The sequence below is a fragment of the Lynx rufus genome, unplaced genomic scaffold, assembly GCF_022079265.1.
Source record: "Lynx rufus isolate CCGP_SWC_20201006 ecotype Redwood Valley unplaced genomic scaffold, mLynRuf1.p SCAF_1, whole genome shotgun sequence".
Classification (NCBI taxonomy): Eukaryota; Metazoa; Chordata; class Mammalia; order Carnivora; family Felidae; genus Lynx; species Lynx rufus.
Window position 1 is genome coordinate 18878174 of NW_025814823.1, and position 72089 is coordinate 18950262.

At 42.0% G+C, this 72089-nt stretch overlaps 1 protein-coding gene and 1 pseudogene across 1 annotated transcript; both read right to left on the reverse strand.

Moving 5' to 3' along the window:
- Window positions 1–4938: 4938 nt before the first annotated feature.
- Window positions 4939–36957, reverse strand: MRPS31 (mitochondrial ribosomal protein S31). The gene is made up of 7 exons (XM_047079120.1): window positions 36793–36957; window positions 31445–31729; window positions 23888–24046; window positions 22761–22901; window positions 19764–19843; window positions 15969–16112; window positions 4939–5185 (listed from the first exon to the last, which is right to left on the reverse strand). The coding sequence occupies exons 1-7, from the start codon at window positions 36915–36917 to the stop codon at window positions 4956–4958; spliced, it is 1164 nt and encodes a 387-aa protein (XP_046935076.1). The 5' UTR covers window positions 36918–36957; the 3' UTR covers window positions 4939–4955.
- A 34113-nt stretch (window positions 36958–71070) lies between these two features.
- The window catches only part of LOC124508355 (programmed cell death protein 2-like), a 1439-nt pseudogene continuing 420 nt past the window's right edge, over window positions 71071–72089 (reverse strand).

Genomic DNA, 72089 nt, shown 5'->3' on the forward strand with positions numbered 1-72089 from the left:
CGTGAGATACATGACCTGAGCTGAAGTAAGACTGAGCCACCCAGGTACCCCTAAATATTTATTTTTGAGACAGAAAGAGTGCATGTGTGCAAGTGGGGGAGGGGAAGAGAAAGAGGGAGAATCTCAAGCAGTGCAGAGCCCAAGGGGGGGGGGGGAGAGGCAAACTCACAAACCATGAGATCATGATCTGAGCCAAAATCAAGAGTCGGTCGTTTAACCGCCTGAGCCACCCAGGATTCCCTGTTGCCTTCCATTTAAAAGCAAGACAGGAACATTAAATTTGTTATGATTAAAATTAGTACAGGTAAACCACTATCAGATATATGAAATGCTCCCAAGGGGTACTGTGCCAGAGACCATGACCAAGTGTACTGTTCAACAGGAGCACCCATATTTCATTCTCCATAAAAATGCTACTGAAATCTCAGAAAACATTAGTCCGTCCTTTCTTGTGCAGTGAACAGGGTTTTAAGAGGCTCTAAATTACAAGCGTACTCCAACAGCTGTTTGCTTTTCCTAATACAGGACAAGCTACTTCCCCTTCTCTGCCACCATCACCGATATTCTAGTTCAAGGAGATATTCAGAGACACAGTAAATTATTCACTTTGCAGAAATTGCTTAGTCCTTGAATTAATATATTCTGGAAAGCAGGTCTGCTTTAGCCCCTATGACTCTGTTACTTAGAATGAAATCTTCCTAATTTAATAGTCGATTTGCATACATGTATAAATGCATGGATTTTAAAAGCAACTTTAGGATTAAGAGGATTTTGTTGTCTTTATTTGCATAATTTAAAGTTGATTACTCAAAGAAATTTTGGATCAATTTTAAGAATGGTAACAAGGCACGAATCTAAGGACAATACATTCTTTAGAACCAAGAATCTAAGGATAATACATTCTTTAAAATCAAGTCAGTAAATGGCCAAATAAAGGATGTGTTTAACATGTCTCAGCTGCGGACTTATCATCTGTATCATCTTTCGCTACTATTGGCTAAGCTCTGCCTATCTTCCAGTTATTTACCCATTTCCGTTCATTCCTTAAAATATTATGAAATGTTACATACAAAAGAGTATTTGTAATATAAATAATATAAAAATAAAGCACAATAAGATGACCACCTGTGAACCTATGATCCAGCTGACTAGATTGTATTATTGAAGCTCCCTGTGTGTGTCCCTCCTCAAGCACATGGCCATCTCTCCTGCCTCCCTGAAATATGGTGTCGTGCTCACAATTCCCATGCTTTTTAAATCCAAGTTATGGTGTCAGGCAATATATTCAAAATTTGGCTTTTGAATTTTATGTACTTGGACCTGTATTATATTCATTCCTCTATAACTTATTTTTCACTCAACAGTTTCTGAAATCATCCATGTTGATGTGTATAGCTCTATGTTAGTAATTTTCATTTCGGCATAGTGTTACATTGCATAAATAAGCTATAATTTATCAGTTCTCTAGGCGACGGGCATTTTCTCCACTGTTTTTTATTACTTTGAACAGTTTTTTTTTTCACATTTTTAAAGTAAGCTCCACGCCCAACGTGCGGCTTGAACTCACAGCCCCAAGATTAAGAGTTGTATGCTCTTATCAACTCAGCCAACTAGGTGCCCCTATTGTGAACAATATGTACATGCCTCTCAGCACATATCTACAAGGGTTTCTTTGGGTGTGTACTCCAGGAGAAATTGATTGTTCATAAGGTTATATAATTATACATGTAAAATAAATTTATATACACACAATTGTATGTATTTATATTATGTATATAATGTATATATACAATTGCTATGTGTAGAATTGCTATATATGTATATTATATAATTCCAAAAGTGGTTACCAATTTATACCCCCTCCAACAGTGTATAAATGACATTGCCTTTTAATTTCTCACCCATCTAAAGAGTACACAAATGTTATCACGATATGGTTTTAATTTGCATTTCCCTGAGTATTCTTTCATATATTTGTTAGCTATTTATATTTTCTCTTCTATGAAAAGCCTATCTTTGTCTTTTGGCCATATTCTTTTGGTTGATTTGTTTCCTTCTATTTGATTTTTAGGAGCTCTTTGTATATTCTATATACAAATTATTTCGTGACTATATGTAAGGTACTTATCTTTATGTTTGATGCTTGTCTTTTCACTCGTGGCACTGCCTTTTTTAATTAAAAGGGTTTTTTTTAATTTTTTAAATGTTTTTATTTTATTTTTGAGAGAGAGACACAGTGAGAGTAGGGGAGGGGCAGAGAGAGATAGAGACACAATCTGAAGCAGGCTCCAGGCTCGGAGCTGTCAGCACAGAGCCCGACATGGGGCTTGAACTCACAGACTGCAAGATGATGACCTGAGCCGAAGTCAGACGCCCAACTGACTGAGCCACCCAGGTGCCCCTAAAAGTTCTAAATGTTAACAGTCGGGGGGCGCCTGGGTGGCTCAGTTGGTTGAGCGTCCGACTTTTGATTTCAACTCAAGTCATGATCTCATAGTTTCACGGATTTGAGCCCTGTGTCAGGCTCTGTGCTGACAGTGTGGAGCCTGCTTGATATTCTCCCTCTCTGCCCCTCCCCTGCTCTCACTCTCTCTCAAAATAAATAAAGTTAAAAAAATTTTTAAACAAATTTATGAATCTTTTCCTTGGAGACTGATTGCTTCCCATCGTGGGGGTCGAACTCACAACCCTGAGATCAGGGGTCGCATGCTCAACAGACTGAGCCAGTCAGGTGCTCCTCTTTTCCTATTTATTACGTACTATGTTTCATTAAAGTCTTTTTTTTTTAAGTTTATTTATTTTGAGAGAGAGAGCGCATGCACAAGTGGGGAAGGGACAGAGAGAGAAGGAAACAGAATCCCAAGCAGTGCAGAGCCTGATGCGGGGCTCAAACTCCTGAATCGCAAGGATGATGACTCGAGCTGAAGTCTGACGCTTAACTGACTGAGCCACCCACGGGTCCGTGTTTCATTAAAGTTTTAAGAAGATTGCTTCACAAAGATCCTACATATCTAAGATTTTATTCATTTACACTTTTGATGCTACTATAAACAGTATCTTCTAAATCACATTTTATCTGTTGCTGGCATGTAGAAACGCAGCTGCAAACTTGCTAAGTTCTATTAGTTCTTGTAATTTATAGATTGTTCTTTTCCACAGAATCATACTGACAATTTCGTTTCTCCTCTTCTGTATCAATTTTCCACTGGTGTATGACAAATAACGTCAAACTTAGTGGCTTACAACAACATGCACATTATCTCCCAGTTTCTATGGGTCACTCAGCTGGGTCTCTCTTCAAAGTTTCACAAGGCTGCAAGCCAGGCGTCAGCTAGGCTGTGTGCCTTTGCAGAGCTTAGGGTCCTCTTCCACAGTTGTTGGTAGAATTGTTTTTGGAGGCTGTAGAACGGAGATCCCCATTTCGTGGCAGGCTGTCAGCAGGAGGTTGCTCCCAGCTCCTGGTGGCCCTGCAGTTCCCCGCCATGTGGTCCATGCATAGGCCTTTTCACGATATGGAAGCTTCTTCAAAGCCAGTAGAATTCTCACCCAGTTGGCTAACAAGGAGTCTTACATAATGTACTATAATCACAAGAGTGACTAATTCTTTCGCTTTTGCCACAGAACATAACCCAACGAAGGGAGTCACCTTTACCATAGTCTATTTGCTAGAAGCAAATCTCAGGTTCTCTCCACACTCCACTGTGAACTGATGTCTCTCATAAATTGTAAAAATTTTGTATCCATGAACTATCCAAAGACGAATTCTGACCCATTTCTTCTTTTTTTTTCTCCTTCTGGAAATCTGATTGCACAAATATTACTTTTTTTTATTTTTTTAAAAGTAGGCTCCATGCCCAACATGGGCCTTGAACTGAGATCAAGAGTCGCATGCTCTACTGACTGACTGAGCCAGCCAGGTGCCTAACAAATGTTGCCTTCTTATACCAATCTTTACCTTGCTTTCATACTTTTCTCTTTTCTTCTCTCTACTACATATGGATTTCTTGAGATCTATTTTCCAGTATCTAATCTGTTGTTACACCTCTTCACTAAATTTTTTTTCCAAAATCCAATCACTTTCGTCTCTTGCTCTATACTTTATCTTATATATAGTTCATAGTATGAATATTTAAAGGCTTTACAAAGTCTGCTTTTGTTATCTGTTTCTGCTTGTGTGCAATCACGCTGCTTTGTTTCCTTATATGTTTTATAATTTGAATCCTGAGTTTATGATGGGTTCCTTCACAGGATTTTCATTTGCCGGGGGCCTGAAACACTACTAGGCTGGGGCTGCTGTAAACTAAATTCTTGTTTTGAGTCTTTTAGAATCTTCAATCCTTTGAGTTGTATGAAACTGAGTCACACTGCTAAGCACCGTAATAGAAAAATAAACAGTTCTAACTTTGGCATGAAGACCTAAAGGGCTAGAGGGGGTTAGAATAAGCTGTTTATTTTTACAAGGTTGCTTCTCACTGGTGACCCAGACTTACACAAGGGTCATTAATTTATGGTGAAATATATAAAAATATATATGTATACATATTCAAATATATAAAACATATGTGTATGTAGATACACATATTCACGGCATATAAACCTGTCTATAAATCATCTCAACTGTTACAGCATCCTGATATCATCAGATATGTGGCTAATAATTATATTTCAAAGAAGTATGGTCACTGAAAAGAAAAATGTTGGAGAAAGCAGCCTTAAACTTATTACTAATTCTAAGATATTCTTCTTGTTAAGAATTACTAGTTTATTCTGTGAATGTTGACTTTTCTTCATGCAAGAATATTCTTCAGTTACTATTACATACTTTTAAGCAAGTTAACATTTATACCATTCAAATCAGATGTAATAATTAACATAATATAGGAAAACTTCTAGTAAAATGATTTAATTTAGTTATAGTATCTATCTCCAGCTTGAAACAAAAATTTCCATGGTCTTCAATTGAACTGTATGCCACTTTCTTTTAGAATGTCTTGTTTTTCATTAAAATAATTTCTAAACCACTCTATATGTTCAACCTTCTGTTTAACACTCAGATATGGATTTTTGGAAAGGCCACAGGTCACCAGCTCCATGAAGTGGCGAATTGGTCCTTGTTTTGGAAAATCTTCCAGATATTTATCCAGAAATACATGTTCATGAAATTCTGAACCATCATCATCAAAACCTAGGAAATGAGATAAAAATACATTACGATTTTCATGTAAAACCTCTCTCATAAAATTAAGATTAACGGGTTTACAGTTAAAGGCATGAACTCTGTAGTAAGACCTGGGTTTTCCCACCAATTTAACAACCGTGTGATTGTGTAAATTAAGTAAAGTTCTCTGAGCATCAGTTTTCAGGTATAAAATGAGGATTAAAATAGAGCCTTCCTCAAGGGGTTTCCATAAAGATTACACAGACACAAAGCTTATAAAACTCTTTTATAAGGCTTAGCATATAATACATGTTTAAAGGGTAGCAGCAGTTACTGCTAGTGAGTATTTTAATACCTAAAGCAACTACTAAGAAAACCATATAATTAAAATTTTTTTTTTCAATATTTATTTATTTTTGGGATAGAGAGAGACAGAGCATGAACGGGGGAGGGGCAGAGAGAGAGGGAGACACAGAATCGGAAACAGGCTCCAGGCTCTGAGCCATCAGCCCAGAGCCCGACGCGGGGCTCGAACTCCCGGACCGCGAGATCGTGACCTGGCTGAAGTCGGACGCTTAACTGACTGCGCCACCCAGGCGCCCCAGAAAACCATATAATTAAACTAAAAAAATTTCACATAAACAAAACAAGATAGAATCCTAAAACATGTTCAAGCAGCCCACAGGAAGCTAAAAAAAAGAGGAATGAGAAATGGAGAAAATGAACAGAAGACAACTAATAAAATGAGAGACTTAAGTCCTAACAAATCAATAATTACTTTTTTTTAAAGATTTTATTTTTAAGATTTATAATAAGTGGGGCTTGAACTCACAACCCCCAGATCAAGAGTCACACACTCTACCAACTAAGCCAGCCAAGCACCCCAATCAATAATCACTTCAAATGTAATGGTCTAAATACACCAATCAAAAGACAGAGATCGGCAGAGTGGATATAAAAACATACATGCAACTGTATGCTTTCTATAAGAAGCTCACTTCAAATACAACATAGGTAGGTTGAAAGTAAAAGGATGAAGAAAAATATATCCTGTTAACATTAATGTTTAAAAAAAAAAAGAAAGCATGAGTGGTTATATGATTATCACGTAAAATAGACTTCAGAGCAAAGAAAATTACTGGGGAGAAATAAAAACATTACATAACAAATGGGTCAATCCACCAAGAAGATACAGTGCTCTGAATTATGTATGCACCAAACAACAGAGTTTCTAAATATGTGAAAGAAAAAAATGATAGAAATGAAAGAGAAATAGAAAAACCCACAGTGATAGTTGGGCATTTCAAAAGTCCACCATCAGCAATTCTGAGAACTGCACAATAGAAAATTAGCCACGACAGAGAAGAAGTGAACAACGTCAACAAACGGTATCAAACTGACATCTACACAACACTCCACCAAACTATTTCAGAGGACAAATTCTTTTCAAGAATTCATGGAACATTCACCTAGCTAGACCACATCCTAGGTCACAAATGAAAATAACTGGAGTAATACATAGTAGATTCTCTGATCATAATGGAATCAAACCAGAAATCAGTAAGAGGAAGACAATAGGAAACAGTTAAAACTTAAATATACTTAAAAAGAATTCATAGGTCATAGAAGAAATCTCAAAGATAATTAAAAAAAAAAACTCTGAATGAAAATGAAAACACAACATATCACAATTTGTGGGACACAGCTAAAGCAGTCCTAAAAAAGGAAACACACAGCACTAAATGCACTTACATAAGAGGAAAAGTCTCAAATCAATCATCTTTTTTAATTTTTTTTTTTTTACGTTTATTCATTTTTGAGATAGAGACAGAGCACGAATGGGGGAAGGCCAGAGAGAGAGGGAGACACAGAATCCGAAACAGGCTCCAGGCTCTGAGCTGCCAGCATAGAGCCCGACGCGGGGCTCGAACCCATGGACCGCGAGATCATGAACTGAGCCGAAGTCGGACGCCCAACCGACTGAGCCACCCAGGCGCCCCCAAATCATCGTTTTTTTTTAACGTTTATTTATTTTTTTGGGAGAGACAGAGTGTGAGTGAGGGAGGGGCAGAGAAAGAGGGAGACACAGAAATCGAAGCAGGCTCCAGGCTCTGAGCTGTCAGCACAGAGCCCGACAGAGGGCTCAAACTCATAAACCGTGAGACCACGACTTGAGCCAGGTGGCCCACTCAAATCAATAGTCTAAGTTCCACCTCAAGAACCTACCAAAAGAGCAAAATAGTCCAAAAGCAAGCAAAGGAAGGAAGTAAACATTTAAAATCGATAAAACTGAAAACAGGAAAATAGAGAAAAATCAGTGAAACAAATACTTAGTTCTTTTAAAAAAAATCTTTATTTTTGAGAGCGACAGAGAGAGTGCAAGTGGTGGAGGGGCAGAGAGAGAGGCAGAGAGAGAATCCCAAGCAGGCTCCTCACTGTCAGCGCAGAGCCAGACGTGGGGCTCGATTTCAGGAACCATGAGAACATGACTCGAGACGAAATCAAAAGTCAGATGCTTAACCAAGTCGGTGTCTTAATCCACCCAAGTGCCCCCCAATACTTAGTTCTTTAAAGAAAACCAGTAAAATTCATAAGTCTCTGTTAAGTCTGGTAAAGAAAAAAGGAGAGGAATGAAATAGAAATGAAAAGGGGATTATCACTACAAATCCTGAAATCATTCACAGCATAATAAAAGAATACCACAAACAATTATATACTAAAAATTCAACAACTTGGGGAAGAAAAAAATGGACAACTTAAAAATCGATTAAACTACCAAAGTTCAAACCAAAATATATAACCTGAATACTTATAACTATTCAAGAAATTTGTAGTTTAAAAGGTCTCAAAAAAGAAATCCCTAAGCCCAGATAGCTTCACTTGAGAATCTTATTAAACACCGAAAGAAAAACTAACATCAGTTTTACACAATCTTTTCCAGAAACTAGACCCCTCCAAACTCATTGTATAAGGCCAGTATTACCTGGTTACCAAAACCAGACAAAGACACAACAACAAAACAAATAAAAAGAGAGAGAACTACGAGCCATTATCTCTCATGAACTTAGAGGCAAAAACTTTAAACAAAATTAGCAAACAAATCCAACAATGTATAAAAAGATTTATATGCCAGGATTAAGTGGGATTTATGCCAGCTATGCAGGGTTGGTTCAACATTTGAAAAACAATGTCATCCATAGCAACAGGCTGAAGAAGAAAAGTCATGTGACACAACACCCATTTTTGATAAAAACTTCCACCAAGTTAGAATAAGAAAGACAATTTCAACTTGATAAAGAGCATCTATAAAAAATCTACAGCTAATATCATACTTCATGGTGAAAGACTGCGGCTTTTCCCTTAAGTTCATGAGCACAAAAACAAAGTCAGCTCTTACCAATCTTACCCAAAACAGTACTAAAAATTTTAGCCACTGCAGTGAGGAAGAAAAGGCATAGAGATGGCGAAGGAAGAAATAAAACCATCCCCATTTGTAGATGACGTGTTTGTCTACATAGAAAATCCCAAAGAATCTACAAAAAAAAAAACCTCCTAGAACTAATTAGTGAGTTCAGTAAGGTTACAGGATACAAAATCAACACAAAAAATCAATCACATTTCTAATTAAATGTAAATTGGAAGACTCAACCTATTAAGATGTCAATTCTCTCCAAATTTATCTATAGGTTTAATGCTCTTCCTATCAAAACCTCAGTGAGGTTTTGCTACAGATAAGTCTATTCTAAAATTGGTAAGGAAAGGCACAATCTTGACAGAGAAAAATAAAATAGAAACAATAATGCTAAGACTTACTGAAATAGCTATAATAATCAAAAGTATCATATTGGCAGAGGGACAGACACACAGATTGATGGAACAGAAGTGAGGGCCAGAAACAGACCCTGTTATGGACTGAACAACAATAGGTTGAGGTCCTAATCCCCAATGACTATATTTAGAGACTGGACCTTTAAAGAGGTAATTAAGGTTAGATGAAGTTGCAACAGTGGAGCTCTGATCCAACAGGACTGGTGTCCTCATAAGAAGAGGAAGAGACACCAAGAATGCACAGAGAGGGAAAAAAATCACGCGAAGATACGAGGAGGAAAGTATCTGCAAACCGAGAGGGCCTGGAGAAACGAAACCTGCTGGCACCTTGATCTTGGACTTCCAACCTCCAGAACTATGAAAAAATCAACCTGTTGTTTAAGCGAGCCATCCGTGGTATTTTGTTATGGCAGCCCTGCCTGAGTAAGAACAGACCCACACACTCAGGCCCAGTTTTTTAAACAAAGGCACAAAAACAATTCAATGAAGAAAGGGTAGCGGGTCCAACAAACGGTGCCAGAGCAACTGGGTATCTGTTGACAAACACACAGGAAGAACCTCGACCTAAACCTCACACTTCATACAAATGAACCCCAAAGGGATCGTGAACTTAAATCTAAAACTATACATCATACAGAAAAAAAAATAGGGGATGGGTGCCTGTCTGGCTCAGTCGGTGGAGCAGGAGACTCTTGATCTCGGGGCTGTGCATTCGAGCCTTATGTCGGGTGTAGAGATTACTTAAAAATAAAATCTTTTTTTTTTTAAATGTTTATTTTTCAGAGAGAGAGACACACAGAACATGAGCGGGGGAGGGGCAGAGAGAGAGGGAGATACAGAATCCCAAGCAGGCTCCACACAGGGCTTGAACTCATGAACCACGAGATCATGACCTGAGCCAAAGTCGGACGCTTAACTGACTGAGCCACCCAGGTGCGCCTAAGTTTATCCATTTATTTTGAAAGAGAGACAGAGAGAACCAGCAAGGGAGGGGCATTAAGAGAGGTAGACAGAGGATCCAAAGCAGCTCTGGGGGCTCAAACTCACCAACTGTGACATCATGACCTGAGCTGAAGTCGGATGCTTAACAGACTGAGCCACCCAGGTGCCTCAAAAATAAAATCGTAAAAAAAGAACAGAAGAAAACATACGGGAAAATCTTCTGGTTCAAGGGCTGGCAAAGAACCTGACACCAAAAGCACCATCCGTAAGAGGAAAAACTGGACTCCATCAAAATTAAAAAATTTCCTCTGTCAAAGACCCTGTTAAGAGGATGAAATGACAACTATAGACAGGGGAAAAATATTTGCAAACCGAATATTCAAGAAAGGGCTAGTATCTGGAATGTATACATAAAAAAACCTCTTAAAACTCAAAAGTAAGAAAACCAGCCACCCCAATTAGAAAATGGGCAAAAAACAGAAACAGACATTTCATTGAAGAAAATAAACAGATGGCAAACACACACACACAAAACACGGTCAACCTCTGTAGCGATTAACGAAATGCAGATTGAAACCATAATGAGCTATTAATACACATTCATCAGAAGGTAAATAAGTCTAAAGACAACAGTGACGACATCAACTGCTGGTGAGAATGAGAAGCAAGGACTGTTCACACATTGCTGGAAGGAATATAAAATGGCACAGCTACTCCAAAAATCAGTTTAGAAGCTTCTTTAAAAAGTGAACATGCAACTGCCATATATGACCCAACAATTTCACACCTAAGTATTTACCCTAGGGAAATGGAAATTTGTATTCGTACAAAACTCTGTACATGAGTATTTATAGTACCTTTATTCATAATAGCCCCAAACTGGTAACAACCCAGGTGACTTTTATCAGGTGAATGGCTAAACTATATGGCATATTCAATTAAAACAAACCCACAAACGTACCGATACATGCAACAGCTTGGATACATCTCCAGAGAATTAATCAGGCGGAGTTGAAAAAAAGCCAATCCCCAAAGGTTACACATTATATGATTCTATTTGTATCTATTTTTAAGTCTATTTATTTATTTTGAGAGAAGAGAGAGAAAGAGAGTGCTCGTGCAAGCACACAGGGGAGGGGCAGAGAGATAACCCCAAGTAGGCTCCAAGCTAATGACGTGGGGCTCAATCTCAGGAACTGAGAGATCATGACCTGAGCTGAAATCAAGACTTAGATGCTTAACTGACTGAGCCACCCAGGTGCCCCTGTATATATCTCCCGAACTGGGAAAATAGTAGGAAATGTAGAAGCGTTTTAATGATTGTCAGGGATCCAGGACAAAGGAGGGGAGGCAGTGGGTGGCAAACGGGTGCGGTCATAAAAGGTGTATGTATACAAGAGCTCCTTGAGTCGGAGCTTGACTGGGGTGGTGGTCACATGACTCTACATGTGTGATAAAATTGTACAGAACTAAATATGTACATACAAAGCACTACTTGTAAAACTGGTGACATCTGAACATGGTTGAAGAACTATCAATGCCAATGGCCTGGCTGTAATGTTATATGTAGTCTGGTTATGCAGGAAGCAACTATTGGGAGAAAATGGGTAGAGGCTGTCCAGGATACCTATTATTTCTTCAGTGGCATGTGAATCTACAATGATCTCAAAATAGGAGGCTTGAAAAATGCTTTCTGGGGCACCTGGGTGGCTCAGTCAGTTAAGCGTCGACATGGGCTCAGGTCATGATCTCGCGGTCCATGAGTTTGAGCCCCACCTCAGGCGCTGTGCTGACAGCTCAGAGCCTGGAGCCTGCTTCGGATTCTGTGTCTCCCTCTCTCTCTGCCCTTCCCCTGCTTGCACTCTGTCTGTCTGTCTGTCTCTCTCTCTCAAAAATAGTAAACATTAAAAAAATGTTTTCTAATCACACTTGGAGTTAGTTTATATTTACTGAGAGATTTTTAAAAAATTTATTTGGACATTTAAAGATCTATACGTTATTTTTATTAAAACAAATGTAAATAAAAGGGGCGCCTGCATGGTTCAGTCAGTTAAGCATCCGACTTTGGCTCAGGCCATGATCTCACAGTTCATGAGTTCGAGCCCTGCATCAGGCTCTGTGCTGACAGCTCAGAGCCTGGAGCCTTCTTCAGATTCTGTGTCTCCCTCTCTCTCTGTTCCTCTCCTGCCTGCATTCTGTCTCTCTCAAAAATAAATAAACTAAAAAAATTAAAAAAAAAAAAGTAAAACAAAAGTAAATAAAAAAAAATCAAGGTGGTAGATTAACAAATGGCCACACATCACCCCTATGTTTCTATTCATGCCCTTTACAGTGTGACTTTGCCATTCTTCCCATAAATAGGTACAGCCTGTCTCTCAAACCGGTGAGTTCAGGGTTGGCCAAGTGACCTGCTTTGCCAATGGGGTATTACTAAACACAGTGCAAACAAAGGCTTGAAAAACACTTACACATCAATCCTTGCTCTTCCTTGCTGTTAGGAACTCTACCGCGGCCATGTGAAGAAGCCCAAGCTGGTCTGTGAGATGGTGAGTGACATATAACCCAGGTATCTCCATCTTCCCTGACAACAGCCAGCACCAACAGCCAGACATGTGAGACCAGCCACTCTAGAAGGACCCACCCTCAGCTAAGCTGCCAAAACCATCCAGAAAACCCCAAAACTCATGAGCAGTTCCAACTTAGTTGTTGTTTTATTAAGTTTTGGGGTGGCACATTATGCAGCAAAAACTGATACATTTCGGAACACGATTTGGTGGCATATATATGGCTAAAGAACATTCAAGAGCAAGACTGTTAACTGGGTACTGGTAAAAATATGATTAAGTTTAAAGTCAAAGTCAAAGCTAAAATAAAAATGTTTTTATTATCAATCCAATAGAAAATCACTACTACAAAATCTAAGTGGTAATAATGCCACCTAACTGCTCTTGCAAATCTCTATGCTGGCAAAGCAAAACAGAAGGGACAAACCAGTTCTTAAAAAAACAAAAAAAAAAAAACAAAAAAACTGAAAAAAGATACTTCAAATCAGAAAATAATTTATATGTTTTACACGGCAAAACAACAAACTGCAATTTTTTTACATAAATGAAAAACACAACACTGGGAAGCGGAGTTATAAACACAGGACACGTCATTTTGTCATTTTCAGTATTCCGTTCAGAAACCGGCATGGCCTGCCCCTAGAAATAAAACCCCTTTCCCCAAAAGCATCAAAGTAAATCTTCATAAAGCTAACTATTAGTAGAGACAGCATGACGTTTTATTCATCTTAAAATTTAAAAATAAGAAATCTAGAAGAATCTTATTAAACTGCTGAGGCTCCAAATTCTAATGCCAGTCTCTTAAAGTATTCTGAAGTTCCTAAGTGTATATTGAGGGGAGTGATCAAAGTGAGAAAGTTTCCACAGTTCCTTTCCTGTTTTTCATTCAGATAACAATTGGCTTAAGGAGCTGGAAATGAGATACCTCCCTTTCCCACCCTGAAGCATCAATAATATGTACCATGTGTATGGAAACTTGTCACATTTATCTCCCCAACCTAACCAAAATACATGTTTTTTTCCTTTTGTAAAAAATAAACTCTCTTACAAATCAGGTCAAATTTAAGATAAGTTCCTGTGGAGTATGGACATTCAAGATTTTGATGATCTTAAGTGTTTTACTGATGACAATGTATACCAACCCATACTTTCCTATTACACTACTTGGTGGTTCCTAGAAAATACATATCCTCACTAATAGTTTAAGATTTAAAATCCTTACAGTAAAATCCTCTCACAATATTGTTGTTGTAGGAACAGGGAATGATGAGGTTGATGATCCTTTACTTGTATAATAACCTCACTTGTTTCTCAGAAGAATCCCATAAAATAAGTCCTATTATTGTTCCCACCATTTCATAGACAGGAGAAGTGAGGCTTAGAGAAGTTAAGCATACAACTCACTCAAAACTGGAACCCTTAACCACTGTCTCTCCTAAATAAAGTCACACTTATTCTACCTCAGTATTGGGTTTTAAAACCATGTTTTTAACTGTGAGGACTTGGAACATCCAAATTTCATCAAATAATGAAATCTTCCCTTAATATTACATACTGTATTCTGTTAATTTTTTTCTCTAAAATTAAAAAAAAATTTTAATGTGTATTTATTTTTGAGAGAGAGAGAGGGAGAGAGAGAGAGAGAGACAGAGTGCAAGCAGGGGAGAGGCAGAGAGAGGCAGACACAGAATCTGAAGCAGGCTCTAGGCTCCAAGCTGTCAGCATGGAGCCTGACGCAGGGTCTGAACCCACAAACCGCGAGCGAGATCATGACCTGAGCCGAAATTGGACACTCAACTGACTGAGCCATGCAGGCGCCCCTCTCCGAATTTTTTTAATGTTTATTTTTGCGAGAAAAAGAGCACAAGTGGGGGAGGGGAAGAGAGAGAGGGAGACACAGAATCTGAAGCAGATCCAGGCTCTGAGCTATCAGCACAGAGCCTGACGTGGAGCTCGAACTCACGAACCGTGAGATCATGATCTGAGCTGCATGCAGGTAGGTGGTTTCTTAACCAACTGAGCCACTCAGGCCCCAGTTCTTTTCTCCTTTTAAAAGCCTATGTTCATACAGGAGGGGAAATGAATTAACATTTATTCACACGTCTTATATGCCAAGAACTGTGCTGAGCAAACCAATAACTTCGTTTTATTTCTTATACTCTTCCAGTGAGGTATCTTTAATTTTACAGATGAGGAAACTAAGGCTCAAGAGGTTAACTTCCTCAAAGGCAAATGGCTAAGCAATGGGAGAGTTCAGATCTGTACTCTGGTTTGTACAACTGAAAAGTCCTTGGGTTTTTTTTCCCCGACACCTACCAGAGTATGGAAAGCATAATACTTTGGCAAATATACATGTTATGTAACAGATGAAACACAGCATCCTTTATTACTGCATATACCACACAAATACACAAAATATTACGAATTTGCTAAAGAATTGTTAAGTCTCTAAAAAGTTTTCCTAAACAAAGTAACACTTCATCAAGATAGAAGACAAAATATTTCTGATATTTAAGTTTCTGTTCCATTTATTGATCCAAACAAATCAAATGTCATCAAAAAATAAAATATTAAGGTGACCGTATAATACTACAAAGGTTAAAATATGGACTATACTTTCCCAAGATTTACTGAGGTGTTTGCAACTCCTACCTAATTGTACCATAAAAGTAAATGAACCTCTTCTAATTGAAAATACATTTAAAACGTTTAGCTGATGATAATATAAAAAATACCACAAAACATAAGTAGCACAGTAATACTGTTTTCCTTTTCAGTGAGGAAGAGGTATCATCTCCAGAATAATCTCCAGGAAAGTGGGTAATAGCACCAAAGCATCTAGGTATGCTGCCAGAGTTCCACGAAATTTCGAAGCCTTCCAACATTTTTGCTTTGAGTGGTTTTCAAGTACAAGAACCTTGCACCTCATTAATGCAATGGTTTTATGAGTAAAAGATAACCAGTTAAGGCTTTGTAAGAGTTGTAATGTTCTCTAAAGTTGAAATATGATGTCATTCCCAGGATTAAATGTATGAGATTTTCCAGATAATCCTGGCTGAGCAACCAGAGAACTGTCATCATTTGCAGTCAACACTTTCATGTCACAAAGCAATTCATGATGCATTTCTGCCATATAACTTTACTTCTTTAGTTTCCTTATCAAACATCTAGAATTAAGGGAAGTTCTAACATTCCTTTTATTTTCTAAAGATTTTATTTTTAAGTAAACTCTACACCCAACATGGGTTTTGAACTCACAACCCTGAGATCAAGAGTTGCATGCTCCATTAACTGAGCCAGCCAGGTGCCCCTCTAACGTTCCTTTTAAAAACATTGTGAAATTTCCTTTTCAGACACCACGAAGAAATTTATACAAAGTTCTGAAATTCATGTAAGTATCCAGACTCTATGACTGAACACCTGCCAGATTTAATCTCCATCACTGAACTGTATAAAACTCTGAAATTAAGATTTACCTGCTTCGTTGTTAATCGGAAACTCCCACAGTTTCCCCTCTTTGGTCCACTGGATCATCTCTTCAAAACCATTCTGAAGGGGCTGTTCATTTACCTCAGCTAACTGCTTAGCAAATTCCACATCCCAAAGTGAAGGTGCTGTCTCTGTATAATAAAAACATTTCAAATAATCACAAGTCAATGCGTATATACCTTTATTTTTACAAAAATGTTATAATCAACTCCAAATTGGTGAAACATTTCAGGTCCTGAGGGATATACATAAACAGTATATAATGGAAGGTCATTCTAGGAGAGCTCAAACTGTTCAAAAATGACATAAAAAGCCTGCAGCAACCATAATTGCAAGCCTTGGCTTCTGTTTTACTACACTGCTAGGCAAGCAAGCCCTGAAGTCTCACTGCCCCCTCTACTGGAAAGGAAAAAAAAAATATGTATTTTGTTTAAGGATGTTTCCATGAATGTGAATATTTTTTATAAGACATGTGACTTTGATATTTATAGTCCAGCCTGTTTACCTTTTAGTCTGTCAAGATAAGTCACCAATATACAACTAACAAAGACCAAAGAAATTAAATTAACATAATAACAATACTACTAACGGATACGGAGCACTTACTCTGTGCTAATGCTTTTTCTACATTAGTTCATTTAATCCTCACAACCAACCCTCTAAGTAAGTTAATATCATGTTAGCTTATAACCACCATCATATCACATTTTAATCATTTTATTTGCTTTGGAAATGTAAGACACTTTTCAAGAATGAACTGCATTTCCACCAGTCACTGTTGGTGGGAGTGTAAAATGGCACAACCTTTCTGAAAAATAGTTTGGCGGTTACTTAAAAAATTAGAAAATACACTTCGCATACAACCATTTGACTCCTAGATATTTACCCAAGAGAAAACATATGTCCACACAGACTAGTATGTGAAAATTCATGTACAGCCATGTCTGACTGCACACTGACTGCTAGATATTAAGTATGTTGGCCTAGAACATCTCATACAGAGAAAAGATCATAGCAGTTAGGCTTAATTAGCCACATTTCCAGAGTAATCATAACAGTAAAATAATTATCATAGTCCCATTTTATAGATTTATTCAGTGGACACTGATGAACCTATGTCTTTTCCATGATCATCAACACCATCATCATTACGTTTTTTTCTATTTAAAAAAATTTTTTAATGTTTTATTTTATATTTGAGAGAGAGAGAGAGAGAAAGAGAGAGAGAGAGAGAGAGAGAGGCAAAGCGTAAGCAAGGGAGGGACAGAGAGAGAGGGAGACACAGAATCCAAAGCAGGCTCCAGGCTCCAAGCTGCCAGCACAGAGCCAACGCGGGGCTTGAACTCACAAGCAGTGAGATCATGACATGAGCTGAAATCGGACACTTAACCGACTGAGCCACCCAGGTGCCTCAATGCCATCATCGTTGTTGCTAACAGCTGCATCTATGTACTGAATGTCCATTGTGCTCCTGACACTTCAATTACACATTACTTCATTTAAGCCTTGTGAGGTATGTATCAGCCCCATTTTATAGATGGAGAAAGGAAAACTCAAAGAGGTTAGTATGCCAGAATATGAATTTGAATAACCCACATCTATCAAATACTGAAACTCCTTCCATTAAGCTATCTGGCCTCTTGGCTCTAGATTACTCCAGGATAAGCAGTAGGGTCTATGACTATATCCTTTGCAGCAGTGGTAGGAACATGGAGGGAGCAAAATGCGGGAATCCTGGGATAGAAGAACTCATTCAATCAATAAATAATTACTGAATGTAAATTATATGTCAGGCATTATTTTAGGTGATAGGGAAACAGCAGTGAATAAATGCTAAATTTAAGTCTGCATGTTGCTGCTACTGTATTTAACTGGGAACAAAAGACGTTCTTTAGACTCCTGCAAGTATAACTTATTAAACAGTACCTTCATTAGAGTAAATTTTCATAAATTTGCATATTACTTTCCTTATTAAAGTACAATCATTTTATACTGTTCTATAAAATTTCAGTACTTCCTTGCCAGCTAATTTCAGTTTTAGGAACAGGATTTCTGATCAAAAAAAGCAAATTGGCTTCTTCAAGAATACAAGTGCCTCTTCTGGTTGTTCATTAGGTGGACAACAGTGACTGCCCTGACAGTAAATTCCCTTTATTTTTTTTTTTTTAAACTTGTGATTTCTTTTTTTTTAATTTTTTTTTTTTTCAACGTTTATTTATTTTTGGGACAGAGAGAGACAGAGCATGAACGGGGGAGGGGCAGAGAGAGAGGGAGACACAGAATCGGAAACAGGCTCCAGGCTCCGAGCCATCAGCCCGGAGCCTGACGCGGGGCTCGAACTCACGGACCGCGAGATCGTGACCTGGCTGAAGTCGGACGCTTAACCGACTGCGCCACCCAGGCGCCCCAGTAAATTCCCTTTAAAAAAGAAAAAAATGTTTATTTATTTGAGAGACAGCAAGCTCAAACAATGCAGTTTTCACATAAGAGAAAGGAGGTTATTCTCTTAGCTTTCTTTTCAGTTTTAAATGAACAAACACTGATTAATGTAAATATCATATTAAAATTAGATAAAGTGATCTCAAATCACTTGAGTTTTCCTCTATGGATAGATATTATATAGCTCAATTTGTTCAAAAAAAAGCATTTACAATTTAACATAACTAATTCCTATGATCTGTAAGCCACTTGGCTAGGTGCTGCTGGGTATACAAAAGTCAGTGAAACCTAGGCCCCAACATCTAAAGGTTTATTGAATATCGGGAAAAATCAGATGTTTATATAAGTAAGTGATAGATTAAATGAGACACTGGAGGCTGGCCTCAGAACTTAAAAATCAATTATAAAATTATTTCTATGAAGTCCCAAAAGCTAACTGAGAATCTTTGGAAATGAAAGTCACTTGTAAGCTGAAGACCATTTGCATTGAATTTTCTCATCTATTTTAAGTTATCACTAAACCATATTTAATGTCAAGCAAGAGGACGTCTCGTATCTCTTCGAATTAGACTTCAAATGATGAATCTGAAGGATTTGACTTCTTACCCAAAGAAGAAAGGGGGAAGAATAAAGAACAAGGACTAACTATATATTAAGAAAAAAACATGAGACTGCTAGATAGATCTCCTGAATGCTCTTCTTCCCAGCTCCGAAACAGTCTCCAAATCATCTCACTAAGTCACTTCTACAAATGCTATCTCCTCTTCTGGACAGCAAGCTGCTCTAGGGCCGAAGCCACAGTTTAGCTTTTGTAATAGCACAGCTGCAAATGGTAGGTGATCATTAATGTTCTAACCCAAATCAGCAGCCAACTGATAGCTCTGGATTCAGGAAGCTGGTAGGAGTTACCTCCCGCTGTCTCATAGCATGCAACATTTCAAGGGACACATCTGACCAAGACTGGCAATGTCAACAACTACGTTCATAAGCAGGACCCAGGTCAATGACAGGATGGCTTATTAAAATACTTGACATTATGTAATCAAAACGTGAAGGACGTTGTTGAAAGATGGAATGTTTGTATACTTGAGAAACAGTGTTGTTCTTTTTTTTATGTTTATTTTTTTTTTAGAGAGTGAGCGAGAGCACGCGTGCATGGAAGAGAGAAAGGGGGAGAGAGAGAGAGAGAGAGAGTCCCAAGTAGGCTCCGTGCTGTTAGCACGGAGCTTGATGTGGTGCTTCATCCTGCAAACTGAGAAATCATGACCTAAGCCAAAACCAAGACTTGAACCCTTAACTTATTAACACCCCAGCACCCCCCAATTGTGTTGTTCTTAACAAACCTGTTTCGGGTGCCTCTTCAGTAATGGCCTTAAGGTCAAAAATATTAAGTCTCTTCCCCTTGAGTATATTTTTCCTAAGGCTGGAAAAGAAAAAACAATTTAATATTTTTATACACTGCCAACAAAAAATTCTTTAGAAAAAGAAAATTGTATATGAAATACTCAGTGTAGAAGTTTAAAAATATTCCACTGACTCACACCCATTTTAACTAAATTTCTGCATCTTTAGAACTGACAATGAAAAACCGCAACAAATGCACTTGAAGTTTTGCATCATCATGATACAATAAAGCGGGTTAAGTAGTTTAATGTCTAAAACAGCTAATTGAAAAGATTAGTTTGAATTGTCATAATTTTTACGTGATCCATTTCATATTAAGGTTTTAGAAAACTCAACATTAGACAGCTATTAAAATATGCTAAATTAAAAGTTGTTGAAGTCAACATTTGTCTCAGTTTAAGGGCAGAAAACACTGCATGTTTAATTACAAACTATAATTATAAAAGATGGCACAGATAAATCAAAACATTCCCACTTATAAAGCAATCATTCTGTAATTTTAACATAATGATTAACTTTCTTTATATAACATTTTTAATTAACTACTGAAATTAATGTCAGAGAGTTAACAGATAACTTTTCCTTGTATATTTTAATCAACTGCTTCATGTATCACCTTACATTCATACTTACATAAATTTACTGGCAGATTAAAAGCCAGTTTAAAAAATGGACAGTTACTTTTAAAATAATTCTGAATACTTTTCTGGATCACATTACTTTTTTCTACAATATCACACTAACTGAAAAAATGCAAATACCATATTAAAATTAGATAAAGTGATCTCAAATCACTTCAGGTTTTCGCTAGCAGGTCCCCAAGTATTTTAAACAAAGGTATTTATGCTCCAGAACCATCCTCAGGGCTTGCATTCTTCTCTGCACCAAGCAGTCCCCAACTTTGCATCAGGTCAACAGGATGATGGATTAAGGTGACTCATGGTAAAGAGGGAATGATCTGGTAAAGTATGGAATTTTAGAAGGTACTAAAGGGGAAAGGAAGGGAACAGACGTTTTCATTGCATCTACTATATAGAGTCTGCACATCCCTTTCCTATTTCTCAAGAAAGCCATTTAAGTTAGCATCTCCTAGATGAGGAAACAGACCAACGAGGCTATGCAAGTTGCCGCAGTTCCGGGATTAGTCTAGCACAGTGGCAAGACTCTGAGGTATGCTAGGGCCAGTGCTCTGTGCCTTACACTTCTCTGTTCTCTTACTGAAGGAATCAGCCCAGGGCATATTAATGGTGGACTGTCTCAGGCTGTCCCAGGACAGAGCAGGGAGAACAACTTGGTGTCTTACCACTGCTTTCCCTAACTCTAGAGTCCTTCAGTCAGTTTTTTAATATAGCCATTATATGCACATAAACCCCGGTCCTACTTTTTTAGCTACTCCCTTCCCACTTTCTAATTTTTCTTTTAAGATTTTACTTAAAAAAAAATTTTTTTTAATGTTTATTTTTGGGAGAGAGAGAGAGAGAGAGAGAGAGAGCGAGCAGGGGAGGGACAGAGAGAGAGGGAGAGACGCAGAATCTGAAGCAGGCTCCAGGCTCTGAGCTGTCAGCACAGAGCCCGACATGGGGTTCAAACCCATGAACCATGAGATCATGACCTGAATCCAAGTCGGACACTTAACTGACTGAGCCACCTAGGTGCCCCTGTAAGATTTTACTTTTAAGTAATCTCTACACCCAACTCGAGGCTTGAACTCACGACCTCCAGATCAAGAGTCACAAGCTCTACTGACCGAGCCAGTCATGTGCCCGCCACCTTCTAGTTTTTAATGACAGCTAATACCATTAAGAATCAAATTATGATATAGCATTCTGACATAATTGCATGGAATCATGAAATCATTTCAACAAAGAATGATTCAAACAAGACTGAAATTAAATATTCTTTTTTAAAGTAAGTTCTATACCCAACGTGGGGTTTGAACTCATGACCCCAGATCAAGAATTGCATGCTCTACTGACTGAGCCAGCCAGGCGCCCCTGAAATTAAATATTCTTGAGGAATCTTAAGTAAAACTCCAAGTACTCATTCTATTTTATCTAATAATATGTCATAGGTATAAAATCACTTTAAATTAGTAATTCAAATAATTTCCCAAAGTCATTGTAACCTCTTGAACTTCCTTTGTTAACTGCTGACCATCTTTTACAATTTTCCTGTGCAAAATTCATAGTTTAACTTCTGAAAAGAGCTAACTCAAGTTGCTGGAATTATAATTAAAAGAAAATCCACGGAATACATAACACATCAAAAATACTCCACTGTAGGCACCTCCTCCTACAAAGATCAGTTAGTTTTTGTCACAGCGTGCTATAAATATCTGGTTCCCTGTCCCCAACTTTCACTTTATGGGCTTGAAGGAGAGAAAGCAGAAACTTTATGTGAATACAGACAGCTTTGTATTATAAAATAATTATGTAAAACATGGCTTAGCATCTTGAAGTCTGCAAATTACCAAATTCAAATTGCCACAAATATCTGCCACTTTCAGATATTATAATGGATCTTCCTTTCTTTCTTTTTTTGATGATGGCTTATTTCTCTAAGATATGAATAATGATAATTATATAGAGAAAAATAAAGGTTATATGAATATACATTGTTACGTATGAATCAGAATGAAAAATAATGCTTCTCACAAAATGTTCATTTGTTCAGCATTAAATCAGCTTCACTTATCCTAAATCAGGAGACCTCTATTCATCGTGGGTAAATGCGAGAAAGGGCCCAACTTGATTAATGGTATAGAAAAGCATAAGACTGCTAAACCCAGAACACCTTTTCCTCTGTAAGACATGGTACACGCAGAGTGAGAAAACAGATATAATTTCATCTATAATGCTCAAACACCTATCAGCAATAACAGGCACAGAATAAAGTAAACCTACAGAGAAATAAACAAAACCAAAGAGCCTGAATACCTTTTTTTAAGATCACTGGTCTTCTTCTGGCCCATGTAATCGTTAGATCCTTCATCAAACTGAATTTGATGCACTGGTCTTGTACTAACTCTAGCTGTGGAAGATTTGGCAATTTTCATATCTGATATTATGTTACTGACACTGAAATAAGAAAAAGGTCAGTGTATTAGAAATTTTAGCTACAGAATAGTAAAAAACTTTCTTACACATGAGATTCATATCACTTTGTTTATACTTCACTTCTATGCAGTAATATAGCATTAAATATTATGTTTAAATGAAAGATTTTTTTAAGTTTATTTATTTATTGGGGGGGGCGGCAGAGAGAGAGGGAGAGAGAGAATCCCAAGCAGGCTCCACACTGCCAGCGCAGAGCCCAATGTGGGGCTCGAACCCATGAACTGTGAGATCATGACCCGAGCTGAAATGAAGAGTCAGGTGCTTAACCGACTGAGCCACTCAGGCACCCCTTAAATGAAAGATTACATGTCACACACACATTATTAACATTCACACTCTACAGACCACCAAGATCTATGTTTCCTTCTGAAACCTAACTTTTGAAGGTGTTCTTCAGAAATGTGAATTTAAAACATGAATTAAAAGTGTTGTTTATTTAAAAAAAAGTGTCACTAACGAAAAAGTATCAAACATCTAAAGCTGTATATCGACTTCAAACAGGGCATCAAGTATGAGACGAGAGGATGGATGGGAAGGTGTCAGCTAAATGTAAGGATAAGAGCAAAAACTGAAGGAAACAGGCCTGAAGATGATCACACTCTGCACATGACCAACAGATTATTTAACGGAAAAAATGAATCTTTTCAGAGAAACTGTCTTATTCTGTATTTGTTTTTAATAACACTACCGAATTTAGTTTCTTTTTTAGGAGCAAGAAATTGTATAACCTGGCAGAAGAAAACTTTAACCATCCCACTGATCTTTTACAAACCGCAATCTTACTTCAGATCATTTTTAAAAAACCTAATTACTAACATTCCACTTAAGAGAAATATTTTATATAAAATATAAATGTATGAATATAATTGCGTATTGCTCACCACTCACATGAAAACAGCCTATTTTGAGAAACCAGCATTACTGACAGAACTATTTGATCCACTAACCTAATTTTAGCTCTTTCTCCATCCTTCTGTGCCTTTGAGACTTCCTCGTGCTGCTGGAGTTGCCTGAGCAGCTCTGACTTGGTCATCTGCTTATCGAACGGGAGAACATCTGCAACAGCAGCTGCGGCTGCTACCAACTCAGGACTCAGGGACTTGGTTCTGACAAAGAAAAGGAAACGCAAGTGAGAAAAAAAGGAGGCATTACTTACTATGCCATTTGTTTAGTGGGAAGTAAAATGATTTTTTTCCAGAGAAAACTTTTCTGTCATTCAAAAAAATGTCAGGGGCGCCTGGGTGGCTCAGTCGGTTAAGTGTCCGACTTCAGCTCAAGTCATGATCTCATGGTTCGTGAGTTCGAGCCCCGCGTCGGGCTCTGTGCTGACAGCTCAGAGCCTGGACCCTGCTTCGGATTCTGTGTCTCCCTCTCTCTCTCTGCCCCTCCCCCACTCATGCTCTGTCTCTCTGTGTCTCTCTCAAAAATAAATAAGAACATTAAAAAAAATCAATTTCTGGGGCACCTGGGTGGCTCAGGCGGTTGAACGTCTGACTTCGGCTCAGGTCATGATACCACGGTTTGTGAGTTCAAGTCCCACATCGGTCTCTGATCCTCTGCCGCCCTCTCACTCTGCCCCTACCCTGCTTGTGCGCTCTCTTTCTTAAAAATAAAACATTAAAAAAAATCAATTTCTAACAAAATCAAGAATTTGTAAGTATTAGGTGTTAGTTTTATATAAACTTTAAAATGTTGAAAGCTGAAGTTACTGGATACTTGTTGAAGCACAAAGTAAGGAAAAGAAAAATAAAAGGGGGGGGGGAGGGATCAGCCTTAATTATAATTTGCTGGATTTTTATTTTATTATTTATTATTTTTTTTAAATTTTATTTTAATGTTTTATTTCTTTTTGAGACAGAGAGAGACAGAGTATGAATGGGGGAGGGGCAGAGAGAGAGGGAGACACAGAGTCCGAAGCAGGCTCCAGGCTCTGAGCTGTCAGCACAGAGCCCGACGCGGGGCTCGAACCCACGGACCGTGAGATCATGACCTGAGCCGAAGTCGGACGCTCAACCGACTGACCCACCCAGGCGCCCCTATTTATTATTTTTTTAAATGTTTATTTTTGAGACAGTGTGCACAACTGGGGAAGTGGCAGAGAGAGAAGGGGACAGAGGATCCAAAGCAGGCTTCGTGGTGACAGCAGCAAGCCCATGAGAATCATGACCTGAGCTGAAGTTGGATGCTCAACCGACTGAGCCACCCACGTGCCCCAATTTATGGATTTTTAAATGAGACGCCAATGTATTTCAGAAACTATACTGCAAGAAAATATTAACGTAGCTAAACCTATTCGCACATCATGATAAGTTCATATGATGGAATAGTTCAACTCACACCTACAACGTGAATGAAACAATGAAAAGTTACATTAAAAAAAAAGAGTATGCATTGTACGATTCCATTTACACCAAGTTCTAGAATATGCAAAATTAACCTAAGGTGAAAAAATCAGAGTAGTGGTTGTCTCAGGACAGAAGTCTACTGACGGAAAGACAGAAATGAGAAATGCTCTGCATCTGATAAGCACATGGGCATATGCATTTGCCAGAATCCTACAGCTAAGATGTGTACACTTCAAAGTATGTAAACTTTACCTGAAAAAAAACCCAAAAACAAAGCCCAGAAATCATCGTTATCATCTAGCAGGAGATGGAAAGTAGGTGAACACACAGATGACACAAGAATGGCAAAATGATTACTGAAGCTGCATAACAGGTAGGTACACTTTGTGTAGGTCATGTAGTTTAGGTACAAGTTTATTACATTTTGTTTCAAGTTTTCCGTAAGAAAACGCTAAAAAAACCCAAAATGCTACTCTTTAGTAAATTAGGGTAAATTAATAGAAAACTGTGCTAGACATAAAAGGAAATTGTCTACATTATTTACATATTAACTAAGAATTGCCATCTCAATGAGTGGGATTCAAGTTAACGTTTTACTATACTTGACTTTCTATATAAAGATCTGCTGTCTAATATGCAAATCAAAGTTCCCAAATCCCTGAGGTTGTTGGATAAAGATTTAAGGACTTCGCCTACCAAGATAGGAGAGATCTAGAATCTGACGGCCAAGGAAGAAAAATAGAATAAAAGAGGGACTATTACAATTAGTCAAAAAGAAATGAGCTACTTTCAAAACTGTTGCCAGTGAATAAGGTTTGAACTTCACTCCAAATCATTTTTTCTATTTTTATTTATTTTTTAAAGCTTATTTATTTTGAGAGCAAGAGAGTGCGAGTGGGGGAGCGGCGGGGGGGGGGAGAGGGAGGGGGGGAGAGAGAGAGAGAGAGAGAGAGAGAGAGAGAGAGAGAGAGAGAATCCCAAGCCCGATGCGGGGCTTGATTTCACAACCATGAGATCATGACCTGAGACAAAATCAAGAGTTGGACACTTAACCGACCGAGCCACCCAGGTGCCCCTCTACACAGATTTTAAAAAGGTAATGAGACCTTGTTAAAATGTCTCTTAAAAATCTATTCTATCCTATAACTCAGACTATTTCATGAAAACATACTTTATACCCTTCTGTACTCCCTAAATTTCTTTAATATGAACTATACAGCATACACAATTTCAGAAAAGAAATTCTAATAAGGGGAAGGATACTACTGAGTGGACACAAATCACCGTAACTTTTGGCAATTTGATGACATACATTAAAAGTCTAAAATACACCCCAATCCTTTTACCCACCAGTTCCACTTCCAGGAGTATTTGTCTAAAGAAAATAAGCAGGTACACATAGAATTGGAGGGATCCTGCACACTCCAAATGCAAGGTCCAAGCAGTTCCAGCCCCTGTGCCTGACAGGCAAAGCATTTCTCAGATATCTGCATTGCTTTATCTATAACTTTATTTCAGGTCTTTGCTCAATCATTATTCTTCCATGATCCCTTTTTAAAAAATAGCACCTCTCTAACCGATCACTCTTATTTTTCCTCATGTTTCATCACCTAATGTACTATGTGTCTGTGTGTGGCGTAAAACATCCTCTTCCGCCCCCTGACTCTTCCCCCATTTGTAAGGAATAGAGACTTGTTTTGTTCAGTGTTCTACCTCCATCCCTTTGGACAGTGCCTTAGCTCTAATGGCAATCTAAAGTTGCTGAATGAATGAAGGACGTTAATCATAGCATTATTTTGTACTAATGGAAAACTAGAAATAATCTAAATTTCTACTAGTGGATTCATTAATTAATAAGTAGCTGAATCCTTCTTACTGGTAGTTGCTTGGTTGAGAGAAAGTTACAGTAGGAGCTAGAAACTGTGGTCACTGCTGTTCTCCCCAGGGTTCTTACTAGTTCCACAACACATTCAGACTCACGAGACCTCGGCCTTGCACCGGCTCTCACTAGCGCCAAGTGGGGCGGACACAGCTACCTCTGCGCCAGCTGCAGAGATGCTGCGGCCAAGCTTTGGGATGGTTTGTTATGCAGCAACACTTAACTGGAACACATTTTGGTGCCTGGAAGTTGGGTGCTACTGTAACAAAAAACCTAAAATGTATGGAGGAGGTTTGGGTATTGGGCAGTGGGTAGAAACTGGAAAGACCTTGAGGCAAGTATTGATGAGAACTTAGGGCCTCGGGGCGCCTGGGTGGCGCAGTCGGTTGAGCGTCCGACTTCAGCCAGGTCACGATCTCGCGGTCCGTGAGTTCGAGCCCCGCGTCGGGCTCTGGGCTGATGGCTTGGAGCCTGGAGCCTGTTTCCGATTCTGTGTCTCCCTCTCTCTCTCTGCCCCTCCCCCATTCATGCTCTGTCTCTCTCTGTCCCAAAAATAAATAAACGTTGAAAAAAAAAATTAAAAAAAAAAAGAACTTAGGGCCTCAAAGAGACTTAGAGCCTGAAGGCTCTCAAAGCCACTGTGAGGGAGAGCTTTAGGAAAATCAACATTACTGGAAGCTACAGAAAAGGGGACTTCTGTTCAGCAGCATTGTTGCTTCTAGTAAGGTGGGAAACAGGAAACACACTCAATGAACTGGATGAGCCAGTCTAAGGAGACTTCCAGTGTTGAACCTTAGTGGCAGATGGTAAAATGTGAGAAGAGATAAGAAAGAACCGTTCCATATAAAGGAGCCAAGACCTGCAGGTATCCAAAGAAAACATTTCTCATTCTCAGCCCCTCCAGACAGCAAACAATGCTAAAATTTAAAATGGTTTCTGAACAGGGGCGCCTGGGTGGCTCAGTTGGTTGAGCGTCTGACTCGATTTCAGCTCTGGTCATGAGATGGAGTGCCGTGCTGGGCTACGTACGTATGTAGAGCCTGCTTAAGAGTCTCTCTCCCTCTGCCCCTCCCACACTGGCTCAAGCTCCTGCACTCTTTCTCTCTGAAAAAAAGAAATGGTTTCTGAACAGAAATCAAATTCAGTGCAGTGTCAGGAAAACTATAGGCATGACTGCAAAACCCTCTGTTAACATCTTACAAAGATTATTTTTTTGAAGATTTTATTTTTAAGTAACCTCTACACCCAACCTGGGGCTTGAGCTCACAACCCCAAGATCAAGAGTTTCATGCTCCACCGAATGAGCCGGCCAGGCACCCCAAGATTTAAAATGCTGCCTCAGAGAGTCTTTCAAACAAACAGGAATTCTAAGAAACTTATGGGTTTGGTCCCACAGCCTTGCACAGGGAGCTCAATGTAGAATACGATCTTGGTTCCCAAACCATGCCCTAAGGAACCCTGGAGCACTACAAGGAAATACAGCAATCTGTCAGTGACTGAACTACTAAGGCAAGGTAGTCATGGTTTTAACACCAGACTACCGCATGCCTTTTGTTGACATCATCTTTGTGAAGATGGGTTTTCTGGCAGTCGCTATGATAAAAAGCAAGTACCCCTCAAAAGTCAATATGAAACAGGAAATGAGAGTGGCAGTGTCCAATCTGATTCCAAGGCTACATCATAAAAACAATACAAATTCCTCCCGGCTCCCTTTCTCTTGGGACACTCGCCCTAGGAACCCAGCCGCCATGCAGTGAGTAAGCCCAGGCCACACAGAGAGGCCACAGGTAGGTGTTTCTGGTAACAGTCCTGGCTAAGGTCTCAGCTAACAGCCAGCTTCAACTGTCAGAGCAATGAATGAGCAAACCTTCAGATGATTCCAGCCTCTGGACTTGCAAGTCTTCTGAGTAAGGACATCACGGAAAAGAGATTACCCTTCTCCACTGTGCTCTGCCCACACAATCCATGAGCATAAAAATATGGTTGTTTTATGCCACTAAATTTTGGGGCAACTGTTATGCAGCCACACTAACTATATCAGTGGGGGTTCAGTATATAATACAAATAAAAAAACTAAAAAACAGGCCATGCATAGAGCAATGACAGTCATCATGAATCAAAGATGATTTACCCAATTCTGTGCATCTGGGATCCCTTAAAAAAAAAAAAAAAGAGTGGGGAACAAAATCATTAAAACATACATTAAAAATTTTTTATTAAGTAAACTCTATATCCAATGTGGGGCTTCAACTCATGACTCTGAGATCAAGAGTCGCATGCTCTACCAACTGGGCCAGCCAGGCACCCTAAAAGATTCATTTTTAAAAACTCAAAACAAATAGGTCTCATTCACCAATCTTTTGATGTAGGACCAAAACCTCTTTGAATAGAAGTTCCAACATACATCTTTTATATATACACTGCACCCACAGTACATCCTCCAAGAGTTCCAATTCTGGTTTCTTTAAAGCAGAAACATGCAGCAAGAACTTAAAAATGCTTACAAAGCAGTCTGAACGCAGAATTTTCTTACATTTTTCTACTTGTCTCATTCATACCTAATTGGAAAGGAATTTTTAAAATTTCCTTTCCTGAGTCTTTGCAAAACATTCAGCTCATTTTAACCATTTCTATAACAGATAATTAAATTGTGTAATTATAAAAAAGGCACAATGGGTCACAAACAGGTCTGCAAGCTTAAAAAAAAAACTCTTGGTAAGTATTTTTATACATGTGTGTCTGTATTATCTAATTCTGTGTACTTAAAAAAAAATTGGGGGGGGGGAGGGGCACCTGGGTGGCTCAGTTAACCATCTGACTTTGGCTCAGGTCCTGATTTCACAGTTTGAGTTGAAGCCCTGTGTCGGGCTCTGTGCTGACAGCTCAGAGCCTGGAGCCTGCCTCGGATTCTGTGTCTCCCCCACTCTCTACCCCTCCCCGCTCACACCCTGTCTCTGTCTCTCTCTCAAAAATAAACATTAAACAAAATTTAATAACAAAAAAAATTTTTTTAATTTTTATTTGAGAAGGAGAGTGTGTGTGTGTGCAAGTGCAGGGCAGAGGAGTGGAGGGAGAGAGGGAGCAGTGGGGGGAAGAGGGGAAGAGAGATAGAAAGGGAGAGAGAGGGAGAGAGAGAGAATGTATCTTAAGCAGCCTCCAAGCTCAGCACAGAGCCCAATGTGGAGCTCAATCCCATGACCCTGGGATCCTGACCTGAGCCGAAATCAAGAGTTGGATGCTCAACCAACTGAGTCACCCAGGTGCCCCTAATTCCATATACTTTTATGTAGTATTTTTGTTTTATTTTGTTTCTAAAAGGGAGGAAGAGGATGGGGTACCTGGCTGGCTCAGTAGAGCATCTGACTCTTGACCTCAGGGTTATGGGTTCAAGTTCCATGTTAGGTGTAGACATTACTTAAAAAAAGTAAAGAGAAGGAGGTAGCTTTGAAGGCCACTCATTTTTTGAACTAGCTTTTTTCCTACCACCCAATTATGCTTTCCAGAGGTAGTTTTGATACAATATGATACAGTATAGAGACAATAAGTTTCATGAAAATATTAAGTCGTTCTGGAAGATAGGAATCTACACTATCTGTTGATTCTGCTAAGAGAAGTCAGAGATGGGGATCTTCAAGCCACATACCTTATTACTTGATTGATGTAAGAAACACCATTATTTATCTATCATTAAAACAAAACACTGTCATTGAAACCACAACACAATGCTAAGATATTACTGATTGCACTTAGAATCAATGAAGTATAATACTCTTTTGACAAGCACAAATAATTACATGTTAAGGAAATCATGTAAGTAGAGAACACTGATAATTACTGGTCAAAGGAAATCATATACAACAGTTGTAATCAACATGCTTACATTCTATCCTAGGTGGAATTTTTTAAATGGAAATTTCAAATAAACAAGTCCTTCAGAGACACGAAGCTACTTCCAAATCAGGATATAAACAATTTGGTAATTAACAGTTTAAAGAGGCAATTAAGTGACAGTTAATAACACTGATGAATATGTAAAAGAATATGTGGAATTCTCAATTAGATCTCTCCTTTTTCCTCTCTAGATTGTATGCACATGTCCCCTTCGTATTTAAATACAGAAGGGTAACAGTATCTTTCAAGTGAGTATTAAAGTCTCCGTGTTTACAAACTGATAATCTTCATGCAGTATCTCCCAGATCCTCTAATTTAAAATTCCTTTCTAAAAGAAAAAGGAGTTTCAAAAAGTACTTTCAACGCAGTTGAAATTCCATTCAATTTACCTCTTTTTTGGGGCATCTTCCGGAACTTTGTGAAGCCTGCCAGTTGTAGCCTCTATACTCTTAAGTTGTCTTCTATTGGGTGGCCTTGTTGTTTGTACTTTGGCTGTGCTTAATTCAACTCGCATGCCCTTAATAATACCTAACAAGTCTTTTTTTGTGTTCTCCTTCACACTCTCTTGGGTCTCCGTTTCCTTGGAAATATCACGTGTTGGAGCAGACTGCTCATCTTTCTTGTTACAGATCACGTTGTTCGTGCCAAAATATCGGTGGACTTCATTTTTTGTCCTAGAAAGATGTGTTAAAGAAAAAAATGAAAAATACAATGCAAAATAATAAAGTGACTCAAAACCACTTCTTCTGTTTTAAAATTTTTCCAATTCGAACCCTTCCCTTTTGCTTTTTATTATTATTGTCAGCAACCATAATGAAGCAATTTTAACATTTATTGAATACAGAATATGTGCCTAGTCTGGTGCAACATATTTTACGTACATTTTCTCATACCCACATCAACTCCATAAGGCAAGTATTATCCCCATTCTGCAGATAAGGAAACTGGAAACCAGAGAAGTGAAGTGATTTACCCAAGGTCATGTAGCTTAAAGCTCACTAAGACCTAAGACAGGCTGGTGAGTCACAAATGGGTTACAGATGTGCTGAGATACTGATTGATCACCTTGTCCTTGGGGTAGCTGAGGGAGGCCTGGGCTGCTGGTGCACCTAACTGTTGCCTCCCTCCATTTACCTCAGGGTTTGATACAAAGATCATTTTCTGTTTGTTCCATGACATTAAAAAAGGTCGCAACTTTCTGATCCGCTCTTGGCAGCGGAACGACCGCCGAGCTGCAGATTTTCGTGAAAACCCTTATGGGGAAGACCATCACTCTCCAGGCTGATCCCTCAAAAAGAAGAGAAAATGGAAAGGCCAAGATCCAGGATAAGGGAGGAATTCCTCTTGATCAGTGGAGACCGATCTCCACTGGCGGGCAACTGGAAGATGGATATACCGGGCCTGTCACAACATTCCAAAGGAGTCTACCCTTGATCTTGTGTTAAGACTTCATGGCGGTGTTAAGAAAAGGAAGAAGTCTTATACCACTCCCAGAAGAATAAGCATAAGAGAAAGAAGGTTAAGGCAGCTGTCCTGAAATACTATTAAGTGGACGAAAATGGCAAATCAGTTGCCTTTGTCAGGAATGCCCTTCAGATGAATGTGGTGCTGGAGTTTTTATGGCTAGCCACTTTGACAGATACTGTGACATATGCTGTCTGACCTATTGCTTCAACAAATCAAAAACAAGTAATTGTTTACAGGTTAACAAAAGACAGGAACTAACATTTAAAAAAAAAAGGTTGCAAAACACTGACAGGGTTAGTAAATTTCAATTTATTATTTCAAACCCCAAACTGACTGACTGCCATGTCCTTAACGTGATATAATAATACTTCTTTGAAAGCTATAAACATTTCTATTAACAAAGAAAGGTTACTTTCTTTAAAAAACATGTCTGGATAGGGGCTCCTGGGTGGCTCAGCTGGTTAAGCAGTCCACCTCTGGATTTCAGCGGAGGTTATGATCTCCCCTGCATTGGGCTCCACAATGCAGAAGTGTGCTTGGGATTCTCTCGTTCCCTGTCTGCACCCCTCCCCCTCTCCACTCCCCTCCCACATGTGTGTTCTCTCTCTCTCTCTCTCTCTCAAGAATAAATAATTGTTTAAAAATAAAATAAAAAAATAAAAGGGGCACCTGGGTGGCTCAGTCAACTAAGTGGCCGAGTATTGATTTTGGCTCAGGTCATGATCTCATGGTTGTTGAGTTCGAGCCCCACGTCAGGCTCCACGCTGCAGTGTGAAGCCTACTTGGGATTCTCTCTCTGTCCCTCCCATTTTCTCTCTGTCTCTCTCTCTCTCAAAATAAGTGAAATAAACTTAAAAAGATTAAAAAAACAAAAGCCATGTCTGGGTATTATTCTAATCTGATTAACTTTCTCCCTGAGCTACGTGTCATTTAACCAATCACCATTTGTAAACTAAGCTAAAACGGAACAAAAAAAGGATATTCAGTGGCTACTTTCTGCTTTGTTCATTAGATACATTTGTGAAAAAGAACAACACAAATGATTACATCGATTTCAAATTCATGCAAAAGATGTGCCAAATCTAAGTAACCCAAATAGCTAATTTTATTTTGTGATGTTAAAAACCTTTTGATACTTGATACTGAAGAACTTTAAAAACTAATCAATGTGTTAGATTAAGAGAGTATAACGTATGAAAAGTCATTCATTAAACACAATGAGCATCTACTTTGTGTCAAGCGCTACCCTACACACTGGTGATACATTAGTAAATAAGAATTTCATGGTCCCTATCTTTATGAAGATAACAGGTTAGAACACTGTTTCTCAAACTTCAATATGCTTAAGAGTTACCTAAGTGACTTTTAAAAAACAGGTTCTGTGGTCCAACCAAGGAATTGATTCAGTAGCTTTGAAGAGGGACTCAGAGTTTGCATTTCTAACAAGTTTCAAGTAATGCTGATGCTGCCCATCAGAGGACCACATTGGAGGAGCTATGCTACGTATGTCATTTAATCCTTACAATCTTATAGGACCGGTTTTACTATTTGTATTATAGAAGAAACTGTATTATAGAAGAAGAAACTTAACATTCAAAGATGTTAAATCAGTGGCTCTTAACCTTTAGGGATCATATGAATTACATAGGGAGCTTATTTAAAACATATTCCTGAGATTCTTAGTTGCTAAGTTTGGAATGGGGTCCAAGGACATGCCTGCATTTAACCAAGATGCCAGGTGATTCTGATATAACTCATCTCAAGACCCTACATCAGACCCTGGGTTACTTATTATACCAAGTTCTCAAAGCTAGGAAATGCGAGTACCAGGCTAGGGACCTTTTAATGAAAGACAAAATGGCTATTTCCAAAAATGTGGAACCAAATTATCTGATCTGCTTATAAAAATTTCAGAGGTGGGGCGCCTGGCTGGCTCAGCTGGTGAAGCATGCAACTCTTGATCTCAGAGTCGTGAGTTCAAGCACCACGTTGGGCACAAAGCCTCTTTTATATATGTGTGTGTGTGTGTGTGTGTGTGTGTGTACACACACACACACACACATACATGCATGTATGCCAGAGGCTCAGGTGTGTGGGTGGCTCAGTCAGTTAAGCCTCCGACTCTTGATTTTGGCTTAGGTCATGATCTCAGGAGTTCATGAGATCGAGCCCCACGTCAGCTCAGCGCTGGCAGCACAGAGCCTGCTTGGGATTCTCTCTCTCCCTCTCTCTCTCTGCCCCTTTCCCGCTCCCATGATGCTCTCTCTCAAAATAAGTAAATTAAAAAAAAAATGACAGAGGCTATCAAATCAGGCACTTAACAACTAGAATGCAAAACCAGGCACATAACTAGCATCCTCATAATCAGTCCACAGGACCTTCATCATAATATCATTCACCATGTGGTACATTCAATTTAGGAAAATGCTCTATTATTTTGTACGTACAAGTTAAATTAACATTAAAGGTGTTATATAACAGAAAGGTGTCAATCAGGAGAATGAATCTCACATATAACCTCCCTCCTTCAATGTTTCCTTCCAAGGCTGTTACAAGGCTACAGAAAGTAATCTGTGTTTATTACAGGAAACTCAGGTACAGGCAGTTAACTTCATAACACTAAAATAATAAAACTCCAGTCGTAACCTCCCACTTGGGCTTGTTTCTGCTGAGAGCCTCCATCTCCTCAGCACTTCATTTAAGAAAAAAAAAGTTTTTTAAGTTTATTTATTTTGACAGAGACAGAGACAGCGCAAGTGGAGGAGGGGTAGAGACCGAGGGAAAGAGAGAATCCCGAGCAGGCTTCGTGCAGACAGCACAGAGCCCAATGCGGGCGAACCGTGAGATCATGACCCGAGCTGAAACCAAGAGTCGGGCGCTTAACCGACTGTGCCCCGCGGGCGCCCCTCCATAGCACTTCAAATCCAACACATCCAAATCCACGTTCAAGAGTCCCCTCTCCTACTGACTTTCCATTTTTCACCCTTCCGTACCGAAGGGGCTCCTTCCCATAGTAGATATTTTGTATTTTCAAAACCGTGACGTATTTTTTATTTAAAAAAAAAATTTTTTTTAATGTTTATTTTTGAGACAGAGAGAGACAGAGCATGAATGGGGGAGGGGCAGAGAGAGAGGGAGACACAGAATCGGAAGCAGGCTCCAGGCTCTGAGCCATCAGCCCAGAGCCTGACGCGGGGCTCGAACTCACGAACCGTGAGATCGTGACCTGGGCTGAAGGCGGACGCTTAACCGACTGAGCCACCCAGGCGCCCCCGGTGACGTATTTTAAAAAGCCTTTTCAAAGCTGCTCCTCATTCTTCTCTTAACATTAACGGTACCCTAATCCTCCAAGGCAGCCAGCTGAAATCTTTTCACTACCTTACCCTTATTTCCTCATATGTCACATCATATCAATTCTACCTGTGCAATTTTTCTCCTCCATCCAGCTGTTACTTCCCATCCCCACTGCTACCAACTTGCTTAGAGCTGCACTTAACCAGACTGGCCCCAAATCGTTCTGCAGGGACTATAATGCAGTAAAATTAAGTTTTCATAATGATGTGAGTTCTCAGAGAAGAAATACCAACATAAAGTATGCATAACTACCCTTTGTTGCCTGGCTAGCTCCAACCCTTAGTTCCCCTCCACAGTTTATCAGATTTCTTTTCCAGAAAGGATACTCTGAACCTTTCTTTCCTACAATGGTTAGCTGTCCCGACTTGCTCACCCAGCGGTTACTTGTATTAATAAAACAGTCTGTGTTACCTACACCATCTCAGCTTTACTCCACTGTACTTGAATTGCCTGCCTGGTGGAATCATAAGCTCCGTGATGGCAGGATCGTTTTTATTCGGGACTTAACAACAGTATTGGTACATTGTAAATACTTTCAATAATGAACCAGAGGATAAATGGAGGCTGGAATGAGACCACTATACTCTTGGCAAGTAATAAAATAAAACAAGGCAACTTTACTTCTGGAGGCTGGATTGAATGAGGGGAGAAGTGGCAAGAGGTACGAGGCGCGGTACGTAGTAGAGAGCACAGGACAGACCATGCACGTATCCGTAGCTCTGTTTCTCACTCACATATGACCTTGGGCAAGTCATTTTACCTTTCTGGGATTTCCCTTTCCTCAGATGTAAAGCAACGGCTTTTAGGACCTCGCGGGTAGTAACATCGACCCCAGGAGAAAGATCACTGAATACACCGGCGGGAGGCCAGGGGTTGCCTGAAGACCTGCGGGGCCCACAGCGCCGAAATGCGGTACCTGACCGTTCCGTGTGGAGCACCGAGTCGCACAATCGCAGCCGCCGGTGCCTCTGAGCCTCCAGGGCATAAAGGGAAGGGGGAGAGGAGGCGAAGAGGTATGATCGCGGAGACTCTTGGAAACATCGCCAAGAAGCAAACACAATCGCACACACAACGGAGTGGCGGGTCCCTCTGCTAAACACATCCCTCGCCCTCTCTTCCGTTCCCCAGCCTGGCGCGTTCCTTCTCTTCCGGTTCCGGTGGGCAACAGGGGCCGGTAACTGCGTTCCGGACTCGCCCGCGGGCGGCCACGTTGCGTGCGCTGCTTCCAGGCGATTCTAGTCGAGGAGGTAAAATCGATGCCTGAGTTCAGCTAAGATACACTGGTTGAGGCAGGACCCAGATGGAGGAGGGAGGGTGTGGAGGGGGGGAGTTACTGTGCAAATGCTACTTTGGGGGCCAGTAAAAGGAGGCGGAGAGCTGACCTTACTGGGCGGTTTTGGGGGAGAGGATCCACAGCGTTCATCACATCCTCTAGATGATCTGTAGCCACCAAGGTTGAAAAAGAAAAATTACCATAGGACACGCTGCCCGATAAATTAGTATTTCTTTTCAGGCACTGTTCTTGGTGTAGAGTCAAGACACGTGAGACATACATGTTTCGTCTTTTCAAAAATGGTTTTACGGATAGAAATCTGCAAGAGAAAGGCTTGACTTTTTCTGCCCTCCGTGAAGGCAGTGAACAGTGGATGAGGGGTGATCAAACCTGGAAGTGCGTGAGCATAAACCCTCTGGGAAGATGCCAGCTAATAGGTCACATGGGAATCTCTGGCTTAATGTTTAAGTTTATTTATCATTTTTTTCAATTAAAAAATTTTAATGTTTATATTTGAGAGAGAGAGAGACAGAGCATAAGCGGGGGAGGGGAGAGAGAGGGAGACACAGAATCTGAAGCAGGCTCCAGGTTCTGAGCTGTCAGCACAGAGCCAGATGCGGGGCTCCAGCTGTGAGATTGTGACTTAAGCCGAAGTTGGAGGCTTAACCGACTGAGCCACCCAGGTGCCCATATTTTTTTAATTAAAAATTTTTTATTTTATTTTATTTTATTTTTGAGAGGGAGGACCAGAGAGAGAATCTTAAGGAGGCTCTGCACCGTCAACGCAGACCCCCAACCAGGGTCTTAAATTCACAAGCCCGTGAGATCATGACCTGAGCTGAAACCAAGAGTCAGTGGCTCAACTGGCTGAACCATCCAGGTGCCCCTATTTATTTATGTTGAGAAAGATAGAGAGAGCAAGCTTGTGCACACACTCGAGAGGCAGAGAGAGAGAGAGAGAGAGACAGATAGGGAGAATCCCAAGCAGGCTCTGTGCTGCCAGTGCTATGGGTGCTGAGCCCAACTCAGAGCTGGAACCCAGGAACCTGTGAGATCATGACCTGAGCTGAAATTAAGAATCAGATGCTTAACCAGTTGGGCCACCCAGGAACCTCTAGCTTAGAGTTACACGTGGGCAGTTGAATGCTGACATTAACTTTTCCCCCACAACTTCAAAAAAGAATCAAGATTGGTGGCAAATTTTTTTGTAATCTGAAATACAGAAGAGTGCACAAGTCATAAACATGTTGAGGAAAATGTGCTTAATGAATTATCTCAGAATGAATTTGCCCGTGTGAACCACCACCCAGATCAAGACATAGAATATTACCAAGAGAGTATACTTAATTTGATATCACTTGATATCTGGTTGAAACTCCATTCATGAGTGTAATAGTTTACATTAATTAAACAATTAAACTTTTTTTAAATGTTTATTTATTTTTGAGAGGCGGGGGAGGGGCAGAAAGAGGGAGACAGAATCCAAAGCAGGCTTCAGGCTCTGAGCTGTCAGCACAGAGTCTGATTCGGGGCTCCAACTCACGAATCGCGAGATCAGGGCCTAAGCCGAAGTTGGGCGTTTAACCGACTGAGCCACCCAGGGACCCCCAAATCACATTTAATAGTTACTTCATCCTTTTTCCAATTTCTTATAATAACCCTAACTTTTTTTTTTTTTTCTTTTAAGGTTGACAAAGGGGACTGAAACCGCCATCTCAGATTCACAGCTTCTCTGGAGGTATATCCTGTCCCAATTATCCTGATCCTAGTCAACTCTACTGCACTATCCATCCTGTACATTCCTTAACCTCCTTCATTGGGGCAGATAGGCTGTGACCTATATGAGAGTACCGGGCTGAAGGTCACAAGCAGGGATTGAAATTCAGCCTTGCTCAACTCTGACTCCTTCAACTGTCACTTTCCAAAAGAGGCCTTCTTTGACTTCTGTAGCCTCCTGTGCCATCCAGTCACACTCTCTGGCAGGGATTACTGCTGTCTACCAGTCCCCGTTTGCTTCTGGAGCTTTAGCTCAACACATGGCCACAGCAGAGACTACATTTCCCAGCCTCCCTTGCAGGCAGGTATGTCTGCATCTAATCAATAGAATGTGGGTAGAGGTGATGTGCCCTTAAAAATGGGCACAAATTCCCCACAACCTTTTTCTCCTTCCTCCTAGTTGGAATATAGGCCAGATGATAGGAGCTGAAGCAGCTAGGGGATGGAGAGATGAAGGATTTCGGAGATGAGGATGACAGCCATCCTATCTCTGTCCTTACCCACCTCCTCCAGACAGTCACAAAGAAAGGGGAGGGGGGAACCACTTCCATGTTATTTAAATGTATTTTTGAGTTTCTTTGTGGCAAGTAGTCTAGATTGTACCTTATCTAAGGTACCCTCTATGTCAAAACCTTGTTTCATTTTCTACAGAGTATCACTAAGTGAAATTTATCCCATATTTATATGCTTAAATGCTTATTATCTCACTCTGACAGAATGTGTGTTCCATGAAGGAATGGACTTTGTCTTATTTACTGCTGCATTCCCAGTTCCTAGAACCATGCCTGTCATATAATAGATGCTCACATTCGGTGAATAAATAATTTCCAAGTGCAAAGGGAAAAAAAAATGGTGCAGAGAGTTTAAGTAATTTGCCCAACTTTCTGCAGCTAGTCAATGGCAGAGCTAGATTCAAATTCAGAACCAGTTAACTCTGATATTCTTGTTCATTTTGGAATACTTGACAGTTTATGATTTTACTCACGCATAAAAGTCACGGGGAGGCACTTACTGATACACATTACTGAGTAGCTCAGAAGATCTGAATCTGAGATTTAGCACCCCAGGTGATTCTGGTGCTGGTCTTCAGACAAAACTTTGAGATATACTGCAATGACCCTATGGCATATTTAGCTGTTCATAGCTCTGTATACACTTAAAATGCACTTAAAGAAAAAGTGTTGTAATTGGTGCAGCATTAAAGCAACTAGTCAGATTATTACTTTGCAGGAACATCAGAGTCATTATGCTATGTGAACAGAGTGAGATCAAAGAGACCGCACTATATGATTCCACTTATATAACAATGTGAAGAAGACAAAGCTCTAGGGACAGAAATCAGATCAAAAGTTACCAGGAGTTGCAGCCACTCTGGAGAACAGGATGGAGGTTTCTCAAAAAACCAAAAATAGAACTGCCCTATGATCCAGCAATTGCACTATTAGGTATTTACTCAAAGGATACAAAAATACAGATTCGAAGGGGTGCGTGCACCCCACTGTTGATAGCAGTAGTATCAGCAGTAGCCCATCTATGTAGAGAGCCCAAATATCCATCGACTGATGAATAGATAAAGAAGATGCAGTGTGTACAATGATATATTACTCAGCTATGGAAAAGAATGAAATTGTGTCATTTGCAACGATGTGGATGGAGCTAGAATGTATTATGCTAAGCGAAATAAGTCAATCAGAGAAAGACAAATGCGGTGTGATTTCACTCCTATGTGGAATTGAAGAAAGAAAACAGATGAACGCACGGGAAGCGGGGGGGTGGGGGGGAAGGAAGAGAAGAGAGAGAAACAAACCACAAGAGACTCTTAACAGTAGAGAACAAATTAAGGGTTGATGGAGCGAGGTGGTTGGGGGATGGGCTAGATGGGTGATGGGTACTAAGGAAGGCACTTGTGATGAGCACTGAGTGTTGTATGTAAGTGGTGAATCACTGAATTCTACTCCTGAAACCAATATTGCACTGTATGTTAACTAAAATTTAAATTACAAAGAAAAAAATAAAGTAACAATGGTAAAAAAAAAATTACCTCGAGGTGGAGCTGGGAGGAGATGACTGAGTATGACAGAATATGACGGAACCTTTTGAACTTACTGAAATATTATATATCTTGACTCTGGTGGAGGTTGTAGCTTTTCACAGTTACCAAAACTTAAAAACTTGTACACCTAAAATGTGTGAATTTTGCTGTATATAAATGATACCTCAACAAACCTGACTTTAACAAAAAAGGTAATTAAAGCAGTTCTAATTGGCCACAAATTAAGCCACAGGAGAATTTGAGTACATCCTAAGAAAAAGAAAAATAAACCTATCCTTTGAAGAAACATAACGTGTGCAATTGTCCAGAGCAGTCATTTATGAGAGCAACAGAAATGTAGCCTGAAAGTAGAGAATGTTTTCCCTCCTTCTTCTATTCTGGATTGACTCACCAGTCATTTTCTTCTCAGTGCCTCCTTGAAATGCACTTTCTAGAACAATGTACCTTTGGCAAGAGGCAGCAAATCAACTGAAATAGGTCCTGATATACACCAGTGACTTCTTCCTAAATGCCTCATGAAATTCCACACTAATTAACTCAATAAGCCTTCCATGAAAAGAAAAAACAAAATTATTCTATATTTCAATTATCAATTGCTGCATAACAGATCGCCCCAAAAAAGTGGCTTAAAACAACAGTTTATTCTCTCTCACGGTTCTGTGACTCACTGGACTCAGCCGGTGGTTTCTACTTGGGGTCTGTCATGTGGTTGCAGTCAGAGAGCAGCTAGTTTGGATTGGATGTCCCAGATGTTGTTGTTGTTTTTTTTCTTAATTTAAATGTTTGTTTGTTTGTTTATTTATTTTGAGAGAGAGAGAGAGAGAGAGAGAGGGAGCGTAAGGGGGGAGGGGCAGAGAGAGAGGGAGACACAGACTCTGAGGTGTCAGCACAGAGCCAATGCAGGGCTTGAGCTCACAAATCATGAGATTATGACCTGAGTTGAAGTCGGATGCTTAACTGACTGAGCCACCCAGGCATCCTTGCCCCAGATGGTTTTTTTTTTTATTCACATAGCTGATGTGCTGGAAGAAACAGGGCCTGGCTGAGTAATATTCTCTCTGTTTCTCTCTCTCGCTTGCTCTCTCTCCACATGGCCTCTGAAGTGTAGCAGAATATGCTACCCTAAAATATGCCACTTCGGTATAAAGATCATCTTGAGCTGTGGACACTTAAGAAGCAAATCCAAGTGGAGCTCTCTACCTTCCCCCTATTTGCCTAAAAACAGGGCATAAATTTGTGAAGGTGTTCCCCCTTCCTTCTCTCCCGGGAAGGACAAAAGTTAATCACTGAATACAAACCCTAGACCCTGGTCAGCCCGGAGATGACGCTGAAGAAATCCACATAACTGACTGTACTCACTAGCCCTTATCTTACGTTAGCTCCCTCATGTATTGCCTTTTTATGATTTGCTGGCCTAGAAAGGCCTAGTCCTTTGCCTTGGTGTTGTCACTTCTCTGAAATTGCACTGCTGTTTTGTTAACATGCTACCTAAGCCCAAATTCTAACCACACCTTTGAGTTACTCATCTCTGAGGGCTCCCATGTGTATGTGTAGTATACACATTAATAAACTTCTATTTGTTTTTGTCTTCTTAACCTGTCTGTTATCACTCTAGTTTACAGGGTCCCAGCCATTGAACCTAAGATGAGTAGAGGGAGAAGAGATCTTTTTCCTCCCCTGCCCCTCTCTACCTGGCTAGCTTGGGCTTCCTTACAGCATGGCATCTTAGAGTATTTGAGTTTTTCACAAAGAAACATGCTTGCCTTACAGTGTGTGTTCCAAGAGACCCAGGCTAACTCTGCAGAACTTTTTAGTACCTAGCATTGGAAATTACATAGTATCACTTCTGTGACATTCTGTTGATAAGAAAAGAGTTGTAGGGCCACCCGATTCTAAGGAAGGGAACTATACTTCCCTTTGAATACCAGGAGTGGCTCATTGGGATCACCTTTGGGGACTTGCTTCCACCTCCTGACAAACTTTTAATTAAGTCCATTCATTTTTTCAGCCTATTCTGCTGTCCTGTTTAGTCTTTTTTTTCTTTAATTTCCAACCATCTTGATTTTTTTAAAGTTTATTTATTTATTTTGAGAGAGAGAGGGACAGACAGTGCGAGCAGGGGAGGAGCAGAGAGAGGAAGAGAGAGAGAATCCCAAGCATGCTCTATGCTGTCAGTGCAGAGCCCGATGTGGGGCTTGAACCCACAAACCATGAGATCACGACCTGAGCCGAAGTCAACAGGCAGAGGCTCAACCGACTGAGCCACCCAGGTGCCCCCTGATGGTCTTCTAAGAACTTCATATTTCAGTTTATATAAAATTTTACAATGAACGATCACATACATTATTTAATTTGATTACTGTGGTAATAATTGAGGCAGGCAGGGCAAGGGTTTTATGCCCAGTGTTCTAATGGGAAAAATGAGCCTCAGAGAAGTTAGGGGACTCACCCGAAGTCACATGACTAGTAACTGCCAGCCCGGAGCCTGCTGACTAACCAGGGCTCTTGGCTGGCTCTCATGCCTGCTTAATGGCATGTTTGTGTTCCCTTGGCATCTTTCCAGCCTGAATGTCAAAGTCCACTTGACAACATCCAGGTGCTGGTGTCAGCAAAGCCATGCTTCTGAGATTAGTGTGGTAAGACAAATTTTATTTTTTTTTAATTGTTAAAAAATTTTTAATGTTTATTTATTTTTGAGAGAGAGACACAGGGCAAGAGCGGGGGAGGGGCAGAGAGAGAGAGGGAGACACAGAATCGGAAGCAGGCTCCAGGCTCTGAGCTGTCAGCCCAGAGCCTGATGCGGGACTTGAACCCACGAATCACGAGATCATGACCTGAGCCGAAGTCGCTCAACCAACTGGGCCACCCAGGTGCCCCTGTGTGGTAAGACAAATTTTAAAAAAGCAAAGGAAATTTTAGGGACCTATCCACTGGAGACTATCCATTTTAATGAAAATGTACTTCAGATGAAGATTGTAGGTGTTGATTGTGCTATTTAAAAGAAAAGGCTTCTTGATTTTGATTTTGTAAAATATGAGATAACCCTTTTGAAAAAAGTAGCAGTAAGTTTGCCATTATGCACTAATGTTAGAGCTGATGCCAAAGTAACCTAAAATAATACATAGACAAGTCATGAGTGATCAAAGGGTAGTAAAGAAAATATTCTGCCTTTTGAGGTTTCAAATATTTGTATTGGTGATATTGTTGAGTGTTGGTGGTTGACAAGGCCAAGCAAATGTCAAAGTCAACAACAAAAGGATATCCTGTTACATGTTACAGAGTTAACTTCATAGGTCTCCTTACCTCCTTAATACCTGGAGACAGGCTGAGACAGGGTCCAGTACTATAAGCAGATAAAACTATTTGAAATGTGCCATGAGACATAGACCACCCACAAAATTCTCATAATTAGAGAAAAATAAACTCTAATACACATATTTATACTCTTCATAATTTTCCCAAGAAATTGAAAGTATAGAAATGGAGAATAAAGCAGTCACACTTAAAACTCTATAGCTCAGGGTATGCCTGGCTGGCTTAGTCGTAGAGCATACGACTCTTGATCTTGGGGTGTAAATTCAAGCCCCATGTTGAATGTAGAGATTAGTTAAAAATAAAATCTTAAAAAAGCAACAACTCTGTAGCTCAGGTATAATAGATGCAGCGGAATATAACGGTTCTGGGATGGGCAGAGTGAGGGATTAGGCTCTGCCCCTTTCTTTGGGACCTTGGGCAAGTTTTCTTACCCTCTTTGGGCCTCAGGTGCCTTATCTGTGGAAAGGGAATAATAATATGTGAGGATCAAGTGGGTTAAAATGTGTATAAGTGCTTATAACAGTGCCTAGCACACAGTAAGCACTCCAGAAGTATTTGCTACTCTCACAGTAAAATTTGAAAAGTAATATGCTTTGAAAATTTAAAAAGCAAATTTAAAAAGCTGTGCAGAAGACAAGTCTTGAAGGCGTTTTTTTTGTGTTTTGTGTTTTTGTTTTTTTAAAGTAATTTATGCCCAATGTGGGCCTCAAACTCACCACCCCAAGATCAAGAGTTGCAGGCTCTACCAACTGAGCCAGCCAGGCACCCTGACATTTTTTTAAATGAACTTTCTATGTTTAAATAATTGTAGACATAGTGAAAAAATTGTAAGAACAGTACAAATATTTCCCTTATGTCATTAACCCAGACTACCCAAATGTTAACAATTTATCACATTTGTTTTTATCATTCTCATTCTGTCACTTAGTATTTTTTCACAAAACACTTGAAAATCTATTACAGAGACACTTTGCTTTACGTCTACATAATTTGGGGGTATATTTCCTTAAAAAAGGACATTCTCTTTACATAAGGACAGTACAATTTTGAAGTTAGGAAATTAACATCAATACAATACCGTAATTCAATCTACAGACCTTATTTAAATTCTATCAACTGTCACAGTGATGTCCTTTATAACAAAAGAGAAAGAAACTCTTCCTGGTCCAGGACCTGATCAGAAGTCGCAGGTGGCATTTAATTCCATGCCTCTTCGTCTACTTTGATGCAGTTACGTTCTTCAGTCCATCTTTGTCCTTCATGACGCTGACTTTTTTAAAATTGTAGTTGATACACAATGTTAGAGTAGTTTCTGGTGTTTGACCTTGACAGTTTTGAAGAGTTCAGGCCAGTTATTTTGTAGCGCACCTCAATTTTTTTTTGTTTCCTAATGATCAGATATAAGTTATTAGTTTCTTAGCGGGAGAACCGCAGAAGTGAAGTTATAGTGTTCACTGTGCGTTATATCAAGAGGCATCAGTGTTTATCTGTCCCATTACTAGTTCTGTTAAAAATGAACAGCTGGATGGGATGCCTGGGTGTCTCCGTCGATTAAGTGGCCGACTTCAGCTCAGGTCATGATCTCGTGGTTCGTGAGTTCAAGCGTCAGGCTCTGCGCTGACAGCTCGGAACCTGGAGTCTGCTTTGGATTCTGTGTCGCCCTCTCTCTCTGTTCCTCCCCTGCACACGCTCTGTCTCTCTTGCTCAAAAATAAAAAAAGTTACAAAATTTTTTTAAAAAAATGAACAGCTGGATTAAGAGGTACATAGGGAAAGGTCTAGAAGGGTCCTGAGCACAGGAACTTTTGTCCCATTGGCTTGGAGTGTGCCACCCTCCTGGCACATAGATGTGTTTGCCAAGTCTGAAGCTCCTGCAGAAAACCATTTTGATTGAAGATGTTAAACTATCTAGAAGTCTAATTAGCACTGTTCTTTATAAGGATGTCTTCTGATTTCAAATGTAGCACTCCTAGAGAACACCAAAGGCATTTTTTTTTTTATTAAATTTTTTTTTTCCACGTTTATTTATTTTTGGGACAGAGAGAGACAGAGTATGAACGGGGGAGGGGCAGAGAGAGGGAGACACAGAATCGGAAACAGGCTCCAGGCTCTGAGCCATCAGCCCAGAGCCCGACGCGGGGCTCGAACTCACGGACCGTGAGATCGTGACCTGGCTGAAGTCGGACGCTTAACCGACTGCGCCACCCAGGTGCCCCCCAAAGGCATTTTTTGAGCAATTACCACTTCTGGACTTAACAGTGAACTTTCATGAGTCAACTCATACCAGAGAGTCCAGGGAGAATATACGGTTCTTGTTGTTAAGAATTTTAATACATTAACACATACAGGTGATGAAGAAAAGGGAATGAAATAATTTTAAGGAATAAGGAGAATACTCTTTCCAGCCAACACATGGTGCTGCAGATCTCTGGAATCTATGATTCAAAGGCAGAAATCTAAGTAAAAATATTACTGATGTTGTATTTTATTTTTTATTTTTATTTTTTAAAGTTTATTTGAGAGAGGGACAGAGCAGTGGGGAGCGTGTGAGTGGGGGAGGGGCAGAGAGAAAGAGGCACTGTCAGCACAGAGCCTGATGTGGGGCTTGCTCTGTCTCAAGAACCATGAGATTATGACCCGAACCAAACCAAGAGTTGGACACTCAACTGACTGTGGCACCCAGGCACCCTGCATTCAGCTGTATTTTAAAGCAGTATGTACACTTAGCATTGGATGTTGAGAAGACCTCTTAAAATATTCTGAATTACAGCACATCCTTGAACAAGGCCAGCCTGAGAGTTTAGGAAGGGTCGTATCCTGAGACATAGATAGATATTCTTGGTTCTCAGCAATACGAGGGCAGACAGGAAGGTCCAGGGAGGAGAATTAGACCTTCCTCAGGTGTCACAAAGGTACAGAAGGGAAAGGATTGGCCTAGCTACCAAATGCAGTATTTGAGGCCTATGCTTACAGCTAACTAGAGTACAGAATGGTAATTATATTTATTGTCATAACACACACACACACACTCCTCCCAAATTTTATATATCTAAAGTGCTCTGATTCCAAAGCACTCTGAATAAATGATCATTGAAGTTTTTTAGCTAATGAGTTGGAAGTGGAATTCAATGACTAGTGGTTCACTAAGCTGAAAAACAATGTTGGACATAATATTAGTTATACCAAGATATTAAAAACAGGTGGAATTACCCAAAGTTACAAAATAGCAGCAAAGATATTTAAATAGCAGGTCAGCTTCATGGTAAAGGCGATTTCACCCCATCATAATGCACTCACTTCCCATGCTATCGAATGTACCCCAGATTCATTTCATACATTATTTAACTACTGTGCTAATTCTAAGGAACACCTTAGATCTAAGTAAATAATACATCGTTGAAAAACTTAGAAATACTCTGCCAGTCTGTTGTTTGCTATGGATCTGTTCATGCCGGTGGACCACAACAGGGCAAATAGAGAAGCCACTTGTCTCCGGTGGGACAGGGAAACACAAAGGTCAGGGCACAGCTTCTGTGGCTGCTTGCCTGTGCCTTCATCAAAGTGTTTGCTGCTAGTTTTATTCCATTCTCCATCACACTTGCCCTGTCTGTATACACTTCATATGCAATCAAGTTTCATTTATTTATTTAAAAAATGTGTTAATGTTTATTCATCTTTGAGAGAGAGACAGAGTGCGAGGAGGGGAGGGGTGGACAGAGAGGAAGACACAGAACCTAAAGCAGGGTCCAGGCTCTGAGCTGTCAGCACAGAGCCAGACGTGGGCCTCGAACTCACGAAACATGAGATCATGACCTGAGCCGAAGTCGTATGCTCAACCTACTGAGCCACCGAGGTGCCCCTCAGGTTTCATTTATATTGTGAATTACTTTTCAGTCACTAGCATTACCTGTATATGTGATTCGTTTTCCAATAAATATGTTGCTTTGTTGTCCATTTTATACCAGTATTTGCTGATACCAATGTATTTATTTTTTAGCGATAGATTTTATATTTTATCTTCAGCGTTGGTAGATGTTACTAAATATCCAGAATTTATGATTCCATCTATCAATAAAAGAGGGTTATTTTACGTGCAATGCTTCAGTGTAAAAGAGTGCATAAGCCTTTTTCCAACAAAACTAGGAGGTACCATATATATCTGCAATATGGTAACTGGTGATAATAACAACACTAACTGTCATCACTGAGCACCAAACAATCTATAGGTCTCATTTAATTTTCTGAGTGACATCAGGATTATCCAACGCAAGGTAATTATGTGCCACAGCAGAGGGATGGCACCATGTAAGAAGGAGTCCAGGAAGAGTCGATCAATATTTGGAACTCCAACCAGCCAGGCTGGCAGTGGTATTGGTTGGTACATTAGGATTGTTCCTTGTGAAATATACCTGCAGAATAAATCCACTTATCCAGCACTTTTAGCTAGTCATTTCAGCTTACTTGTGATCCCACCAGCAAAAGTAGCAAATTATTATGAACACCTTTGCCAAGACAATGTACTGGCTGAAAGTTCAGAGGAGAAATGAGCCTAGCTCATTTGGGGCATAGCTTGTCACGACGTTTCCCGATTTGGGTGCAGGATGGGTGGGTGTGTATGGCAGAATGTCAGATGTACTATTTCCCTTCTTTTTTCATAGTTGAGGGAAGAGCTCTTTTGTTACCACACCTTCCTCAATGGAAATTTTTATCTTTCCCTACTATATAAGTGTATTTCCAGCTAATCTAGGCTATAAACCTAGTCAAATAACAGTATCAAACACAGCCTAAAATAGATGAATGTATGTGTTTATATAAAATAAATGTAGATATATGGTATTAGTATAAATATGTAATACTTAACTATGTGAAAATCAAGTTTTGGTCTTAGAATACAAAGATGAATAAGACTTCATCCATGCGTCCAGGGGCTGGTGACCTGGTCAGACTCACAGATAGGTTAACAGATAGTGCAATGGTATTTACAAGGCATTACGTTCAAAGCTGCACAGTCATGGGGGGGGGGTGTGCGGGGGGGGGCTGTGGGGGCGCAGGTGGAGGAGGTCCTGGGTCACGGTCGCCTCTTCACTAGGTCTTTAGTGCCCAAAGCTGAAGGACAGTGTAAGGTGGGAGGGGCAGGGAGGCACCTGCAGCAGGACACGTATGGGAAACGGGACAGAAGAGGAAGTGGTTTTGTGCCCTTCGGCTCAGACTGTCTAGATGCTTTGCTTTTCCCTCTCTCTGTAAAGTGATTCATTCTCAGTAGATTTATGTGTAAAATTGCTTTGGATCTTAAGTTTATGAAAGAGCAGGATCATGTCATCCTAACATGGATTGTGCGGCATAAGACAGAACCACGATGAAACGGTGCTTAGCAAATAATTTCTGGAGACGACAGAAATGTTTCCAGGCAGAACTGTCCTCAGCCCAAATTCTGAAGCATCTGAAAATTCCTTGGTTGCCCCACTCCCACCCCTTGCCTTTTCTTTTATATATATATATATATATATGTATGTATTTATTTTTGATAGAGAGAGACAAGTGGGGGAGGGGCAGAGATAGAAGGAGACCCAGAATCCGAAGCAGGCTCCAGGCTCCGAGCTGTCAGCTCAGAGCCCGACCTGGGGCTCAAACTCACAAACCCTGAGATCATGACCTGAGCCGAAGTCGGATGCTTAACCGACTGAGCCACCCAGGTGCGCCCCCACCCCTTGCCTTTTCATTCTGTCCCTGGGGCTGTGTCTATGCTGCCTTCCGCTCCTCAGAGCCTCCCTGCTCTGGGCTTCACCCAGGCCTGGCACTCTGGCTAAGCCTCTCAAAATTAGGCTTCTTCTCTCCTCACCTACCTGTCAAACTGCCTCTCTCTCATTTATGCCCCAGAAGGACAGCTATATAATTCGACTAACTTACACCAACGGATGAAAGCCCAAATTGCAGTTTATTATAAAGCCGTTGCAAGGAAATTTAATTTTTAAAAGAAGAGCTTTTACATCCCAGTAAACAAAGACTGTAGCTCCAGATGAGATGGCCTTTGTTTTTGCTTTCCTGGCCCTCTCAAATTATGTCCTAGGGAAAGGGCCTCTCTGCCCTTGGGATGTATTTGTAAGGCTCAAGTGCCCTCTGGAGGCAGAAATAATCTCATGCTACATAAAACATTTATGCCCTGGTGTGGATGTGGGTGTGTATGGGGCGCTGTGTGTGTGGAGGTGTATTTGTGTGGTGTGTGGTATTGTGGGGGGGGGTATATGAGTGTGTGGTCTGTGTGCGTTGGTGTGCATCTGTATTTGGTATGTGGTGTATGTGTGGTATGGTGTGTGGTGTGTGAATGTACATCCCCACCCAAGACTACAACTGATTGGTATCTGATCTGGGGCTTCCCTCCTACCTCCACCTCCCGTTCTAGGCCCCCAGTCCAAGCCACCATCGTCCTGGGCTTTGACCATTTTAAGTCACCTAACAGGCCCCCTTCCTGTCACTCTCACTCTCCCGCAATTTCTTCCCTACCCAGCCACCAAAGCGATCATTAATAACTTAATTCAGACCATCTTTTTCACCTGTTTCAAATCCTGAACTGGCTTCCCATTGCACTTTGACTATTTTTCCCCCAGAGGGTAAGATTTCTCTTCATTGTCACATCAGTCTGACAAACCTAACACAGCCCGGAACACTGAGCAGGTCAAGCACCAACGCAGAGGCCTGCCAACAGCAGGAGAGAGGAATCCAGTCTGTCTCCACGTCCCCAGCCTGGAAAGATAATTCTATTGGACAAGAGCGAGGGCAGCTGACAAACACAGTAATGCGCTCTGTAGACATTTCGAGCGGAGGAATAGAAAAGCTTCCCAGGCGGATTCTGTGCAGGGCAAGGAAATGGGTCTAAGTGCCCTGAATGCCCAGCTCTTGCCTATGGCTCCCACCTCCTGCCCCAACTCTCTCCTCCCCTCACTCACTGCATGCCAGCAACTTGGGCCTGTTCTTCACAGGCACAACACAGCTTTGCTCTAGGATGTTTAGCTTTAGCACGGAATATCCTTTTACCTGGAACATTCTTCTCGAAGGTTGTCCCATGATTGCCTCCTTCACCTCTTTCCAACTTCACTCAACAGCCACCTTGTCAGTAGCACCGCATCGACTGAAGCCAGTCTTCCCACTCCAGCATGTTCCCACTCCATCATGTTGCCCAGTTTCACTGCCTTCCTAGTGCTCATCACCTTCTGAAATGATCTCCTTTCATCCACTCGATACATTCACTGAGTGCCTATAGTAGGCTCTGCCTCATGCGGTGGGGCTACATCAGGGCCAAACAGAGAAGCCCTGCCTCGTGGAGTATACACATCTTGTAACCCTTTTGTTTACTTATTTATTGTCAGCCTTCCCCACTAGAATATAAGCTGAGAGCAGAGGCCCTGGGCCGCCTTGTTCAGCGATTTATTCTTAGAGTCTAAAACTGCCTAGCACATCATTCATGGTCAATCAATATGGGTTGAAGGAATAAAATGTTTAGATTTTTATTAGGGTACACGGACAACATTTTAAATTCCTATCATTATGGCAAATTTAATTCATTCAATTAGTATTTAACTATAAAAATAAGGCAGGGACACCTCGGTTAAGTGTCTGTTGATTTTGGCTCAGGTCATGATCTCACAGTTCATGAGTTTGAGCCCCACACCGGATTCTGTGCTGACAGCACAGAGTCTGGGATTCTCTCCGTCTCCCTCTGCCTCTCCCCTTGCTTGTGTGTGCCCTAACTTGCACTCTCTCTAAATAAATAAACATTAAAAAAATAAGGCAAACAAGAAACCTAAGAAATCAATGACCTATAATAATTGTTAGCACTTACTGACCACTTACTATGTGTCGGGCACTGTAGCAAGTGCTTTATATTTTTTGCCTCATCTTACCTTAACAAAATTCCACGACACAGCTAGGATTATTCTCCCCTTTTGTAAGATGAGGAATTTGGGGCTTAAAGAAGCTGTCCACCATCACAAAGCCATCGAATGAGAGCCAGTCTTCAAGGACAGAACAGTCTGGCTCCATAGTCCATGCCTTCAACCTCCTCTCTGCTCTACACCGTCCACATTTACATCACAAAGAATGTCTATTCACTGGCTCCCTCTACCACCCTCTGAATAAACTCAACACGCTTAGCAGGGCGTATGGGACCCTCGGAGATCAGCCCTGCTCCTCGCTAGCCTCTTCTGTTACCCTCACCTCCTATCCTGCACTGAACCATCGGGGCTCCTAGACTGCCATGCTCTTTCTCCTTTCTTTTCTTATAATTGTATGGTTTGTTCCCTCCTTTGAAACTCCTACTCATAACTCCTTCTCATACTTTAAGACTCAGCCATTACCTCCTCCAAATATGGCCTTCCTGGTTCCCTGGGCTTGGTTATGTGCCCTTTCCCTGTTGCTCCCTGGCATTCTGAACATGCCTCTACAACACTCAGCCTTCCCTCGCTGCAGTCCCAGCTATTTGGGAGATGAAGCTTCCCCCTTCGCCTCTAAATTTTCAGTGCTTAGCACAAAGCTTGGAACAGAGATGTTGGCTAAATGCTTTGAATGATGGTTATTCATTTGGGGATTGGCTGAATGCCATGTTTTAGTATTTTACACACGGCAGGGAAAGAATCCCATTATAAAGAGAGGGTTGGGGCGCCTGGGTGGCTCAGTTGGTTGAGTGTCCGACTTCAGCTTAGGTCACGATCTCATGATTCGTGAGTTCGAGCCCCACGTCGGGCTCTGCGCTGACAGCTCAGGGCCTGGAGCCTGCTTCGGATTCTGTGTCTCCCTCTCTCTCTCTGCCCCTCCCCCACTCACATTCTGTCTCTCTTTGTCTCTCAAAAATAAATAAATGTTAAAAAAAGTTTTCTTTAAAGAGAGGGTTAGAACGTGACATGTGGAAGTCTTCATTGGTGAGATCACATGGGCATTGGGAATAGTGGGGGTGGGGTAGTACACAGAGCATCAGCGGTAGAACCATATCTGTCCCTCATTCTCACCCCAGAAGATTTATTCTAATCGTCCAGCTGGAAAAATAGATGCTGGGATTTTCCCCTCAGGCCATCTGACTCCAGAGCCTCCAACAATCTCTAGGCTCTGTTGCCTCAAATATACTGGGCCTTCCAAAGAATGGGTGCATCCCTTGATTTATCCTTTCAGTGGTTGTATCTGTTTTTCCAGAACAATTTTCTAAAAGCACTTTTTATTTTCGCTTTTTAAATTAAATTAAAAAAAAATCGAACCCAGGCATCTTTTTCTCCTCTTCCTTGTCCTCATCGTCCTCCTCTTCCTTCTTTCTCCTCCTCCTCGCCCTCCTCCTCCTCCCTCTCCCTCTCCCTCTCCTTCTTCTTCTTTAAAGTTTATTTATTTATTTTGAGCGAGAAAGAGAGCCCACGCACATATGAGTGGGGGAGGGGAAGAGAGAGAGAATCCCAAGCAGGCTCCACACCACCAGCACGGAGTTGGGGTGGGCCTGGAACCCACAATCTCTGAGGTCATGACCTGAGCCGAAGTCAGATGCTTCACCACCTGAGCCACCCAGGTGCCCCTAAAAGCACTTTTTAAATGTTTACAAATGACTAAGTGTCTAGTGATGGGTGCACAGAAAGATGAAATGATTTACCCGAGTGTATACACTACTGATAATAGAGCAATTTGCCTCTAGACTCTTAGACTAGCTTGTCTTAAAAACAACTCAGCCATTCATTCAATTACTCATTCTACAAATATTTATCGAGTGCCACAGCATGCCGGCTATAGTTCTAGACCAGCAATGTTCAATAAAACTTTCAGTGATATTGAAGTGTTCCTTATCTATCTTGCCCAATATAGAGGCCACTAGGCACATGTGGGTATTAAGTACTTCAATGTGGCGGGTGCGACTGAGGCCATGAATTTACTTTATTTCATTGTGAGTTCAAGTTAAGTAGCCACATGTAGCGACAGGGTGCCGAAAGGGACGGTATCATTCTAGATGCTAGAGAAATCAGTTAAAAGCAAAGATCCTTGATCTTGCCGAGTTTACATTTTGGGGTGAGGGTAGAGGTGAGAGGGAAAGAGAAAGACAGTGAACAAGAGACATAATAAATAAGTATATGGTATAGCATATACAGTGCAGTATAGAGGAGCTGGCTTGCATTTTAAAGCAGAGTGGTCACATCAGTCTTAGAACTTTCTGATCCTTTGGTTAGGATAATTAGGTCTGATCCAATTTCAGCTCCAATTTCTCTCCTTCTCCCCTCCCCTTCCTCTTCAGAGTTCAGCTCCCCAAAGATGAGGCAGGAAGGCGACAGAAAACGCAGGCTTGTCTTTTGAACTGGCCTTGCTCTGGGTCCAGCTGATGCTACTGATCTCTGCCCGGGTGAGGGCCCTTCAGGGAAAGTGGGGTGGGGTTCTCTAGGGGATAGTGTGCAGGTTTCGTCTGGCCCCCTCCATGGTGGAGCACCCTCTCAGACAAGGGCGGCCATACTTCCCTTCTGCTGGTGTTAGCCTACCCCCAACGCCTCCTTCAGGTGATGTTTTACCTCCTTTGGCTCCCTGGGCAGCCTTTCTGTAACCATATTCTCCTTCATATGCAGCCAGGGGAATGGCTGAGAGCCCTGATGTCCTTCACCAGGCCACCATCCCTGCAAACCAGCTGGCCAAGCCTCCCTACCTTCAGAAATCTCTCTATGAGAAATAGGCATCAGTCCTTATGTCTGTGAGACTTGTACACTCCTGATGCCCCAGGACACACAGCAAGCCCTTCTGAGACTCCCTCGTCATGCTCACCTCTGCTTGGACAGTAACTGCACCATGGAGGGTACAGACTTGACAGCTCACAAGCCACCAGCTGGGGAGAGAACTAAATATATTCCCTTCCATTTTTTAAAATGTTATTTACTGTTTTTTAAATCTATCTATCTATCTAGAGAGAGAGAGTGAGAGAGCATAGGAGAGGGGCAGGGAGAAAGAGGGAGAGAGGGAATCCCAAGCAGGCTCTGCACTATCGGCATAGTGCCTGACCCAGGGCTTGATCTCACAAACCATGAGATCAAGACCTGAGCAGAAAGCAAGCGTTGGATGCTTAACCAGCTGAGCCACCCAGGTGCCCCGATTCCCTTCAAACTAACTGGCTGGCTCAGTTGTTTAAGCGTCTGACTCTTGATTTAGGCTCAGGTCATGATCTCATGGTTCATGAGTTCGAGCGCTGCATCGGGCTCTGCGTTGACAGTGTGGAACCTGCTCGGGATTCTCTCTCTCCCCTTCCTCCCCTGCTTGTGCAGTCCATCTCTTAAAATAAATAAATAAACTTAAAACAACTTAAAAAAATTACTATTGAAGTGTAGTTGACATACGGTGTTATGCTAGTTTCAGAGGTACAACACAGTGATTTGACAATGCTACATGCCTCACACAACACTCAAGTGTTGTCACCGTCTGTCACCATACAACGTTATTACAACATTATTGACTCTATTCCCTATGCTGTACTTTTCATCTCTGTGGCTTATTTACCTGATAACTGGAAGTTTGCACTTCTCAATCTATTCCTCTCACCCCTCCCTGCAATCTTTTGGCCACCCACATGATTTTGTGAGGGGAAGGACAGGCATCTCGACAAGCACCCTGCACTCTCCCTGCACCTCTCAGTTTGTCTAGGGCTAATGACAAACATGTCCCTGCCACCCAATCCATTTCTCCCCTGGTTCAGACTGTGACAGTGGAGCCTGGACAAGGACAGCTGGGCTGATGCGTGAGAAGGCAGTGGGTCGTGGTGGGTCACTCATCATGGCTCTGTCTAGAAGGCATGAGCTTTAGCACCTCTTCTTAGAGTCTTAGCAGCAGTTTAGGACAAGAGGAATCAGCCTTCTCTTACACTTCCTGATGTTAAATCACAAGTGTAATTTGTAACAATATATTAAGTGATCAGTTGATACAACATCCCTGGCACTATAATATAAAGACTTCTTTTTAAAAAAAGTTTATTTACTTGTTTTTGAGACAGAGAGAGAGAAAGGCAGAGAGAATCCCAAGCTGGCTCCGCACTAAACCACCCAGGTGCTCCTAAAGATTTCCTTTTTTTTTTAAATAAATTTTTTTCAACGTTTATTTATTTTTGGGACAGAGAGAGACAGAGCATGAACGGGGGAGGGGCAGAGAGAGAGGGAGACACAGAATCGGAAACAGGCTCCAGGCTCTGAGCCATCAGCCCAGAGCCCGACGCGGGGCTCGAACTCACGGACCGCGAGATCGTGACCTGGCTGAAGTCGGACGCTTAACCGACTGTGCCACCCAGGCGCCCCAAGATTTCCTTTTTTAAGGGGCACCTGGGTGGTTCAGTCAGTTAAGCATCCGACTCCTGATTTCGGCTCAGGTCATGATCTAACTGGGAGATCGAGCCCCACGTTGGGCTCTTTGCTGACAGCACAGAACCTGCTTGGCATTCTCTCTCTCCTTCTCTCTCCCACTCACTCTCTCTCTTTTTCTCAAAAGTAAATAAGTAAATATTAAAAAAAGATTATTGTTCATTCTGGCTCTCAAGCCATATTTTATTATCACTATTTTCAAAAATGGTTATGATCTGACACCTAAATGAAAGTATCAGTGAAGAATGTGTATGTGCCTCTAAGAGTTAGTAACTACATACTTCCCATGTCTAAAACAAATTAGCCTATAGAAAAGTATCCATTGCAGATAGGCCCATTTGTGGGGAAAGAAGATCCCAGACACTTACAATGTTCATGGTGGTAAATTGTATGACAGTGATGCAATCCAACAAATTTATTGCAACGATTCATTTTGACGAGAGTGCCTTAAAACCCACCATGGGCAAAGCCCAGGCCAAGTGAGGAATAAGTCAGTTCTTGTGCCTTAGCAGGGGACACTAAGTAGATTCCACTACAGGGGCCCTCAGGGCTCAGCAGGTGGCTCCTCCCACCCATCCGGCTGAATCTTCCAGCACCTCTCAGAGCCACACTGCTGCAATTCTCCAAATGAGTAGTGTTGCTTCCTGCTTTGCTGCCTTTGCACACGCAGTCTCCTCTGTTAAACACACACACACACACACACACACACACACACACACACACACACATCCAACAAGCCCCAACTGGAATCATTTGCCCCCCAGGACAGCAAACTCAGACTTAATCGCAGTCTCAGCTTATCCCAGGAATGTGACCTTTCAACAGTCAATATGAAATTTCCTAATCAGCACTAGCAAGGTGATGTCTCCATGTTAAACCCTACTCTTCCATTTCCCCATAGAAGAAGATTACCTGGGCTGAAACAATCCTTTCTTTTCTTTTGTAAGTAACTTCTTGCGACACCTTTCTTCCTATAGAAACCTTCCATTTTGCACAATTCCTCGGAACTCTCCTCTGCTTGCCAGATGGAATGCTGCCTGATTCGTGAATTACTTAAAGCCAATTAGATCTTCAGATTCACTTGGTTGAATTTCGTTTTGTAACACCTCTGATGGGAATGGTCAGCCTGTCTGAAGTGGACATGTGTCATGTTTTCTGGCTGCTTGGCATTGTTTTATTTTTAAATATAATTTATTGTCAAATTGGCTAACATGCAGTGTGTACAGTGTGCTCTTGGCTTTGGGAGTAGATTCCCATGATTCATTGCTTACAGACAACACCCAGTGCTCATCCCAACAAGTGTCCTCCTCAATGCCCATCACCCATTTTCCCCTGTGCCCCACCCCCCCATCCACCCTCAGTTGGTTCTCTGTATTTAAGAGTCTCTTATGGTTTGCCTCTCTTCCTCTCTTGTTTGCAACTATTTTTTTCCCCTTTCCTTCCCCCCATGGTCTTCTGTTAAGTTTCTCAAGATCCACATGAGTGAAAACATATGATATCTGTCCTTCTCTGGCTGACTCATTTCACTCAGCATAATACCCTCCAGTTCCATCCACGTTGCTGCAAATGGCAGGATTTCATTCTTTCTCATTTGCTTGGCATTGTTTTAAAGCCCTGCCTACATTCAGGGAGTTTCCTACCAAGTGACTCCTTCCTCTTCAAGACAAGCCAGAAGTCTCGCGTTCCCAGCCCCCTTTGCAGGTCCGGGTACAGGCACGTGACCCAGGTTCCATCCATCAGCTGCATCTACGTGATTTATCAATTTGGAAATGAGCTAGACAAGGCGATGGACATGGTGTGGCAGTGACCTGTCAGGCAAAGCTGGCGGCAAAGGTGCCCGGCAATAGTTCCCATGCAGAGGCCCTGGCACAAAAGGGACAGTGGTACAGACTACAACATCTAGAAGCTCTGAAGGAGGTGCACCGTGGTTTCCACGGCGGAACACTTCTGCAGTGTGTTCTGGGATTTGTTTCAGGAAGTTCTTCAGGGTACTCCATCTCTCCAGCGATGGTGAAAGTCACCCAGCATCCTTTTTTTTCGTTTTTGTCTTTTTTTTTTTTGATAGTACATGTGCATAACGTGTGCAAGTGGGGGAAGGGCAGAGAGAGAGGGAGACAGGATCCGAAGTATGCTGACAGCAGAGAGCCCAATGTGGGGCTCAAACTCACCCAACTGTGAGATCATGACCTGAGCCAAAGTCCCACGCTCACCCAGGCGCCCCCACCCAGTATCCTTTTAATAAATTGTTCCTGTGCTCCAGAGCTGGCTTCTGTTGATGGCAACTAAGAGTTCTGAGTGACATATCAACAGGCTTTCCTCCTAAGGGGCCATTTGTCTTTCAAAACCCCCCCTGACATGGGGGGCCCCTGGGGGCCTCCCCGGAAACCCTCTTTTCCATCATTTATTCCCTTCTCTGGGATGCCGTGCTACCCACACCCCTCTCGCTGCATATCCTCCCCAAATTCTAATTATTTGTTCCTTCCTCCTCTCCTTGGATGGAGGTTTCTCTGAGGCTAGCCATTGTCTCTTTAATTTCTGTATTTCCAGCACTTAGTGTGGGTTGACACAGAGCCAATCAGTGCTAAATGAACATTTGTTACCGATAGGAAGCAGTGAATGGATTTGTTTGGGAGAACTAGGGATCATGAAAAGGCTTTTGAGGTGCCTGTGTCTAGTACAGGTCTTGGTAAATAGCAGGGGGGTTTCAACAGGTAGAAATTGTTGGGACTCTCCAGTTGCAGCCCATGGGAACATACAGTGTGCTCTTTAAAAATTATTATATCCCTAAGCAGTTCCCCATATGCTTACTATGCTTTGGGGGACATTCCTGATTACCTAACAGAAATATGCCCCCCCCTTCCCACCTGGGTCTGCAGTGATGATGTTTTAGGCAAGGTGGGCCTCTCACACAGTCCCAAGTGGGTAAGTCATCATTGGTCAAAAAAAGAGGTCGACAAACCAAAGCCTGCTAGCCAGATCTGGCCTGCCATTTCTTTTTGTATGGCCCGAACCATACAAAATGTTTTTTAAAGTTTTAAAGTTGAAAAAAATCAAAATAAAATAATATTTTGTGACAGGTAAAATTACATGAAATTCAAATTTCAATGCTCATAAAGTTCTTCTCTGACTTATTTGGCTTAGCATGGTACACTGTAGCTGTATCCACATCATCGCAAATGGCAAGATCTCATTCTTTTCGATGGCTGAGTAATATTCCATTGTATAGATATACCACTTCTTTATCCATTCATCAGTCGATGGACATTTAGGCTCTTTCCATAGTGCGCCTATTGATAGCGCCGCTATAAACACCAAGGTGCCTGTAGCCCTTCGAATCTCTCTTTTTGTATCCTTCGGGTAAATAACGAGTGGTGCAATTGCTGAGTATTAGGAGGTCACTTGTTGTGATGAGCACTGGATGTTGTACGTGAGTGATGAACCACTAAATTCTGCTCCTGAAGCCAATACTGCACTGTATGTTAACTAGAATTTAAATAAAAACTGGAAAAGAAAAATAAAAACTTTAAAAAAGTTCTATTGGAACACAACCTACTTACCTCTTTACCATGTCTATGGCTGCTTTTGTTTACAACAGCAGAGTTGAATAGATGTGACAGGGATTGCATGCCCTGCAAAATACTTACTGAAATATTTACCAGCTGGTTGGTCCTTTTCAGAAGTTTGCTTGCTGACCCCTGTTCTAAACCAAATATGGTAACTCCATTCTCTTCCCAGTGTTTATGTTTGGGCAAGCATGAGACTCAGTTCTGGGCTAATACAAGGGGAAGCTTAACAGGGGAACTCCGGGAAGGATTTTTTGTGTGATAAAAAGGGTATGGAGAAGGCTTCCTTCCTGCCCTTGTGTGTTGCATGTGAAGGTGTAATAGAGCTATGGCAGCCACTTTGTGATCATGAGGGAAAAGTCAAGAGAATCACAGAGAATCTGACCGAGATACTTTTGAGCTATTAAATTAACCAACTCTGGAACTTCCTATTTCTAGATTTCTTTTTATATGCAAAATAAATATATTAATAGTAGTTGGGCGTTCTTTTACTTGTGGCCAAATATACCCTAAAACATATGATTTAAGAAAATTATTTTTTAAATTATGTCATAGTATTTCCTCTTATTGATGATCCATTGAATCGTATCCATTTATGGGCATTTATCCTAAGTCTTTGCTATTATAAATTATGCCTTTAAAAATATTTATGTGACAAATTCAAATCTAAGACTCGTGAAATATGCATCTCAGGTGATTTTCTTTCTTTCTTTCTTTCTTTGCTTGCTTATACCCTTAAAAGCTGTCAAGGAAAAGACAAAAGAAATTCCCCCACCCTTAAAATATTGTCTTAACAAAATCTTTCATGGGATACAAAATACCCTCTTATTCCACATAGATGAAAAAATCCAAATCCATGTTTTTTGCAAATACAAACTCTACTTGATTCCAAAAAAGATTTGAGAGAGTCTTCAGTAAATGTTACATCAGCAGCCAACAATATTCAATGGGATTTGTGTAATGGGAGTTGTGTAATCAAAGCATTTTTTCTTCATTCTCATTAATTAAAAGTACCCTTGAATCAGAGATGATTTACATTTTTGAATTATTTGCAACTGCAATTAACACTTTGTCCAAACACATCCACATGGTATTAGGGCCAAAACGCTTTAGATAATGAAATTATTTCTCCTTTTGGTATCATTAACTAGTGCATTGTGAAATACTGTTGAAATAGCAAAGTCTCCCTTCTCCACGTTAGCCACTCTGTCCCCTCAACTCTGACCTGCGTTACACCTGCCCCCTCAGCACACTGTCAGCTGCACTAATGCCCCTGGATTACACAATCCCAAGTGCAGCAAACAACCACCGGAGCAAAGGGGTCAGTGCACCGACTTGCTTGTTGTTTGGAACCCAGATCTGAGATGCCACTGGGTGAACCTACCTATATTGACAGCAGGGATGCAAGAATCTAAAGTCCTTGTTCTCAAGAGGCCATCGGATTCCTGGGGAATTACCCTCAGAACAAAGTTCGCGCGGTCACTTTCATGATTTAATGCCAAGCAGGTGATTTTTTCCAATCAGTTCTCTCTCAGCTTCTGTGAGCTGTTAAGCTTTTCAACACCTTGTAACTGTGCCTCTATTCCTAAAGCAAAGATAACAGAAGGAGCCACTCCTGTGAGGGATTTTCAGCTGCGGAGGTGATTTTATACACTATCATAAAGGGAGACCTATTTCAGGAGAAACAACTGGTTCCTGAAACCCTCTGGCTTTTAAGAGGAAGCCTTCTGGGAGGTATTACTGTGGAGGGTCACAGTTACGAACATCAACTTCAGATTGGACAGAACTTTGTGGAGTCCCAGCTCTTTCATTAGTACCTATATAAATTTGGGCAAGTGTTGAGCCTCAGTTTCCTTCACGAGCATCATTGGTGCCAGCCAGGGGTAAGGCACCAGGATACTGCAAGGAAGACAACAGGGCAGAGGCTATCGGATGAGAGTTTGTGCAAAAAAGGTAACTTCGTAAGTTAGGGGTTAAAATGTTGCACAAATGTTTCCTGGTTGTTTCTCTTAAATTCACGGGAATAAATGGAAGCTAAGGTTGTTGAGGAGAGGTGAGGGAGAGAAGAAATGTAGAAGGAGTGAGGAGAGCCTGGAATAGCCTTTGAGAGAGTAGAAAAAGGGGCTCAAGGGAGACAGGACAAAGCATGAGACTGGCTGGGCGCTCAGCAAGGGTCCATGCGGTGAACTGGAGAAGCCTCTGCCCTCACGGTGGATTGCCCCAGCAGGCTCCCAAAGCAGCAGTGGCCCACGTGGTGGACTGTTCCTCCAGGATCACAGAGATCAGAGGCCGTGACGCCGTCGCGTGAAGGCTGGGGTTTGAAAAGGTTAAATGGCTCATTAAAAGTCATACAGATTTTTGGGGCGCCTGGGTGGCGCAGTCGGTTAAGCGTCCGACTTCAGCCAGGTCACGATCTCGCGGTCCGTGAGTTCGAGCCCCGCGTCAGGCTCTGGGCTGATGGCTCGGAGCCTGGAGCCTGTTTCCGATTCTGTGTCTCCCTCTCTCTCTGCCCCTCCCCCGTTCATGCTCTGTCTCTCTCTGTCCCAAAAATAAATAAACGTTGAAAAAAAAAATTTTTTTTTAAAAAGTCATACAGATTTTTACCCAGGTATGCTGGCTCCAAGTTCAGTGCTTTTTCCAATCTGTAACTGCGGATCTGGATCTGCCCTTAATTGGGGTTCCTTTGGACCTCATTCTAGTTTGCAAAAGCCACTGGGCCAGGGGATACTGAAAGTCCCTTAGTCCTATGGGGTGTTCTAACTGTAGGTTCTGCTCCTTAGTCTGTTTCCCACCAGTTACGTCACAAGCCACTTTGGACAAGTATTTCAAACTCCCTGGCTTGTTTCTATAATTGCATTGTTTCAGAAGTTTGACTTCTAAAGTGCTGATTCTGTGAAAAGTCAGTTTTGTGCTGTTTTGAGGAGTGCCCCTATTGAGCAGGGGTCTGGTACCTTCATGGCACCACCTACCACAGCAAGGTCTAGTCCCTCCTGCATTCACCTTAAGCACTAACACAAGTCACGTGCAATATTTGAGTCCCTGCCTCCTGCCCCCATCACTTTAACTTACATTGGCATTAGCCACATGCCGCATCCAAACAGGGCAAACACAGATTGTGAAAGAAAAAGACAGCATGGTTTAAGGAAGAAAACAGTGTAGAAAATGAGAATAAACGCATGAAGACTGAACCAAAGGAATCAGAAGGCTATGACCGAGTTACGCTGTGCAGCTGGAAGCAACGCTAGACCAAGTTGTTTCCAATTGAGTAGGTGTTGGCTCTTTGATTTAGGACACTAGAGAAAATTCCTTTACTCCCAGTATAAAAGATTCCTTGAATAGTGCTTTTTCATAAAATGTCGGAGAGCCATAGAAATAGCCTATAATTCATTAGGAACTAAAAGATCAGAGAGGCCGACTGACAGCTAGCTTTCATCGGTGGGTGTACTTTCTCCAATGTCATTGGTGAAAGTGGAATTCTGTGCGGTAGGCAGAATGGGAAAAATTGTGTGTGTGTGTGTTTATGGCAGTAAACGAATGTGTTTTTATCACTACAGTTTCCAGTACTTTTGTACTCAATTATAGTTTATTTTTTATTTATTTATTTATTTTTCAATTACAGTTTAAAATTGAGGCCTTGAGTCCCACCAAGGTAACCCAGCCTAAAGACTCAGTGGGTCCTCCTAACTCCTGACACCCCCCAGCCCCCGCCCCGAGGTCGAACTGGGGTCTTGCCTCTCACGAGGGCCCCGGGAACCTGGAAGAAGAAAGGCAACCGGGACTCCGAGACCGCTGCCCGCCCGCTCCCGCGCTCCCGGCGCCGGGGACCCGCGAGCTGCGCGGCCCGAGCGCGCCCGCCTCCGCCGCGGACTTCCGCTTCCCCCGCCCCCCGCCGCCGCCGGGGCGCTCCTGGGCCCGCGGGGTCGCCGCCCCGTGTGCTCCCGCGCGGGAGGGCGGGGCGGAGGGCCGGCCTGCGGCCGCCGCGAGTGTTAAGCGGCCGCCCCGAGCCGCGGAGGCAGAGCCGGGAGCCAGCGGCGGAGCCCGAGCACAACGCGGCCAGCCGGCGCGGCGGTGAGCGCAGCCCCGGCCGGCGCTCCGGGCTGCAGGGAGCCCGCGGGGAGGAGGGAGCGGGACGCGGGCGGGCCTCCGCGCCCGGGCGGCGTGACCTTCCCCGGCAGCCGGGCAGGGCTCAGGGGTCCGCGGCCCGGCGCGCCGCCCACGTGCCCAGGGACCCGCGGGAGCTGCCGGCCGGGGCTCGCCGGAGACTCGCGGGCTCCGCGGCCTCCTCCCCGCGGTGCTCACCTGCTGGGAACGTTGCCCCCTTTGCTCCCTCCGAGTGTCATCAGGCCTCCGGGCGCCGCGCCGCCGGTGCTCCAGCCCGGGGTGGGGGTTGGGGGGGGGGACGGAGGCGCTTATGAATGGGAGACTCCTGCAGGTTGTTGGGGGCAGAGTCAGCGAACGCTGAAGCTGGGAACAGAAAGTTGGGAGCGGTCTCCCTGAGCTGCCCCTGTGCCCGCCGGGACCCCGAGTCCCGGAGCAGGAGCGCCTGCCTGGCCGGCGTCCCAGCGGCCAGACGGGTGGGCATCGCAGCGCCTGGTGCCCCGGCTCTAGTGACCTGGCGGGCGGGCGGCCTCCTCCCGCGCCAGCTTTGGCCTGAGGCTGGAGTCTTTCCTCAGTGCGCGGAGTTACCTGGCGGAGAACGCGACCTCAGAGGATTCTCCCGACCGAGAAATTAATTTCCCCCGGGAACGAGAGAAGGCCTGTTTGGCTCTGTTGTTTGTCTCTCCTGGAGTCGGACACGCGTGTCCTTTGCAGGAGGGGTAAAGGGACGCTGAAAGGATTCAGCTTTTCCACAGGCTCAGGAATGAGTTTTAACTCCTGCTGACCAGTCTTGCCTCCCTCGGGGCGAGCCGTATGTCCTCTTCAAGACTTCTTGAAGCCTTCTTAAATTACACAGTAATTTAAGTCCGTTGCCCACGCGTTCTGAGTTGGCCTGTTCCCACCACTATTTAGTGTCCTAATCTAGAAGTCGTTATTTGTAGGATTCAATGTGTTTAAGTTTGGCTTACCTGCAGGGGTTGAATTCACACTGATGGCACAGTACGGTCTATGCCTGCCTTTCTTTGTGAATTAAGAAATGTCCACACCCAAATAATTGACCACTCTGAGAAGCCACATTGGTTGGGCCCTGTGTGACTCTTCTCTCCGTGTGCTTCCGTTTTTCCTCTAAAACGCAAGGTTCAGTGTTTATTTTTTCCTTTTTGGTCAGGTTGGAATACTGTGGAATTAAATACTGGTTGGTAAGCACAGACCCAAAAGGCAAGACTTGAGTTGAGACCACTGACTACTTATAAAACCTTGGAAAAGCCCTTGCTTACTGGCCTCAGTTTTCCATCTGGAAAAGGGGGAGATTGGATTAGGACCCTGATATCCTTCTCGAGGTACTGGATGGCCACCACCTTATCAGCTTTATTTTTTTTCTTAACTAATCCCTATGCCTAATGTGGGGCTTGAACTCAAGACCCTGAGATCAAGAGTCCCCTGCTCCACGGACTGAGCCAGCCAGGCTCCTCCCACCTCATAAGCTTTAGTTATTGATCCTGCCTCTCCAGTCCTATCAACACAAAACCCATGTCTTGTCTAACTTAGTTGCTTTTTCAAGTCCAGTACTGTGCTTTTGTGGCTGCAGTTTTTGGTAAAGAAATCGAGATTCTTAGTGACTGGTCATTGGCAACATGCTTCAAGTGGCCAAACTTGTGAGTGGATAAAATTCTTTTCTGCTGATGTTTAGGCTGACATTGGCCTTCATTAATGATCCAGCCAGCCCACCACCCTCTGAGAGGTGGCCTGACGAGCACAAAGGCCTTTAGTGTGATGAATAAAAATTGTTCTTTGTTATTCACAAATAAGTCACTTACATAGCTTGAAAACCACACAGAATTGGTCGCTGAATTGGTTATCTTAATACTCTGTCAATGAGCCACCTTTCCTTTTTTTAATCCATATTTATAAAGTCCCTCCCTCTGCAATAGGTGATTTTTGTGTAAAGGCAGAGGAGTAAACTCTAGTCCTCCCAAACTTCTTGGGATCTAGCACAAGCCTGCTGAACCATGATCATTAGCACAGAGGCCTGGGTAACTGAGTATTAAGTGCCCCAGTGATTCTTATCAAGCAAATGGAGCACACAATTGACCAGGTGTTACTTTTCAAATGTGGTTGGGGGCTCAGTCATTATCAGCCTCATCTCGCAGCTCGTCATGACTGGCAGGGTTTCTGGTCCCACGTGAGGCCTATCTCATCAGAATCTAGTTTCACGAGGTCCCCAGGTGATTTGTGTATACGCTTATGGTTGAGAAACTCTGGAAGGGACTATGATGATCATGTTTGGTGCTATGCTTCATAGCTCTAAGAACACCTGTCCCATGTCACTATTTGTGATTGCCTTTGTATTATAATACTTCTATTACTCACTTTTTATACGTGGGGACCCCTAGCTTTAGGGGCCCAAGGGGCCACACTGCTGGTGGCAGAGCAGGCGTTCAGACCCAGGCATGTGTCACCCTGCGGTGCTCCTAACCCATTCCTTTACAGACCTACCGTTTCGTGACTTCCTTTTAGGGACCCAACACAGGCTGCTGTCTGAATTTAGAGCTGAGCCTAGTGGACTGATAGCTCCACGTAGGGCTCTGAAAAACTAGTTCGATGTGGCTTGGGTGTCTGTGGTATTTGGCATTAATTTGTAGGCTTTTCAGAAAGGTGGGTTGAAATGCCCCTCCCCCCACCCCTCCCACCAATGGCTATAGCATTGATACTCCATTTTTTGACTTGTGAGTTTTTTATGAGGAGGTGGTGGGTGGGGAGAAGGGGAGGCCAATTTCTAAGCTGCACTGACACTTTTGACTGCCTTTCTTTGGAGAAATGTAGAGCCGATCTCCTGGCTTCCAGAAGTTGAGGTCCCAGTAGATGGTGAGCTGCAGAGGCCCCACTGATGGAGAGCTCTTGTCTCCTCTCAGGGATATGAGACACCCATCATAAGCTCCAGAGAGTTGCGTTCTACGGAGCCCAGCAGAGGAGTGGGCAAACATGAAGTCCAGTCCTGCCATCCAAGCTGCCATTGACCTTACAGCGGGGGCCGCAGGTAATTCCAGGGGAAACCTCATCCTCTATTCCTCAAGTACCTGCTACGAGTGAGCTCCAGTGAAAGGGCGAAGAAAAGATTACCTTTGTCACTCCAGAAGCAACATGCTTTCGCCTTGGAGTGGATCCATTTAACGGATGTGTAATACTGTGTTCCAAGAACGGCCGAAGGTAGAGTAGTTCCCTTACAGTAAAACTTTGAGTCAGGGTGCAGAGTGGGAATGTCCTCAGTTTACAGCCAGAAACCCTCACAGCTCAAAGCTGAAGTCACTTGTCCATTGTCACACGGCTGGGATATGCAGGTGATATGGGATTTTACTCCAAGCCTGGCAATCAATCTGCAGAGCCCTTGTAGTCCCGGATCACACTGTGCCGCCTCTCCAGGGAAATCCCAGTTACTGCCCTTATTACTGCCAACGACAGGAAGGAGGACACCCTTTAGAAATGTCTTTGGTAAATGAGACTGATATTTGATGGTTTCTGCAGCCCTAAAAGGAAAGGAGAGGTCCTAGGATTTGCCAGGGAATGGTGGGCTGGACTGGGGCCGAGCCCCAGAGTTGACTGCAGCCCCATAGGGCACAAGTACTCTTGGGCTGTGCTTGTAACACACAAGCCACTCTCTAGAAAGATTACCTTTGCTCAGCCTGAGGTCAGTAATTGGAAGTGCATGCGTAGTAACTTGATTCTCTAGGTTCCTGTGTTATTTTAGGGGCAGAGAAGGGCTGGGATGCTATTTCCCAGATGAGAACCCTGGTTTACCCTTGCCCCTTGTACTGATTCTTCTAATGGGTCGCAGTTCCTGGGAGTGGAGAGGCCAAGAGGGGTGGTTTGCCCATTGTCCTCTTATCCAGTGGGACCTCCTGGCTCAACACACCAAGTGGGCTGCCACCTGTCATCCTGTCATTCCCTTAATTGTGAAGAAAGTCACAGTTGTGATGAACCAAGGGTCGACCAAGGTAGGCTAACGAGGAAGGCTATAGACCGTGCATTGTAGACGCTAGTAAGTGCAGGCACCAGCTTCCAGGTTGAGACCCCAGGAGGGTCCTGGTCCAGGAGTAGGGGAAACTAAGGGCTGCCTAGGTTTTGCCCCACTGGCCTCTTGGCTGCTGAGTGCCTTTGGGTCGGTCCCTTACCCGACTGCAACCCTTGACCACATGTTCCATCCCCCACCCCACTCCCCATGCCACATTGGGAAGGCACCATGGGAACGGTGGACCCATTTGCCTACCTCTGGCACCTTCTTAACAGTCCTGTGAATGCTCTGGGCTCAGTTTTTGTCTCTGTCACAGGAGGGTATTTAACCACATGAAAAATTCTCAGCTTTTGGAATTAAATGTCCCTCAGTCAGTCTATCAAAAATGTAGAATCTGCTGTGATAGGATTTTCTTTTTCCTATGAAGGCTTTTCTGTGCGGACAGGTGTTTGGGTGCCACATTTATAATTTACAGTACATTTAAAAAAATTTTTTTTTAAAGTATATTTTTGAGATAGAGACACAGCATGAATGGGGAGGGTCAGAGAGAGAGGGAGACACAGAATCTGAAACAGGCTCCAGGCTCTGAGCAGCCAGCACAGAGCCCGATGTGGGGCTCGAACTCACGGACAGTGAGATCGTGACCTGAGCCGAAGTCAGACGCTCAACCGACAGAGCCACCCAGGTGCCCCCCTTTTTTTTTTTATTTTTTTTTAAAGTTTATTTTTGAGACAGAGACAGAGCATGAATGGGGGAGGGTCAGAGAGAGAGGACAGTATATTTTAAAGATCTAAGTTGCAAGGGTATTGTTGGGAGTCTAGCATGTAAGGCACTTGCTGGTGGACATGCTTTGTTTTTAATCATAGTATTAACATGTTTTGGGCCCTTACGTGTATAGCATTTAATTATCCTGATGACTATGTAGGATTTCTTCCTGCACTGGTAACACAGGGTCACCCCTCACTGATGTAGATTGCCCTGTATTTACCTTTGGAGGACAACAGGCTCCTTTGCAGGGGTCTGTGCTCTAAGCCAGCAGTGCTGGCAGAGGAGGCACCTGTTAGTGATCTGGGAACTCCCTCTGCTGGGAGGTGTGTGCAGTGCCAACAGGAGGCCACAGCCCCACTTTGGAGGGGTCTCAGTCTCCCAATGATGGAGCTAGAAGGGCCTTTAGAAGAGACCATTGGTTCTAATGCTCACTGTATATGTAGAAAAGAGACCCAGAGAGGGACAGTGGATTTAGTCATGATTGCACAGCTAGATGGTGTCAAGACAGTGCTAGGACCTTGGATGCTTGGTTCCTTGACAGCCCTATTGCCTTTGTTTTAATACTATGTAATGGGCCAACAGCACTCCTGGGGGTGGAGGTTAGTCTGGAGCCTTTGCCGCCCGGCTCTCTGGATCAGGACATCGGGCCATCGTGGTCTGAGGTGATCTAGGTGTAGCATACCTGTGTTCTTCTCTGTGTGCCTCCTTTTCTCTGAAACAGACCTCTCCCATCTGGCAGGTTTTGGGTCCAGCTCATCTACTGTAAAGTGCTGGGAAGCTGTCACTGCCTGTCAGAAGCTAGTATAGGAGAAATTCCAGGAAGGAACTAAGAACTCTAAGCAGCTAGGGTGGGGGAGGGTCTGGAGAAGATAGTTAAGTAATTGGATGATGTTGAAATGAGGCAGTGTGGAGCTCAAAAGTTAAATTGCCTTAAAGGGTAACCTTGGTCTTCCTTGACTGCTCTGTTGCTGTATGCCTTAACTAGTGTAGTTTGGGAATGTGACATTTTCGATCATTGGCATTTATCCTCTCAAATGCCAAAATTAAAAATAAGCCAAAAGCCTTTTTTCCTTATTGAAATATGGTTAACATCTATTAATTTCAGGGGTGCAGCATAGTGATTTGACAGTTGTATAGTGTGCACCATACGTGTGGTCAGCTTCTGTCCCCATACAAAGTTGTTAAAATATTATGGACTGTAATTTTCATCTCCATGACTTATTTTATACCTGGAAGTTTGTATCTCTCAGTCCCCTTACCTGTTTTGTCCACCCACCTCCCCTCTGGCAACCACCAGTTTGTTCTCTGTATTTAAGAGTGTTTGTATGTTCTTTAGATTCCACATATAAGTGAAATCACATGGTATTTGTCTTTCTCTGACTACAATTTCACTTAACATAATATCCTCTAGGTCTATCCATGTTGTCGCAAATGGGAAGATCTCCTTCTCTTTTATGGCTGAGTAATATTCCATTGCATGTGTGTGTATATATATGTGTGTGGTGTGTGTGTGTGTGTGTGTGTGTGTGTGTGTGTGTGTGTGTGTATATATATATATATATATATATATATATATAGGCAATTCACCCATTTTTACTGTAGAAAGAAACATAGGTAAAAGGATTACTTCACCTAGTCCTGCCATTCATAATTAGTTCACACCGAGTATGTATCTTTCCATATTTCTGTGGACATACACACGTATAAGTACTTGTACAAAGATAGGAACATACTATGAATATCTTGGTGTCAGTTTAAACCTGTATCTTATTGTATGTGCACATAGGTCTGTACGATTAAGACTGCATTCCTTCTGCTGTAGGGATACACCAAAATTTCTTTAATTACTTGTCATTGGACATTTTTGTTTCACGAATATTTACACATTGTAAACTCCCCTAAAACAATATCTTTGTGGTATAATTATTTCCTTAGGACAAAGTCCTAGAAGTGGAATTGCAGGGTTTAAGAGATTATGAGCATTTGTAAGGCTTTATAACCTCTTTGGTGTGTATCTGTTTTCTCTCTTCCAAACAATTTCCTCTCTGTGGTGAATCCCCAGTCTACAGCTTTCAGCCCAGGTGAAGACAGCCCGAACACCCCACTGACACTTGTGTTCAGTCCGTCAGCCTTCAGGTAGTTGAGCAGCCGACACATGACCTGGAATGCAGAGATGTTGTTCTCTTGACACCACAGGGGCAATATGGAATATCCTTCTCTTGAGGGATATTTTCACCGAAGATCCAGATGGGTGCAATCCCTCTGCCATATCTGAGAATCTGTTCTGGCTCACGGGCTATTTTACTTATTTATTTTTAATTTTTTTTAATCTTTATTTTTGAGAGAAAGAGAGAGACAGCACAAGCGGGGGGAGGGGCAGAGAGAGAGGGAGACGCAGAACTGGAAACAGGCTCCAGCCTCCAAGCTGTCAGCACAGAGCCTGACGTGGGGCTGGAACTCACAGACCGCGAGATCATGACAGGAGCCAAAGTCCGACGCTTAACTGACTGAGCCACCCAGGCGCCCCTCAAGGGCTATTTTATTTTTAAACTTCTGGAAAATTTTATCTTCCTCGGATTTTTGTTTTGCCAGGGAATCCAATTCTTCAGGTACTTCTGGTTCCCATAATTTCTGATTCATTTGCTTTTTCAACAACTTCAGGTGTAATCTCATCTTGTTTCTATTACGATTCCAAATTCTGGAAAAAAGTTGTGGTCTGGAATTGTTCTGTCCAAATAATCTGATTGTGTGCAAGCCTGCTTATGTCCCAGTCTCCTGTCTAAGGGCCTGACGCTCCTTGTGCAATAATGTGCCTTGGGACGTCTGGAGCATGTTTGGGGCCTACACAGCCACAAACCCTTCAGAGATGAGCATCAGACTTGAGCTGGAGGCACACAGACTCACCTGTCTCTGGATGAAGTGTCCTCAGAAGGTGGCTCATATGTGTACAAGTCATTTTTCCAAGGTAGCTGATTTCTAAAAACAATTGATTAACTCACAAGCTGGGGCCCA

Excerpts from the sequence above, each read along its gene's own strand:
- MRPS31 (XM_047079120.1), bottom strand. The coding sequence starts at position 36,917 with ATGTTTCCAAGAGTCTCCGCGATCATACCTCTTCGCCTCCTCTCCCCC. Across the intron at positions 31,730-36,792 it reads GCTCCACACGGAACGGTCAG|GACAAAAAATGAAGTCCACC; the intron begins GTACCGCATTTC and ends ACATCTTTCTAG. Across the intron at positions 5,186-15,968 it reads TCCGATTAACAACGAAGCAG|GTTTTGATGATGATGGTTCA; the intron begins GTAAATCTTAAT and ends CTCATTTCCTAG.